Source organism: Scatophagus argus, chromosome 9, assembly GCF_020382885.2.
Source record: "Scatophagus argus isolate fScaArg1 chromosome 9, fScaArg1.pri, whole genome shotgun sequence".
Taxonomy (NCBI): Eukaryota; Metazoa; Chordata; class Actinopteri; family Scatophagidae; genus Scatophagus; species Scatophagus argus.
In genome coordinates this window covers 19331835-19403923 of record NC_058501.1, presented here as the reverse complement: position 1 = coordinate 19403923, position 72089 = coordinate 19331835, and the positions used below count along the sequence as shown (strand labels likewise).

Here is a 72089-nt window from a genome sequence, read left to right as displayed (position 1 = left end):
ATTGTATTGATGTGGCTACTGACTGAGTGCTCTTCTAATGACAGAGATATAAGAGATATATTTAGAAGACACAAGGCCTTGCAAGAGTATACAGCCATGCTAGCAGATCTGAGGGAATGTACTTAATCACAGCAATGCTTTGAGATAAATGCTAACATTAGCATGCTATCATGCTCACAATGACAATGTGAAAAAACTAATGCTAATCATACAACATTAAATCATCTTGCTGGTATTATTTTCACCATATTAGTTTAGCATGTAACATGCTAACATGCTTTCTTGCACGAAATACAGAGTACTGATGGGAATGTTGTTATTTTTGCAAATGAAAACTTTAAGGGTTACATTCAGCACATGAATATCTGCAAGGAATGTTATACCAAATGTTGTAATAGGAATTGAAACATGTCATTGATAACTTTGGCCTGCTGATAGCTGCAGAGGAAAGGTCAAGGGATCGCCACAGTGATCAGTAGTTACCCTCTGGACACCATGGATATCCCTAGACTTTCATATTCATAATCTGTCCAAAAGTTTGAGAGATATTTTATTGTTGACTGAAGTGTTGGACTCACTATCAGACTAAATATAACATGAAATATACAGCTTTGTCAATGACTTATGACAAACAAGGTGTGACTGACAACACAGGTGTGACTAACACTAATAATGGCTGCATTCCTTTTAAGTTTGATACTTGGAAACAGGTCTGTTATAAATGTTATCAGTTACACCTGCCCTTTTCCTGCTATGATAGATCAAAATGATTCAGTTATGATAAAGATTATTGCTTTTTATGCAAATCTTTGCTTTCATCTTGGTTGAATCCTTGTTTTTGATTGTAATGTTCATAACGGTGTTCTACGGACATGCAATACCAAAATAATCGATAATTAAAATATCTATAGTGATATCTTGCACATAAAGAAATAATTTAACTATTAATAGGCGTAAGCCCTCAAAGCATCTTCATATGCATAGATAATTATTTCAGAACAGATGTAAAGGTCCTAGAAACATCCCTAATTTAGCATATTTTTACTGTGACATTGGTAAAAGTCACGATAAGCCCTCAAGGAACAATTTTTTTTAATTTTTTTTTTTGGCTGAGAATGAGGACAAGAGCACCTAGAGTTCCAGTGACCTCTGTAATCATCGGGTGGCGAAATTGAGGTTACATTTGCTTTAGGTGTTGGCAATTAATTCACACTGAGGCCCACTCTAGACTTTTGTCCCCATTTTTCCTGTGGACTACAGTGCTTGTAGCTCACCTTCAACCACTACCCACCCACTCAGCTTCCACACAAATGCAGTACATCCTCACAAACAACCGCATGAAAACAAAATCAATTACTTGCATTCTGACACTTTATAGACATTTATCTCTCTTTCTCTCTCAGTTTTCAGAGACCACAAACACAGTGTATGATTACACAGAATGGTTGCAGCTGGTTGCAGGGTACCACAAACCACAGTAATAGCTGTAATTTTACTATTATTATCAGTTATTTGCATGATTTTACCAATGAAACTCTGAACAGGTTGTTAATGTGCCGATTAATACTGCAAGTTTGATCAGATTATTAATTTTATTCAGTAAAATTAACCAAAATAATTCAGTAAACCCGCTCAAGGTCTGAGGGGAAAGCTTCTCCCACTGACGTAGCTAGCTTGCATTTCTTTGTCAGTGCTGCCCATGTGTGACTAAACTAATTTCACGGCAAAGAAAAACAAACCTTTCTCTAAAATGCCACCATCACAACAGGAACAACCCTTTAGCATTTACAGATTCATGCTCTTACATACAAATACATATCACATTTACCATTTTGTTTTTCTACTTAACACACTCACTCATAGGACTAATGTCAACTCTCAAAACACAATTGTCTCAAAACAGACAATTGTGTTTTGCTACTGAAACCTGAGAATGGTTGGTGCTGTCAGCAGGTACGGTGCACTGTATGTCTGTATATTTGGTCAAGTGAATTGGTAAATTTTAACTGAGAGAAAACATAAGAACAGCAAGGTTTGACTTCTGTGACAAGGGTGTACTGAACATGAACAATGTGTGCTCAGTGGGCAGGAAAATTGATGACAGCATATATCTGGAGGCTGTGGACCTGCAGTGTTAAAGATGTCACACTGCTACTGGGGACAGTTGAGCACTGGTGATTAAAACAGAAAAGGACAAAGCATTGCTACTCAACAGGAGGAACTTTCAAATATGATATTTTTGACAGCTCCACAACCTCGACACATTTCACAGTACTCTGTGTCTTTCTGGTTTTTTTTTCCTCTCTCTTTGCTTCCTAACAGACTGGGTCTGCCCTAGTAAAGACATTCTTGCTCCAGTTTTGGTTGCATCACCCCCCCCCCCCCCCCCCCCCCAAAAAAAAAATGGGATCAGTAAGGGATTAGTTATGTGGGGAGAACAGAATCAGCAGTTGCAGTGACATGTTTCTTTCCTTTCACCTGGAGAGGATCTGAGTGTGTGCATGTGTTCGAGACAGATATCACCTCTCATCATCAGAATGCACACCTGCACAAACATGGGAAATGTGGCTGACACGTGCAGAGTCTCAACTCTTTGGGCTATTTCTCTTGAATTTTGCTCTCTCTTTCTACTGTTGCCTGAGGCACCTCTAGATGGCACTGCACAGCTGTTTGTAAAATGTCGCTATGAACAAGTGATACTGCGCTTCTGTCTTTGTGGTTTCCCTGTCTGGATCCACCGCTGCGTTCTGAGGGGCATTTGAATGCCTCATTTCACTCTTATGCGATCCCTCTTTTTTGGTTATTTTTGTTTTTCACAGCCAATTGTGCTTTGAGAAAATTGTACTTTGGTCAGTCAGTAGGTCAATAACAGATAAGGCATTGCTCTGTGGGAATTTTCAGCCTGATCAACTATGTCTCTCAACAGTTTGCCTTCATATATTTTGGCAATCATAAGTGAAGCTTGACTGGACTGTCAACTTCACAACATTCAACTTTGCAAAAACTGACAGAGACACTGAAAAGCTTAGGCTACAGTAAATAACCTTGGTGCATCTTATGGCAAAATACCCAAAGCTGAGCTCCAAGTCTGGTCAAGGTCACTGCATTACTTTCACAGGAGTGTGAGGTACATTTTCTGATTTGTTTCCCCTTTCAAAAATGTTATCCCATTGTGCTTATTATACAGTCAGAAAGATACCACCCATCCGCATACATTAGTCACCTCTGTCCTGCACTACATGTCACACAGAGGACAAAAAGCAACCACACATGCGATCCAAGGGATAGCCTGAGCCGCCTTATCACATCTGCTAGTGAAATTAATTGTTTAATATCTCAGGTGCTTGTTAAGATTTTACGGTGTGTGTGAAAATGTCTGTTAAATGTTTGGTATTTGATTATAGCCTGGTATAAAAAAAAATTAAAGCAGCTTCATAAAGAACTGGACAGGTGTAGACATTTTCTAAATGTTATCTGGACAGTTTTATTGCCTCACATGCATTCCAAGACAAAATACTGTGATACTCACTTTTGGTCAGTCACATGATCGTATCATCAGTCATATCAAAAGATAATTTTCAAGTAGAATTATACACGTGGTTTTAAGACTGGCAGTGGTGAAAGGTAACTAAGTTTATTCATTCATGTGCTATACTTGAGTACAGTCAATTTTATGCAGATTTATGCATCTATTTCCCAATATTTCAAGTCAAATGTTAGTCAAATGTTAGAATTTAGACTGGACTTCTTTTATCTGACATCTAACCAAGTAGTTACTCTGCAGATCAAGATTTTGCAAACCAAACTTATGATGATAGGTTATGAAATATGATACCCTATTGCAAGTATTCAATATTTTTAAATTAACTACTGAAATACAAATGTTCATGTTAATGCATAAATCCAAGGTCTCAACTTCTAGACAAATATTCCCGAGGGAAAAATAGAAAATTTGAACATTTGAACAAATTCTGTTTTCTGACGAGGATCATGCAACAAGATCAAAGCTATAAATGGCTACTAAATGAGATGTTTTATAATTTAAACAATATAATGTTTAATAAACTAACGCTGACGGGGTCCATTCTGCAACACTATTAACACATTGACTTTTGACATTTTCAGCACATTTCACTGATAACACCGCTCTACTTTTACCTCAGCATGATTTTGAATGCACGGCTTTCACTTGTCAGAGATTGGTGCTATTTATCCAGTTCTTGTTTTTTAAGTCAATGTTTTCTGAAATGCTTTGTTGTTATTCTTTGGACTGTATAATTCATGTGTTAACTGTATGTGTTCCCTGCTCACATAAACTACAGCCCTTTGCTGGATCAGCATTGCGTTGACATTATCATCTGAAGTGCTGGATTTGAGAAAAGTCAAAACATGGTAAAAAAAGTCATACAGGATTATAAGGATTAAAGTTCACTTTGCCCTCAACTTTGGCAAAATTCTCCAGTCTCAGCTCCTGTTATTGGTTACATTTGAATTTCTGGGAATAGGACAAAAGTCACTACGGAAACTAATGGAAAGACTGAACGCCCTTCTAGTGAGTCCATGTCAGAAACAACTATAAAGTTGAGTAAACGTATTTGAGTTGCCTGGAGTTCTCTCTGACTAAATGAGGGAAGATAGTGTGTAATACTGGGGACTTGGCAATGGCTTTCATGCTTTAAGATCCCGCAAATCCATCTGCCGAACAAGCAAGAGCAAAATAAATAAATAAATAAATAAAAAAATTCGGTTGTTATTGTCAATTCCCACTGGAGCTGTGGCAGTACTAAGACTGCAGAGGATACTGATAAGACGGCAAAAGAGACTCCACACCTTATCTCACTGGCACAGTCCTTGTTCACTCAGATTTCCTCCTTGCTGTATGTGAAAAAAACCCAAACAAAACAAAACACTTTTCTATTTTTTAATTAATATCACCATTTCTTATTGTAAGAATCCAGACAATCCAGTTAATAGTGAAAAAGAGAACACTTTGTTTGACAATGATGATTAATAAACGGGGAGGAGGGGGGGAAGATTTCCTCGTTTACATTTTTAATATTTTTTAATGATGTCTCTCTGCTTTTCCCCCGCGCATTTTTGCACTCAATGCAAAATCAATTATCGGGAATTATAACCAAGTGTTTCTGCTGCTGATGATAAGACCATCCGCATCAGGCTGGAAAATGGAAGAACAGACGGCACATTTAGAAACACATTCTGACATCTTACTAAAACAATCTGACTTTATTAAGGAAGACAAATAATGGTGCCCTTTAGATTTTAGAGCCTTGTGTTGTGGGTCATTAAACCACTCAGGGTGTGACGCCGTGCTCGTGGTGAGGAACAGCACTACTGGGATGGCGACATGGAGTTGTTGGTTGCAAACGTAAGTAAGGGACCTACCATCTGATCTGCATACTTTGTCTCTGACATGGGATTTTAATGGGAGTCGTACACAATCCTTGCACACATGACCAGTCACCTTGCTGGAGAACTCATTTTGCCCTGCTCATTGATCGAGCTGCACTTGTGACACTGCGAGGATCTGTAGTCACATGCTGTACATCCTGCAGCTTTCCTGTAGACAAAGGCAGTTTAAAAAGGGTCACACACTCTTATGAGTTACCTACCTTCAGCATGAGTGACTTTGTCTGTCCAAACCCTGTATAGCTCATTGACTATATAATAGCTCACACATTTTCGGGGTTCGCTCATGCTAATAATGCATGCACTCACAGTAATGTAAGTCACTTTGGATAAAAGCATCCACAGAATGGCATATATCATATTTCACTGAGAATCTACTTAATACCCTGTTGCATAGAGAAAAACATTCAGACTCAGTTTCTACTGGCAGCAGCGTGTCATTTCACTCCCCCTCAACATGCTGAAGATAAGAACAAACAAGTGGGTCAAGCTGAGAAGAGATGACATTTTTTGGGAGGTAGCCATCTTTCTGTCAGGATCAAAGTGAAGTGGCTGCGTCTCCTGGCCCCCCCAGGCATTCCATCAACAACTCTTTAAGTCTCAAAGGAGATAATCCGAAAGGTATTATGTACAAGGTAGGTATTATACACGCAAAGCTATTTCTCTCTTGTGGTGTAATTTTCTGTGAAACCTTGTGAAAGGCCACACGCGACTCTCATAATCAAAGCTCTCCACAAGGCAGATCGTTTCATGTTCAACAACCTTGCTCCCTAGTAATCTATATATATTTCATCATGCATGTTTCCATCACGCAGTGTCATTTATTTCAGTGTAAACTCCACTGTACATTGGCAACATCAAGAGTAACTTCTCCTTGTAACAAACCTATAGCTGTTGCACAGCACTGTAATGGATGGTGCCAGTTTTGTGAAGCTGCCACACCACAATTAAGGCTTAATGAACTAAACAAAATGATTACTTCATGGAAAACTTACATCTCACACTGCAGGCACTGCTGAGACTCTTATCTGCTCATTAATAGATAAAGAGATATGAAATGCGATTGGCTGTCGCTTCCTGGAGGGATGTGTCCGCGACGTTCATTAGTATTCCCCTATCTTCATCGTTAAAGAAGAGTATTGGAAGTTTATAAAAACGGTTTTTACATGCGTGCTTGTTGAACTCTCTAAATAATCCTAATTGAATGGCAAATAGCTACCTGCTGCTCGACTTCCCGTCATGGATAAGGACAATCTTCCAAAAGGCAGAGAGTGCAAATGCGCCTCTGCTGTTTGTGTCATTCACCACCCTTCTCCCTGTGCGTCCTGAGTTCTAAACAATTATGCTGAGACAACAGCTATTACTGCCTGTTATCCTTTATGATTGGTTTTCACATACAATATGACTTGTTAACAACTGTGCTGAGGACATCAAAAGGACACCTGCCCCATCGTATCAGCGTCACTGTCAACGAGCATCGGTCCCTTCAGCAAGAAAAGAAGGAAAAAAAATATTTCATTGCACCCTACATGGCTTTAGGTGGCTCACAACTGGAGGTCAACATTTCTCTGTTTTCACTGATTCCAGTAGCCGTCTGGACACACTGATCAGTGCCAGCACACTTAGATCAACAGATGAACGGCAGCTTCATTCTTATGCTCTGCATTGCGCCTATAAAGGAGTTTGCTTTACTGTAATCCAAGTCCCTTTGCTGATAAGTCGTAGTAATACTAAGAAAAAAAATCTGAATGGCTGACTCTGTGTGGGCCAGTCAAGTTCTTCCACACCAAACTCATGCAACCATCTTTATGTCTTTATAGACCTTTCTTGTTTGTACACTGGGATGCAGTCATGCTGGAATGGAAAAGGCCCTTCCCCAAACTGTTGCCACAAAGCGGGAAGCATAGCATTGTCCAAAATGTCTTGGTATGATGAAGTATTAAGATTCACTGGAAATAAGGGACCAAGTTCAACCCCCGAAATACAGTCCCATACCACATTTGAATTCAGTGATAAGGAGATGAGTCTGAATACTTTTGTCTATATATATATATATAGACAACAAAGCATATCAAAACCACTATATATAGTGGTTTTGATATGCTTTGTTTAAAAACTGCATATGTTGATACCTCAGTGTTTCGGAAAACGAGTCTGAAAATCAATAATGGTGCGTCACAGTCGTACTGCAACAGCCAACATATCAACAAGCATTATGTTGTGATGAAGACATGATGATGACAAAACACCACATTTAAGATAGCAGTAAGCAGTAACCACATCATTATCCACAGCTACCTGCTTAGTCATGAGATTAAACTCCCAAGTGTCAATTCAGATGAGGTGTGAACCCTCAAGACTGGAGGCTCAACGTGCACTCCAGCCAGTGACAGGGTGGAGAAAGTCTCTCTCTTGATTTCCCTGCTCTGCTTTTGAGCCACAAGCTTGACAGTTTATTGATCTCCCTCTCGTCTAATCAGTAGCCTTGTCACATTATAACAAAGGGGAGCCTAGCAAAAATGAAAGCAATTTACTTCAGCCCAGTGAAGATTGCTGGGCAGGGTGTAGTGGTTTTCTTCCCCCTTCATAGACAATCTGATACAGGCAATAGCAGAGCTTGGGCTGAAATCAAAACAATGTCTCAGCGCATTCAGCTTGGCAGGGTGAAGCTGGGGGCAAACAAACACTCCAACCAATCGTCCATCTTAAAGTCACCCACAAAGGCTGTTATTCAGTCCAGGTGATGTGAGTACAAATGTTAAGAGCCAAAAAATGTGACTGGATGAGGAAACATTTGAGACTTCAAAGCACAAGATAACTGAATGATACTCCACGCAAGAACCCAGGAACTAAATTTGAAATAAAGTAAGACTTAGCAAAGTTGCTATGTGTGATGTCCAAATGTCTCTTTATTTATGCCTCTTAAACTATCTGCTGCTTCACTGGGGGACTGAACATAATCATTACATCAGGAGTCCCTTGAGGTAATGAAGATATGTTGGTGAGGAGCGTCCTCACAAAGTACCAATATAACACTACTGTTAGAATTGGCAGCAAAAATAAATAGGCTCGCGATTACCATTTAGATTGTGAGACCTGGCCTGCAGGCTAGATACATGCACAAATAAGTAATTGAATTTGCACGTCCCTCCCCCTGTATAGGAGAAGCAAACCTGTCTGGAAACAGCTATACTTCCCAATTCCAATTTCTGCATCGGCCTGTTGTCATGTTTTGGAGGCCATCACTTTAGTCGTACAGGCAGCACAAATAATAATGAAAAGTAGATGTTTAGCCTAAAGAGCCACTCATATCTCATCTTCATGCCCGTTCAAATGAAGTGTGCTTTCAGGATAAATGGTCCACTGGAGGCATATAGTCCAAAGCAGCTGTAATATGTTCTAATAGGCCTTTTTCACAGCAGCCATATTGATATGAAATAGCCGGTAAACCAAAGTTTAATTTATGAAATTAATTACGGTTCCATTCAATTTAATGTAGCAGCACCACAACTCTGTTAGCTGAATGGAATTAAACCTATTGAATTACTACCAACAACACTAGTATTTACCCTACTGTTTCATGACAAAATGGCTGTTATGAAAAAGGTCTATTGGAATTACATATGTACAGCATTTACCTTTATGTGTTATTCCACTGCACCAACTAACCTCTTAGATCAAGTGTGCAGACAGGCTCTGCAGTTTAGACATCACAATGTTTTTTCAATTTAGAGTATCTCTGGTAACATAAAATGATGCACTTTTTATCCCCCGTGTTATCATTGGAGAATCTTGTTTACAGGTATATCCAAGGTTGAGTTTTCAAAAGCATTAGAATGACATTGAAAGCAATCGCCGTGCAGCTACACGGATCTGTGCCTTGCTGTGACCTACCAGGTGACCCAGTCTTTCTGGCTCTGTAAGCAAAAATCACAGAAAGTGAGCTGACACTGCACCTTCAAAAGCAGAAAAAAAATGCTTCAACACAAAACTCTCCCTCCACAACACATCCTGCATTAGTCTGTGCTTCCCAGTGTCATACTCTCCACCATTAATAGTTTTCCCCTGTGAAAATGTTTACAGTGCATCCCATTCATCACAGCCTCCTCACAGTCTAATAAAAATGCCCTTTAAGGACTTTCTTTCTCTCTCTTGACTTAAAAGTGCTTTTGATTTTGGTACGCTGCCCTCCAGTTTCTCTGGAGTCTCTCTCCACTCCTTTGGGATTGAGATCTCTTTGGACTTTGGGTTCAGAGAGCAAATGCTGAGGGACTGCTAGGAGCATAATAAAGTTGGTGAGAAAATTCTCCGAGCTGACTCTGAGGTCTGTTGGTCACAGGTTTCTGTGCATGTGCCGCTGGGCTAATGCAAACTGACAGAAGGGAAAAGCAGAGAAGAACGAATCTGGAGATCATCGCATCAACCACTCAAACAGCAATGTGGAATACAGCAAGCACATGTAATACATTAATTTCTTAAAAATTCAAACATTAAAAGACAATAATAAAAGATCAAAGATCAAATTGTAGGTTACCCAGGATTCGATCAGAAAAGGCTGAGCAGAGAAATCAGTCAAAGGAGGAGGGGAACAGCAGAGCTTTCAGTGCAGATATAAAAGTGTCTAAAGTTGGGGTACATTTCAGGTCATCTGTGTGTAGCTTCACCCTGTTTGGTTTGTGAGCCGAGGTTCAACCAGTTAACTACTCCCTAAAGATCTAAGAACCCTGCTGGGTTTGTATTCATCTGAGACAGCAAAACTACATTTTGGCCACACGTTGTTGTATGATTTATAAATTAGCGGATGCTCTTTAAACTCTATTCTGTAGGAAACTGCTAACCAGTGCAAAGTTTCAAGAATAGGAGTGATCGGTGCTTAGCTTGACAGGACTTGAACATGCACACACACCCTGTTTACAAAAGTGTCCAGTAGGGTCAAAAAGAAAAAAACATGCCTGAAACAGTTTCTTTCAACAACAACTGTGTCATCTTATGCTTCATTCAGACCAGAGGGAGCCAAACAGGTTTTCATTTCAGCAAGACTCCACCCTGAAAATATGAAGACAGACTCTATACTACTGCTACATGTCTACTATCCCAATATCCAAATGAAGACCAGTCTGTTTGACATGATTTACGTCCAAATTCAACATTCATTGTGATTGCAGGAAGCAGTTCGCCCTTAAAGTAGTGAGGCAGTAAGGAAGGGTGCAAAGGTTAGTGTGGTCGATGGGTCTGCGTAGTTAACGTAACAGACCTGCAATTTATGTGGTCTTTTTGTTAATCCTAACTACAGTCTTTCTCTGACTTTAAACAAGTGCGTTGGTTGCTTAGCAATAGCCCTCCTTTATTTGTCCAATATTGATGTTTTTGTTTGGCTCTGTCTTTACACTCTGTTGCCTGCTTATTAGCTGCACCTGGATAAAACTAATGCAGTCTAATACAAAGGCTGTGTCGTAAATCCTACCTTCATGAAAGCCGCTTTCGTTACGGAGGTGTTGATTCAACTTTATATTGTGTAACTGTACGCTGAGAGATCTTAATAAAATGCTGTCCCCGTAAGGTTAGACTACATCTATCAATTTATCTATCCATCTATCTACACATGCAAATGTTTCTCTCAATAGTGGCATCACTTGTAAACACCCATGTTCCCCGTGTATCCCTCCTCCCTTGTGGCATCTACAAGACTTTATTTCCATATCCATGTGTTGTTATAATCCTGGTAATGCACAGAGAGGGTAATGAAGCAGCTGCTCATTTGCCTCTGGGTCACATATAAGTACATCACTGGCATGCCATAAACATGAGCTGCCTTCACATCTCTTCTTATCACAAAACGGCGCCTTCTCCAGAGCTGTGGGTGTTGCACATCTGGCGAAGAAGACATGGAGAGACTCCAGGAAACAAAAAATGCATGACCCTGAAAAGATAGGAACACTGCACCACAGATACCTCTGACTCAGGACATCAAGAGAATCCCCTTTAGAGTAAAAAAAGAAAACAGTCTAAAAGGTAGGCATTAATAAAATGTACTCTGTTAGACTGTGGTTATTTCAGAGGTGGTATATTTGACTTCATGCTATTTGAGATGCGAATTTTTCAACGGGATCTGACTAGGAGATAGAAAAATAATTATGAGGTCGACATCGGCTCTTGAATGACAAAGAGATGGATCAGTACAAATAGAGGCTCCCTGTCGATAATCCCATGAGAAAATGGGAGTCATTGGACCATGAATGGATTTCCAAATCAAATGTAATGCAACGTGAGCCATGTGTTCAGGAGGGAGGTGCAGAATACATGAGCAAGATGGAATTTTCTGCTCCTCTCATGTCACATATCAAAAGCTGTGGGGTCCAGAATTTATAATTGGAGACAATGCACATCCATACAATGTTTACAATCTTGTGTTCCAGAGCTGTATCGAATATGGATCATATTTTCCAGATTGTAGCAAGATGATGTTGTAGAAGACTGACTTCAAGATTCCAGGAAGAAATACGGGAGACTGAACCTCATTTCATTCAGACATCCTGAATGATCAAACTGACTCTATTAATCTGTGACCGATAAGGCCGCATGTTACTCGAGATGGCTGTCATCAGTTTGATCTCATTAGAACCAGCGTAATTGACTGCTTGCACTAAACAATGACCCAGGCCCTTTGTCCTGCGCTCTGTTTCACAAATTAACCTAAATTAAGTGCTTTTCCAGGCCCTGAAAGCAGACCAGGAGTGACAGCAACTGAGAGACTAAGTTGCAAGAAAAAAAAGGAGCAGAAAAAAACTATCATTATCAAAATGTGGGTGAAAATGGTAATTGAGAAATTGGCCATTTGCAGGGAGAATATTGTTTCAGACCGAACGTCACTGGAGAAGGATAGTGCATCCAGCAGCTGTTGAGAGGAAATTTCTCAAGATCTAGTGCATGACCTGCATGTGAATTATACCAGCAAGCAGTAAATAGGTGAAATAAAACTATCATGTCTTTCCCCTCTGCAACAGATAGATTTTCATTGTTTTTGGCCTGGAGGCACAGAAATAATCATGGAAATGTGTGCTAAGGAGCACTCAACTCAATATTCCAAATTGTTCTATTACTTCTTAAACGAAGCACTGCATAAAATGACCTTTTATCTTATTTATTGTAATTCAACCTTTTATTTATGACAAAAAAAAAAAAAAATTAAAGTCTTCTTAACAATAATCTAGTCGGGTTTTTATTCATGAATCTAAGTAGAAGGTTACTAAAATTGCTGCATTGATGAGGGTGGGAGCATAAAATTCAGCTCTGCAACAATTTCACATCATTTGACATTTCATATCATTTGGTTTGATATTATGGAGCCTGTGGCATTATCTTCAGTTCAATGCCTTTTCCAATTTGAGATCCACTGCCTTCCTGATTTTACCCTCATTTGTAAATGTCACTTAAGTAGAAGTGATGGAAATAATTTGCAGTGGTGTAAAAAGCAAGATATAAAAAACAGACGAGTAAAAAATGAAGAGAGGAGGAAGAAGAGGGAACATGGAGAATGGTGAAAACCTTGCATCTGTATGTTTGGTGATTCTAGTATTTAAAAATAATTTGGAGGTTTTCATTTTTGGGTTGAGAAATGTTTCTTAACTGAGACTTTTAATTTGACGGTAATCAAGAGAAGGTTTGTCATACTGTCAATGTGCTTTACATCAACTAATCTGCAGAAAAAGACAAAGTCTCACGTTGTCATCTGCCAATAGTTGAGTCCTGGAGGAAGTTTTATGGCACTGGGAACCCTCGCCTCAAAAAACAACAACAACAACAAAGGAAATGCAACAGCAACTGAATAAAATGTGCTGAGAACATGTCGGTTTTGTCAAGCTGAAGGTGGTGATACAGTGTTCACGTTTAAGGTTATTTAAGATAGTCGCAGCACATCCTAATGCCTGTGTGTATTTCATCACAAGAGGAGTCAGGAATCCTGAATGAGCTGCCTCTTCATGGTGATGTCAGGCAGAGACCTGACTTTCCGTTATTAGCCTATTGTTGCTGGCTTTTTCAGTCAATATGTCACACGTACTCTCCTTCCCGATTCTCCACAGTCACAGCGTGTCCCACAGGGTTTTACTTTGCCCTTCGTGTCTTAACCAGGGTTAGGGTTGGAACTGGCTATTATGCGGCACATAATTGCACTTCGTCATGCTGCAGATTGTCCCGGTAGGGAGAGTGGCAGTGAGGGACGTTCTTATTTGAAAGGGATATACCAGAGGAATAATACCCAGTCATGACAAATCCATCTTTCTTTCCCTAGAGCAATGTTTTGCAGTTAAGCAAAAAAAAAAAAAAAAAAAGAAAAAAAGTGTTACACAGCTATCTATTGTATGTGCATGCTAGCAGGAGCAAATAGGGGTCTCCAGTGGTCTCCGGAGGATCGTAATTGGTTGGAGAGCTCATTAGGGGTGCGTCGGATTGCCTGATGGTAATAGCGGAGGAATGTCACACTCCAGGCAAACGGAATTGATGGATGCAAGGATGGGACCTCGCTCTGTCACCGCTGGGAGCTCTATGCAGCAAGCACAGTTTACAGCAGCCGTCAGCCTTCCTGATGGCGCAGGGAGTTTCTCTACCATTAGCTTAACCTGTTATGTCTTCCCTCAGTCTGATGTCTCAACTGCATCACCTGCAGGATGATATACTACACAGTATGTAGCAAAAAAAAAAAAAAAAAAATAGTGATAACTAACCATATCATAACATCTAAAAAAAAAAAATCAATACTTGCTCAGTTCTTAATTCTTTCTTCATCCACCACTTGTAGTTTTGAGAATCGGTTTTGACAGTGGATGGTGGTGTAGCACAGTCACCAGCAGAGCACAATGTTGTTCTGAAGTATCCCTCTTCAGCATAACAGATTGCACGCAACACAGTTAATTTGATAGTGTGTCCTGATTTCACACAGGAAACATTAATATCATTTTTCAGCATTAAACTGACTCACTGTAAAGCCAAAGCACAGCTTGGCCAGGGACATGGCCAACAGTTGCTTGTTAATGCCCATGCTTTTTGGCAGAGCATGATCTGAGTTAGCTACAAGGGAGAGAGAGTTGATTGATGGATTGCTAATTGTGTCCTTGGTAAGCAGCAGATGCTCCGTCACAGATCCTGGAAACAAATTAGACTTGCTCATGAAGGAGGAGTACAATTGGTAACATTTTAATTTAGCATTTAGCATTAATAAGCAATAAATAAACAACTCATAAATACTTTATGTTACTGAGTAATGTAGCTGTGAGTACATATAAAGACTTCACACAAAGACTTCATAAGCAAGTGCTTATTCTTGGATTTGAGAACAACACAGGCTAATTTGGGATTTTTTTTAAATTAACATATAATTGCTGGGAGGATATAGTGTCAGAAATTAACCTTTTGATGAGACTATTAGATGAAAAAATTCACTGGCCAGGATTACTTTTAGCTGGTCTGGTCAAAGTACATTTTAGACAGCTGAGGATAGAAACAGCACACCCAATGACACCTAAGAGGCTGAAACTCTCAGCATTATCTTTTAATACATGATTGTTTTGGTACAGACTGATGGTGAGGTCTGATAAAGTCAAAAGCCAAAAGCATGATAGAAAGAAAGTTAAGATTTGATTATAAGGTGACCATGAGGCCTGTTCTGACTCCATCTGGAGAATCTGTCCATGAAAATCACAGAGTCAGTGACAACACAGGAACTTGACTTTGAACATCATCCACCAAGAACTTTCTGATTACTTGTGACCTCTGCCATAGAGATGGACATGTCCTCCCCCAAGTCTTCTGATTCTGTCTCTTTAACAGAGGATGTGTTTCCATGTTCAAGACCTCAGGAAGTGTTTCTTCCACGGCCCAACACCCCCCCCCCCGATGAATGTGGTGTGGGCCAGGCTCTATGGTTACCAGAAACTCTGCCACACTATATTACTGTGCTGCCTCTGGTCTTTTGGTACCTGTCTGCAGATTCAGGAGGACTGAGCCAACCATGCTTGAACAGCCAGTGGATTCTTAGGTTGCTTCACAACAGGCATTGACCACCCTCTGGCCACACTCAGAGCACCTGGTGGCTTTTAACATGACTCAATTCCAGGTGGAAGTGAAAATGCAGACCTTCTCCTTTTCTTGGGAGCTTCTCCAAGGGCGGGGTTTGAGAATATCCCCACCTCTGATCCAACACTTTTCTATAATTCTGCTTTTGAAATTACACATGCAGACGGTTAACCGATTAAACGAAAATACATTATTTAAAGAATATAATAACAACACCACAGAAACTATTGTACATCTAAATTATTCAGATTGCTGCTGGTGTCTTTAAATTTTAAAACAGACGACAGCATTTATCCAACCTATAATATTACAAATGTTACTCCCTGTAGCTCAGTGCTCTTCGCAAAGCAGCTAGAAACATTGTAATAGATGTATTTATTTTTCTAGGTCATATAAACACCCGTAATATGCTTGCTGTATTTAATCATTTATCACATTTCTTTATATTTCCCAAATTATAATGAAATAATTCTAATAAATGCAGTACTCTCATGACATACTGCTGGGTCAGTCATTATTGATCACTAAATTTAAGTTGCGACTGAGATTCACATTGTTGAAGCTCTGACATGAAACATATGTGAGACAAATTATTAAAGTTTTAAGGCGTATTATTTAATAACTTGGACTTGTAGAGTGCATTCAACTGAAGTTCTCTTCAGAAGTTGCTTTAAATGCCCCAGTTAAAATATTTGACCATTTTATTTAAATAAAGTGTGATACTTGTGTGAGGCTGCCCCACACTGCACCCCAGTTAGATGAGTGGAACAGAAGTATTAGAAGTTGAACAGAAGGCATAAGATGAAGGAGTGATTGTGGTGGGTGTGCTTTTATGGCTCTCTTCCATCAGCTTTTCTCAGAAGAAATTCTTTCTACCAACGTACAAAGAACTATTTCAATCAGTCTCTTTCTTGTGACTGGAAGATATGCAGGCTTTTCATGCTGCATTCTCTGAGAATGATATTTATATATTGTTTATATATTTTCCAGATGCCTTGGATTAGTCCAAATTAACAGGATGCTTTCTTGATTTTTTTTTCTTTATTTTTGTTTCATGATTTTTTGATTTATTTTTTGTTACAGCAGTGGATGGCTTTTATGATTTCTATTTTCCTTGGTTTGTAGATTTAGGACAGCATACAAAATCTATGACCACAGATAAATTAACACTAAATCGAACATGACATGACATGACCTCAAGATGTCATTGAAGCCTTATTGCAAATAGTCACAATAATAACAAGGAAAGTATTGCAGATCAGCAGCATCTCAATCATGGGATGGAATGCTCGTCCCTCCTGCAGCTACAGATAGCAACTTAGATGGGTGCATTTAGCATGTAAATCTAGCTTAACAAGAAAAAAATCAAAATCTTAGAAATCTGATCTTTTGTTGGAAATAAAAAGCAGGAAATGAGATGTAAATAGTGAATGCATGCAATCAGCTGCACCATTTTCACCAGTTCTTGAAAATCACTGACGACTCAATAACAGCTTTTATTAGAAGCCATTCAGCTGCTGCCTTCTTTCTGATGAAATGTGCTGATTTCCTCCATATTGTGCCAAGCATTTGTGTCCTCAGCCTTTGGCCACTCACAAGCTTCCAGACAGCTGGAGGTGTCTGCAGCTGCTCTGCCCTCTGCCCTTTGGCAGCCTGATAGCCGGGCTTCAACTCACTTTTTCCTCCAAATGTTAAACAGGCGATGCTGTAACACTAATAATAATATCCTATTACTGACTGTGCTTTGGGACTGATCTTTGGGCTAATAACAACTGACTGACTTGGGCAAAGGCTCACAATGTAAGTCGCAATAGATTGGAGTGTCATTGGAGTAATGGAGTAATAATGCTTATATATCGACTCAATGTTCTTTTCCTCTTAGTTCAGAGGGGAATAATAAGTCATTCTGTAATGAGTTCTACTTGGTTAAATCAGAGCCAAGAGCCCTGAGATGCAGCTGTATTTTGGAGTTTAGATTGCAAGGAAGTGGATTCATGTGTTGTAGATTTTACATCCGAGCAACTAGAATATAGAATATAGATTTCCCTCTTCCAGTGAACAAATCTCTGAACCAGAGGCCAAAATTAAGAGGCAGTTGAGGGTTTCACTGCGTAGACCTTCACTGTCAAAAATGAAGCAAAGGTGAACGTATTTCATGATTATATTTCAACCATCAATACTTGATTTCCCTCAGGCATAGAAATACTTGCATCCTAAACTTTCTGTTTAGAAAGAGGGGTGGGGGTGTATGTGTGTGTTTTTGTGTGTGTGTGTGGATTTGTGAGGTTGCCTGTGCAGTTTCAGAAGTTAAAGAAGTGTGGCACAGAGCCAGAATGCCGTTGGAGCTGCTTTACCTCCTCGTCCTGAACGCTCCACGGACGAGAGCCCAGAGACCTCATGATGGCAAGTTATAGAAGTCCAAATAAATAGAAGCTGCCAGTCAGCTCAGATTCTCACCAAACTGCACTATCCACTGCCTACAGAGCTGGACAGCAGAGCAGAAACTGGTGTGTGTGTGTGTGTATTTATAAAAGTGTGTTCTTCTTATTATCATGATTTAATATAGAGCTGGCTATTTGTTCCAGTTTGATTTTTTTGCTGGATGTGTTGGACAAACACCTCATAATTTGTTGCAATTGTACTTCCATTGCTATAAATCTGTAATGTCAAAATACTTTATTGTGATTTTTACTAAAGGGCAGGCAGTGCTGAAGTGCTGCCTGTCAGATGAAGTGATCAGCAACACCGGGGCTCCACAGGGGACTGTCCTCTCTCCCTTCCTCTTCACTATTTACACCACAGACTTTACGCACTGCACAGAGTCCTGCCATCTTCAGAAATTTTCTGATGACTCTGCAGTGGTTGGGTGTATTACTGGGGGGGATGAGAGAGAGTACAGGACGGTAGTGGACAACTTTGTCACATGGAGCGGGAAAAACCACCTACAGCTCAATGTGACAAAGACCAAGGAACTGGTGGTGGACCTGAGGAGGACTAAGGCTCCAGTGACCCCTATCAACATCAAAGGGGACACTGTGGAGGTGGTGGAGGAGTACAAATACCTGGGGGTGTACTTAGACCACAAACTGGACTGGTGCAAGAACGTGGACATGGTCTACAGAAAGGGCCAGAGCCGCCTCTACTTTCTGAGGCGGCTGAGGTCCTTCAACATCTGCAGGACGATGCTGAGGATGTTCTACGAGTCGGTGGTGTCCAGTGCCATCACATATGCAGTTGCCTGCTGGGGCAGCTGCCTGAGGGTGAGGGACACCAACAGACTCAATAGAATCATCAAGAAGGCCAGCCATGTTGTGGGAGAGGAACTGGACTCTCTGACAGTGGTGTCTGAGAGGAGGATGTTGTCCAAAATAAGAACTATACTGGACTTTCCCTCTCACCCTCTCCACAATGTGCTGATCAGCTACAGGAGCTCGTTCAGCAACAGACTCATACTGCCACGATGCACCACAGAGCGACACAGGAAATCATTCCTGCCTGTCGCCATCAAACTGTTAAACTCAGCACTGTGACGGACACACTCACTGTTTATACAATGTACATATTGGCTACTTTTACACATTGCACATACCTGTATTTTTAAATTTTCTTAAAAATTTTTTGAATACAGTTTTTGTAAATACTACTGTACTTGAGATTTTAGTTTTTGTTTATCCTATTTATATACTCTGCACTTTTCTCCTTTCTTGGTCGGGAATACTGCATGTGCAATTGTCTGTAGAAACAAGAATTTCCCTCCAGGGATTAATAAAGGAATTCTGATTCTGATTCTGATTCAGTTTCACATTACTGTGTTGCCACAAATGTGTATGTACATCTGCGTGATGGAATATGTCGTCGTGCCAAATGTTTGGTAGGGGGCGATCAGTTTGGTGCAGCCTGTAATCAAAATAATGACTGTGAAATTAGTTTAATACTGTCTAATTAGGTCTAAATATTAGTCAGTCTTCCACCCGGACAGCTTTGGCGGGGGAACAGTTGTTGTTTTTTAGCGAGACCATGCTAGCTGGGCCCACGGAAGTATGGCTCATTGAAAATCAGAGCGGTATGCCAATGTCATCTGTCATTTTGAAGCATCATCAATTCTAGTATGTGACAGTGAACAACAGAGGAAAACTGTATGCTGACCCGTTGAACTGAAATTGGTTGATTTTATGTCTGTAGAAACATAAGCAATCAAACAAGCTAAGAGTTAGCAGTTGGCAGCATACAAATACATTAATTATAGGGCTTGAGCTCCCTTCTAGTGTTTCTTTAGTTGTGCATCAGTCAGTCATTCTGTTGTGTCTGTCCAGTGTGAACAAACACAAGTTGCACTTGTCCAGAAATCATCCGCAGTCACCATCACAATATGTGAATGGACACCCAGCATTACAAACTGCACAAATATGTTGCACTTCTATTCATGTCCATGATTCTATGTAATAATAATTGGGTATTTCTGAGGTATTGCCATGTTTTTGATCATACTCCAATGTTTGGGCCTGTACAATGTATTGTCAAAGCAAATGTTAACAGTTGTTAACAGTGTTTACAGTTTTGAACATTGAACATACAACAAAACTGTGCCCCCAAAACTGAGGCATGTACCACACCGTGAATGTACACAACTGTTACTCACACAACCATGTAATGTTATATTATGCAAGATTTATTTCAGTACAATAGAAGAGTGAATGGCACCACAGGAGGGTTTTAAGAAATGTGCAGGGATGTGCTGCTACCATCCGCCATTAACTGCAGTTCTCTGCAGGAGGAAACTACCGAAATTGACAACCTCCATCCATCTTTCAAGTTAACAGGAGGAGAGTATTTGTTACCAAAAACAAAGCTGTGGGGTGGAGCAGTGGACCACTTTAAATCAAAGCATAGGTTTCTGTGATGTAGCCGAACTGGTGGACTGAATGATTTCAAGGCTGGGGATTTGTTGCATCACATCAGATGTGAGGGCTATCTCTGAAAAACACTTAATAGACCCCGTTGAAGCCAAATTCTCCATAGCTTAGCATGGTTTTCATGGTATTTAATGGGTCTGGGGGGTGTTCTGTGATCAGAACAGAGGGAGTAAAATGTTTTGGATTCTGTACTGAGAATGAACCTTTCATGCAGTTGCTGAAGTACTTCTTCATTCACCCCCCCCCAACCTCTACACATCCATCCATCCATGCTCTCACCTCCCGTCCTCCTCATTCAGCTCTGTGCATACCTCTCCCATCTCTTCTCCAATCTTCTGGTAATGTCTGGGGGGAGAGCAGGCTCAGGTGAAATATGGATGTAAATATGACATATGGATGTGAATGTTAATGTAAATGGAGGCCAAATATGAAGATTTATTTTAGATGTCTGCTGTCTCTGTCTTGTGACATTGACAAACAAATGCTTCTTGTGCTGTTATAAAAAATTCCCAGTTCAGCCCTATCTGTACATTGGCAGGCCAGTTGTACCTAAAAAATAAATAAATAAATAAATAAATTGGCACATATGCTGACCAATAAGCAACAAGAAATTGAAGAAATGTCAAGCCTAAAAGAAATCCAGTGTCTGGTTAGTTTTACTGCTGTGTTACGAATAAGTAAACAAATTAGAAATGCTTTTTGCGGTTTTGCTAATAAATCCTCTTCAAAAAGGCAGAATCTTGAATAAAATTCCTGCTGTGTCTGTGGGGTAGTTACTAATGGGAACTTACATCCTTATATCCAGCCGTGCCTTCATGAACTACACTATAATTCACATGTCGGAAGACAGAAATATCCCCTAAAGGTCAAGGCGTCCAAAAGTAGCACTAGCGGGCTTTTGTGTGCAAGGGGAAGGTGTTTAAAACTCATGTCACGCTGCTTTATAGCAGACTGCATTCAGAAAAGGCAGCAGACAATACCGTTGTTTCAGAAGATGATTTCCAATTTCCATCACCCAAGTATGAAATCATTGTGCTGCCAATATTGCCTGCCAAGTTAGAGCGACAGAGAAATACTACAGCTAAATCTTCTGTTTGTAATACAAGGAAAGGAACCGTCACATTTCTGTATAGCTTAATCACAGAGATTAATTTAGAAGTCGATGCTGAAACGTCAGTGGGTAGAGGAGAGCGCAGTGTGGGGGGAAAACAGGCATCACAGTCAAATCATTTCCTATGCGTGAGTTTGGCAATACAAGTCGGTGCGAAGTAGAACAGTCAGTGTGTTTGCTATTTAAACTCTGTGGTACAAAGGAGGCAAACAGAAGCTGCCAGTCCAATTTAAATATTATGAGGCTTCTGTGGCATGAGAACAAGTTAATACTGTATCACAAAACTTTGAAATATTTAGTGTATGATGAGCATCTTAGAAATTGATGCTGAAGTGTTGCAAAGATGAAGAGAATAGAAAATCTTTACATCGTACTGAATTGATGCTACTCATAAATAAAGATTTAAAAATGAGGAATTAATTGGGGCACAATTTTTCAGAGACAAGCGTGCGTGTATTTTCCTGTGCATTTGTGTATGTGTTGTCTTGTCTGTGACAAAGAGAGAGAGAGAGAGTGTGTGTACATATGTGTGACTGTACACATGACAGGAAGGAGACAGAAAGCAGGGAAAGCAAAGAGAGGCAGCCGTGCAACCTGCTGTTAAGATTTGGCAACAGACGATTCGACTCATCCACTCCTATCTCGTTACTGTGACACTCCAGCCCATTAAATAGAATAGATTATTGATTTTGCTCTCTTCGCCTGCTCTGAGATTTTCCATCAGACTCTCCATTCAGCAAGGGAGCTGAAGTATTATGTGCACTGCCACACAATGTTGCATCACTTATACAAATGGAGAAGGTAACATGAAAAATCTTGTCATCGTGTTGATGTATTTCTCAGGAGGCTAAGGGTTGTCATGGTGCTAATGCGCAAATTAAGTCCAAGCCCCTCACGTGGCATGCCGATTTGAACCAGAGCAGGCTTCTTGCAAAATGCACATTCTGCCGTTGTTGTATTGATCGTGTGTCACAGAAAAAGACAAGGTGAGCCAGTATGATAACCGACAGAGGAGGCACTGAGGAAAACTCCCCGTTCATCATCAGGTTGGATATTGAGTGATGACATCACGACACCAGGTGCCCATCACAAGACTGTTCACTTGGCTCTGGTCTCCACGAGAAGCACAACTGATTTATTAGTCGTATTCAACTGTAGTGTTTTGTCAGTTCAATTCTGACCCGTGAAAACTAAACTGCTGTCGTGTTCAGTTAGGACAGTTGTTACTTAGAAGTAATGTGTTGTATGTTTACATTTCTTCACCGTTAAGTGAAAGCATATTGCTGATCCAACCTCATTTTAAAATTTCACACCACCACATTACAATTGCAGTTATTATTCGATTAATCGATCAAGGAAAAATTAATCATGAGTGCGAAATCATTTCACTCATTTCTGCTTGTTCCAGCTTTTCAAATGTGAGTATTTCATGTTGCCTTTGTCAGTTGTAAGGAAATATTATTAGCCCTGCAAATATTTATTATTTGCTTTATTGATTCATCGGCTGATTTTCCAAAAAAAAAAAAAAAGAAAGAAAAAAATAGTGAAAAATATTGATCATAATTCCCCAGAGTGACATCTTTCATTTACTTGTTTCAAGCCAAGCCATTGTCACATATCACAATGAAAAGGATGCAAATATTTACATTTGAGGGTCAATTCAGGGGGTTTATGATTGTCATTCTTTCGTTAGAAGTATACATCACATACATATGCTATAAAATATCTGACTTTTATGTGTAGTGTTGATTACAGAGTTATACTTTTAGAAACTGCTGCTTCTTACTTCCTGGTTAGTGTTGTACTGTTATGGAGGTTCAGTGTGCACAGATCAGCTTGACAAAAAACATTAATTCATGACAATAAGATGATGAAAATTTGATGGATATTATTCCTTTAGTAACAGATGATTGAGGGAGATATAGAGCTAAACCTGTTGGATCTGATTATCTGTTTAGTGCATTATTTTCTGTCTGGTTTTGTGTAGCAATGAAAAATCTGTTTCATTTATTATTAAAAATCTGATCAATAGATGGCTTGATTCCAAAGAGCTTGGGGATCAAAAAGGGGATCAAAATCACCAGAACTCATTTTTAAATGGAAAAATACAAACTGATCTTATAGTAAAATAATTTACTGGATTCTCTGGTGAATAATGTTGGTGTCATCCCAGATGTTTGATGACTAACTCCTGAAATTCGAATATAAATACGAATTCACATCCCTGCATTTCTAAGATGCAGGAATAGGTGGCAGACACATTCTTGGAACAAGCAATGCTGAACCAATAGGTGCATTGCAGCAATGGTGCAAAAAGTGTGACTATTTGATGCATAACAAAATACATTGAAATTTCTACATTGTTGAAGGGTAAACATTGGGTGTCAGTGCGGCATTAGCATGCTGAGAATGAAACCCAAAAAGCAGCAGGTGCAGTTCAATAGCAGCAAACAAGGACTCACAGTGTCACTGATGCGAAGCACCTGAAATCAGGACTAGCCAATATCATACAAGTGCAAAGCTGCAGTGCCAGCAGCTTCACACAAGCACCTGGCCAAAAGACAACCAAAGTAACAAAAGTTAGCAATGGTAGTAAACTAAATTCTGTCTTTTGTAGTGAATGTTTGGGCTTTAATCAATACATTTTAAACATTAAATGTGTATTGGTTTCATGTGTAAAACATTTAACGTGTAAAAATGTAATGGACTTTGTACAGATTAACGTTGTACAATTAACATTTGAAATCATCTGACCCTGAAGCGCCCTTAAAAGGTTAATTTTAAGCCTAGGGTGGAAAATACATAAAAAACAAATGAATGAATTTACTAATAACACAAATAAGTTAAAGGATGTAATCTACAAAAGCGTGTTTTATTGTGAGGAGCTGAACTATATTTTATGTACACTATATAGACAATAGTATCCAGACAGACCTTTATATGGGGCTGTTTTTCAGAGGTTGAGCTCAGTCCCTTACTTTCTGTGAAGGGAAATATTAATGCTTTGACATATCAAGACATTTTGGACAATGGAGTTTCCCACATTGTGCCAACAGTTTGTTGAAGGCCCTTTTCTATTCCAGCATGACTGTGCCCCAGTGCTCAAAGCAAAGCTCCATAAAGACATGGTTGGATGAGTTTGGTGTGGAAGAACTTTACTGGCCTGCATAGAACTCTGATCTCAACCCCATCCAACACCTTTGGGATGAACCGGAACAGAGACTGCGAGACTGCTTAATCAGGTTTAAACTGGTGCCTCCTTTACTTACCTACATGTGACACATGTTGGCATGTGTAAAACTAACAACAACCAGACAGCTAGAAAATGTACCACCTGCTCACATGAGTGAGTGAATGAATGCGCTTGTGCAAGTTACAAGCCACGATGTGATGTTTTGCACCTTGTTCTCACTTTCTCTCCTCACATTCTCACTCTCTCTCGCTCAGAGAGACATTTTCAGGAAGTCTCAGATTTGGTGAAACTTTTGTGCTTACTCTTTAAACAGTTGCAAGAGAATACTAGGAAACTTCCTGGAACTGAGGTAGCCAATAATTAAAACTCAAGAGCCAATTGTGTCAGGCACATTCAAAGCGTATGATATAAATTTTGAAGCATGTCAGACTGCAATTTTTATACCCAAATTTTGTGTATAAGAAAATAAACCACACGCACTACAGCCTATCATTACAGTCAATACTCTTGACTGATTTTGAAATAAAATGAAATAAATAATTGCTGCACATATCTCCACTTGGCATTGTTATGCTTTTTACCACTGGATTTTATTTAATTTATTTTTTCCAGGGACCAGAATTAGGTTTTGACTAGCATTCAAGTCCATCAGCGATTTCAGCGAAGGAGAGGAGCGCATAATTGATCAATGCCATTCATTAACCTGGCCAGTTTTAATCGGCACACTCAATGCACCCACTGAGCAGGTTAGCGCTGACAGCTGCAGTTGGTGGGTGGTTCTGCTCCTGTCTCATTGACTGCGACGACTGCTGTGCTGATTACCCATAATTAAAAAAAAAGAGGATTCAAATTAATGGCACTCACCAGTGACTGACTGATTTCTGCCCTTCCAAATTGGAATTCACTTTATTGGCATTTTGAGGAGACGATGGTTCTCCTGTGTGAGACACACGGTAGACCACAAAGCCCTGTATGTCAAATCCTGGGCTGGATGTAAGATTTATTCTGAGAGTACACAATATGGCTTGACAGTACTATTAAGGCGTACAGTAACACAAGTTAAGATTACTGTTTGACAATGGTAACTTTTTTTGCAATAACTAGGTGACCTTCATGTACCTCCTCTGTCTTTCCTCCCATCTATCACCCTTTCCTGTGACTTTTCTTTGACACATCTGTTCTAAATTGTCTCTGCGCCACTGTGACCTGATTTCTGTTCATTAGCTTTCACTTTCTCTTCCTTCAGCACAGCAACGACCGACTCCTCTCCCTTCGCTGACTTGTCTGATAGGATTTAGTCTGCTCTATGCTGATGCAATCTGGGCGGTTCAGCAGCTGCAATTCTGGCCAGTCTCCCAGCGAAATCGTACACCTTTCTACTCTCAGTGGACGTACACCAACCATTCAGCATTCTGGTGGCGATATTGCCACTGTCTTTACGCAGACATACAATTTTAAAGCAAGATCTGCACTACTCACAAGATGTCAACAACGGCAACTCTGTCAACAATCTTTATCGGTTGTGCAGGAAGCTTGAGCTTGACAGACTATATAGCATAATATTAATAGAAAAACATTGTGTTTGTGTGTTAAACAAAGAGAGAGGGAAATACTGAGAGGAGGCAAGACTGAATGACTGGAGGAGAATAAGATGGAGAAAAAGAGAGTGAATTATCATGCAAGGCACAATTTCATGACCACAAGCAATTTCTGAACAACTGTATGACATGCATTGCAAAGTGTTAGGTGAGAGAGTTTTCATGGCAGCATTTCACTTTTTCTTGCTTGTTCTACTGCCACTTCCAGGGGTTGCAAACCAGCCTGACTCTTTCTTTCCCGTTTTTCGATGCAAATCCCTTGAGGAAAGCCTGTGGTCTGCCTCTGGCTTACAGTGAAATACCACCAGTAGTGAGTGCTGTAGCCTCATATTCAGCTTCCAGGCATTATGGCCACAAAGCCCAGCAAAGCATCCCAGAGGCTTGAGACTGAGGAAATAATATTTGCTACTCACACAGTCCACTGCTAAACTAGCAGGTCGCATTTTGTAGGGTAGTAATACAAGTGTTTGTGCAACAGTACAAGTATCAACGGCACAAAGAGGTGGATATAATGTGTTTAAACATCAGCACAAGTCTCTATCCTTACATCCTTGCCCCTGAAAACACATTTCAACTAATTTCCTGATCTATATCTTGACATTTCCCTGACCAGCATTTATATAATTGGTTCATGTAAATACAAATTGTCGAGACTGATTCTGAAGGCAGTTGCTTTTTTGGAAAATAGGAAATGCAAATATTTATCCAATTCATAATAAGTGAGTGTCCCTTGTTGATTAAATGTCACAGCATTAATGTCATATTATTATGCTCATTCAGATTGGGGTAAAATGGAGGAAAAAAATAATAAGCAATTCTGTATTCAGTTCAGCTATAATTGCGTTGGAATATAAATCAGAAATCAGAGCTGCATTCAGTGCAATCAGTTTTATATATATATATAGGTCCTTCATGCCTACCAGGCATGAACAAAACTGAACACAGTCCAAGCTCCAGTAACACAAACAGAGTCCCTGAACAGATGACCTGAAAATAAAGATAATGACAAAGCTGGATATCCGGCACCCCATGGTCAATTACCATGGCTAAAAGACAAAGTACTGCCTGCAATCCCATCCAACTATTGGCCAATAACCTGCCTCTGCACAACATGGAAGCTCATGTCAGGCATCATAACAGCTAAAATAAGTAGGCATATGAATCTATTCATTCCCGCAGAAGGGAATTGGTACCAATACCAAGGGAGCCAAACACCAGCTACTGGTTGACAGAGCAGTCACTCGGGACTGCAAGACCAGGCAGACCAACCTGTACACCGCCTGGACTGACTATAAGAAAGCCTATGACTCAATGCCACACATGGATACTGGACTGCCTGGAAATGTAAATGTACAGCATCAACAGGACACTAAGAGCCCTCTTAAAGAACTCGATGGGACTGTGGAAGACAACTCTAGAAGTCAACTCAAAGCCAATTACACAAGTTACCATCAAGTGCAGTATATACCGAGGTGATGCGCCATAGCATAGGCCACACAGAGTGAGGCAGGTCCTAAGAAGTCAGCTGAATGGTAAGAACAAGGTCCAAACCATCAACACAACAAACAAATATCCAGAATACATCAGGAAGGCCCGCAGAGATGAACTGCTAGGTGAGTACCTCAGGCAGCAGAAACCTGGCAATGATGAGGAGGAAGAGGATGAATCATCATGGAGGGACAAGCCCGTACACAGTATGTACCACCAACAGATAGAAGAAGTGGCTGATATCAAGAAATTCTACCAATGGCTAGAGAAGGCTGGACTGAAGAACAGCACAGAAGCACTAATCATGACAGCATAAGAACATGCACTCAGTACAAGATCAACAGAGGCAATGGACTACCACACTAGACAGGACCCCATGTGCAGGCAGTGCAAAGATGCCCCTGAGACAATCCAGCACATAACAGCAGGGTGTAAGATGATGGCAGGAACAGTGTACATGAAACACACATTTGTTCAGCAGCTCTTGGCTTAAGGCACACAGCAAGACACACCAAAGCTAGAGCCAAATAAATAAATATAAAAACAGAATAAAAAACTAATGCAAAGTATCTTTGCAAATTCGGATCTTTAAAGTGAATTCAGATCTTTAAAGTGAAGAGGAGTGGCTCCAGCAGATTCCAGGTACAACATCGATGGTCGCTGAACAGCGCAATGTGAGGAACAGCTAAGATACTGCGCAGAATCCTCAAACTCCCGTCCTCTGGTAGAGCTTGAGGAAAACACACACACCACCCCAGAGGAGGTGAGAGAGGGATTTTCTTTTGATATTGTTGATTTCCCAAAGGAAAATCTTAATTTTATTCACCTTTTTAAAATGTTATCATGAAATATGATTAGGAACAAGAACTTCAGTTGTATTTCTCTTTCGTCTGATTGCAGGGTTTGCAAATGCAGGTTTGTGGATTCCATATTATGCACATTTGGACAGCGCTCACTGTGTCCTGACAGGTTGACAAATGTCAGGGAGATACACTGATTTAATGATCTGTTTTCTATCTAATTATTGCTGGCAAGTGGCAAGAATTATTTTACAGGATCATTTGTCAGATATGTGAAGCCTTTTACAAGCACTGAGAAAACAAGGAGTTACTAATAAACGTCCTGAAGGTTTTGAGAAATGACTTTTCAAACTTCAGCTATTCATAATGAATAAATACAAGTCTTGATCTCGGTGCTAAAGAGTCAGGGAAGCTACTTTAATGACATTTGTCAGTAATAATATTAATATAATATTATTATATTTTTAGAAAAAATTCTTTTTTATGTAACAGTGTGAAAGCAACATCTTTTCTATGTCTATAAAGTGTGACTACTAGGAGGTAGAGTGAGTGTATGTTGCTCTGGCCCGCTCAGGTGTGAAGTGATGAATGACTACAACAGTTCCATTAATGAAGAGATACAAGGAAGCTAAAAGAGCCGAGACGTTCAGATGAGACCTGTAAATATCTCCCTCCCACAGAGAAGGATTTTTATAGGAAGCTACCACCATACTGTTTTACAAAGGATACTGCTGTCAGAGAGTTCCTTGCTCAAATTCAAAACAAGTACACATCTTTTTGGTTTTATTTTGGCATGCATGTCTATTCAGTCTACTGTTGATGCACACCAGTAAGAAACCAGCATGTGGTCAGACTGTGGTGTCAGGGTAGGTCTAATAATAAGGGAGCAGTTGATACAGCCTACTAATATGTGTGAGTGGTCTAAACAGCTTGTAAAAAAAAAGCCAGCACCTGGAGAAGCTCATTTTTTATGTTACCAGCTCCCCCAACAGTGTAGATGGAAGTGACTGATGTTCTGAAACCAAGGGTCATCTTTGACTCATTTTACCCTCTTGTCCTGTGACTGTAAAGGCCCTCATATTTGAGATGAAAAATATTTATTAAAAAGTGTGAGAAGTTACCATTGTCATTTCTAGGATTTGTTCTTACTTTCTGTTCCAAAGGTCTGTACTGAATTGGGAAAAAAAGACATTTAAGTTTGCTTCTCCTTCTGCCTCAAACCAACTACAAATGATTTGAAACTTAATGAGCTGGTCTCATTAGATGGATTTGAATAACTTGGAGACATCTGGCTACAGATGTTTTGCTTATCTCAAATGTATAGTGATTGTTAAATAATATTTTTAATTACATTTGATATTTGTGTATATGGATGTTTGTTTAACTGTGATTTTATTCCTCACAAATTACTACTTCCTATCTTTACCATGACATTCCTGTCAAAGAAATAGTAATAACAACGATAATAATGATAATAATAATAATAATTCATCAAAGCAATGTAACTTGATGACATCTTTGACATCTCACACACAAGTTACTCTACACACACATTTGTGCATTCCGGAACATTTTGCTTTGAAAGACAACTCATGTCATCAAAGAACATTCCGTGTTCTATTTATCAGACCACACGCTTTGAAGCCCTGCGAAAACTCACCCCAAAACACTCGTATTCGCTCGACAGTCGCTTGTTACTTGAAGTTATCGTATTTGAAACTTCTGTACGATCGTCATGACTAGCAAAGGTGAAGATACAAAGGTGAAGAATCTTCCTAAGGTGGCCCTTAAGAGCAATGGAGGTAAGTGAGAAATCTGGGCTGACCTTGAGTCACTCGTGTAAATTATCCATACGAGTTATCAGGTAGGGTGGGCACTAATTCAGAGAAAGATGACGTTAAGTGCTTTCTCATCACGCTGATATCTGTAATACAGTTTCATCCATTTAGCCACTATGTTACACAACAATTTCATTTGATGTGTTTTTATCATGTGCAGAGAGCGGCACTAGCACAGCTCAAGAAAGTGCAGCTCCAGCAAAGGCTGGCTTGAGAAGAGGGAGTAAGAGGAAGGCCAGTCCTGAGAGGAGCGCTCCATTGAAGAAGATCAGGGGATATGACCCTGAACCCACAAAGGACATCTTCAAAAGAAATGTCAAAGAAGGTGGGGAAGGACCATCAGAGACAAGGAGGAGCACACCTGACATCAACCAGGGTGAGAAGGAATCAGCATCTTCTTCAGCAGACACTGACAACGGTATGCCAGTCGTGTGCAGTTACTATTTGGGGTGTTTGACATTATTAGCTGAGATGTGCATTTGATAAAATGATGAACTATTTCTTTAACTAAGAGGTGGTAAAGGAGAAACAACATTTTATTCTGGAGCTGATACTGAGTCCACCCCTTAGTGACAGAGGTGGACTTATTGTCTCTATCTTATTGTCTCTAATAACGGCTGATCAATAACCTGATGGTCCTCTTGGTTTGTGTTTCTCCTCATGTGCAGAGAGTAGCAGCAAACAGTCAAACCTTTCAAATGTAGAGGAGGTGAGCAAAAGGACTGGTAAAAGGAAGGCTGCTGCTGCTGATGAAGAACAACCACAAGCAAAAAGGAGGAAAGACCTGCCAACCAAGAAGAACTTGATAAATGCCCAAAGAGGTAAGTGTTAATTAATATAAGCTTTGACTTCATGTTAATGTTAACTACAAACCTGTTCACATTAATGATAACATTGAAACCCTGATTCCAAAAATGTTAGGACACTGTTTAAAACAGAAACGTAAAAACAGAGTGGTCCATTTTCCAACTTGCTTTTGTGGTCCATTTTCCAACTTGCTGGCATCAAATTCATACATATATGTACAAAAGTAATTGCTGATAAAGCAAAACATCAAATATGTTGTTTTTGTACTGTTTTCAATTGAGTATATCCCAAAAAGGATTAGCAAGTTATCTCATTTTGTTTCTTTTGTTCCACACAGTGGCCCATCTTTGTCAGAATCAGGGTTGTAGGTCTCACATAGGAAGGATTAATGTTAAACTTCTGTAACTTGTAACTGATGCTCCTGGCAAACGTACTGAAAAAACATGTGCTTGTGTGTTTAGCTGAATTTGAGGCCAAATACAAACAGCAGAATCAGCTCGGCAAAGGAGGCTATGGATGTGTGTTTGCTGGCTATCGCAAAGCCGATAATTTACCAGTAAGTATGACACTCACATTCTCAAACACACACACGCACACATACACACATACACACACACACAGTCTGGTCAGGAAGTGCTAACTAAAGTGCTATTTGTGTCTTATAGGTTGCCATCAAACACATCACAAAACAGAAGGTAAGTGACCAACACCAACCAGGTTGCTACACGCAGCCCAGTGAATGTGTGTTTGATGATTCATGGTTTTCTGTAAACTTATGGAGTTTTTCTTTCTCATGCAACATTTTGTTTGGATTTTTCAGGGCCAAAATGGGAAACAGCTCCCATCTGAGGTGGCAGTGATGCTAAAACTCCAAGCTGGAAAAACTGGTTTATCAGGAGAATCAGCAGCTGTGTCCCTCCTGGACTGGTATGATCTGGACCAGGAACTAATCCTGGTGCTGGAGAGACCAGTGCCCTGTATGGACCTCTTAAGGTACGTCAGGGGCAACGGAGGTGCTTTACATGAGGAAAAGGCAAAGGTAAGCTGCTCGAGTGAGTGTGTGTGTGTGCGTGTGTGTCTGTGTGTGTGTTTCAAGCATTTTCTACTGCAGGAAATTAAAGACCTGACATACTGTTACATCCAGCCATTGCCACAAGTTCTCCTTTTGTTTCGCTTTTCTCCCCCATAACAGGACCACTTTTGCTTTTGTTCTCTGTGCCACAAGTCAACTGCACTGCACATTTGTCCATCTATCTAAAACCGTGTCACCTTTTCCATCATGTCTATAGAGAATGTTCTGGTTTTTGACAGTGTAAAACCCAAGGCAGAACCTAAAACTAAAGCACTACATGTTCTTAAAACTTTATGTTATGGGAAGCTCCAGTTTAAGTTTGCCCATGGCTGTGGTAGAGTAAGAAGCCATCAGACAGGCTGGAAACGTTCTAATTTGGAAGTCAAAACAAACTTAAATTTAAACTCTGCTGAAAATCTTTTAATTCTTTCAGTGCCTGTGGGTTTGAAAGATAGCTGTAGAAAACTGTTAGTTTTGAATCACTTATCGCTCATTTCTGTCTTTGCGTGTCCCTTTCAGATTATTCTCAAACAGTTGATTGATGCAGCAATACAACTGGAAGATAACTGCATCTTTCATCGGGATATCAAAATGGAAAACATCCTGATTGAGACCAGCTCAGATGTGCCACGCGTTCGGCTCATTGACTTCGGACTGAGCTGTTCCTTCGAGAAACAATCAGTTTACCGTGCTTTCGGTGGTAAGCCATCAAAGCCATTGCTTTGTCTTCTGCCTCTCACTAATTTACCTGCCTGTGACTTTAACATTTAAACAAAGCTACTTTTCATCCTCAATTATTATTATGTCTGTGTATTGTAGGTACCCTCCAACATGCCCCTCCGGAGTGGCACTTTTGTCACTCCTATAGACCCGGCTCCACCACAGTGTGGCAGATAGGAGTGGCCCTTTTTGAACTGCTTCACAGAAAAGGTCGATTTGACACCACAAGGTTCCTCAGATGTGAGCTGACGATCAGCAATGAACTGTCCAAAAGTACGTAAAACACGCTGATATGCAAACACGAATCTGCTCATTTTAATTCACATTCTGATGGACCGCTGTGGCTGTCAGCTCTAACTTTCTCATCTTTCTTTCCCTCCAGACTGCCAAGATTTTTTGCAGAAGAGTTTGAACCCATGTGACATGATGCGCCCCACCTTGAAGGAGCTCCAGCTTCACCCGTGGCTCAGCTAAACTGGCGCAACACATGCAGTTTTAGTTCATACCCTCTGCAATACAACAACTAATTCTGTTCTCTTTTTTTGAGAAACAGTCATGCTTGGACTGATTCAACTGGACTGTCCACCATAGGGGGCCTAAAGGAGCCTGCAGTTCCTTTAGGCCCCCCGGTCGTCCTCTCTTGCTGCTTATGATTTGCGCCAAAATGGCCAATTGGCCTTACTGTGATATTAAACTATAAGCATTATAATAAAAAAAAAATATTTAAGACTGTTACAGTTTCTGAGACCAATTGCACAAGAATAATCCTAACAGATGCAATAGGGTTGTCTAAATGAATGGACAAGACCCAAAATGAAGTGTGCTCTCTGCTTGTGTCTTTACATTGCTGTATGCCTCACTTACTCATGTTGGAATAATGAATGAAATCATTTTAAATACTATTTTTAAAGCCCCGATAGTGATATTTACTTACTTTCTTCCTGTTTACACAGGTACAGCCTTATTTACAAATTGTTATGAGAGACCCTGTATACCAATGGTATACAAAGCAGTTCACATGGTGTTGTTTTATCACAACTGCAACTATTAAAAATAAGCAGTCTAATGAAGCACAGTAGGAACATGTATTTTTCTGCATCCTATGAAATGTCCAGCAGGCATATCCATGATATGTTACCTGGAGCAGAAACAGAACACACTCTGGTGGTTGTATTCTCTCTCATCACATCTCCCTTCCCTTCTGCCTGCCTGCTCATTGACAGTCAAGTCACATTTGTAACAATCCTCAGGCAATAATTGCCATAAACAAAAAACACCCTGTTTATCTGGTCGGAACAGCAGTCCCAATGAATACATGCTACCATGGGGAGTGAGGAGAAAAACGGGAAAGAATGAGTCCTTGATATTCATACAAAAGAATGAAATCAATTTGAACCAAATACATATCTCCCCTTTCTCTCCCCCTGTTTAGCTTCTTTGATGCTTTAGGTAAAAAATAATGGTTCCTGCACTTGTGAGTGGCCAGCCAGCACTCTGTCTGGTTGATAATTATAGATTAGTTTGGCACTGGCATTATCAGGACCTGAGAAAGCTGTTTCCTAATTATGTGAGGAGAGATAGAAACCTGGTAGTGCACCCGCTGTGTGGAAGACAGAAATTTTCTTCGTGTGGTAAGTGAGGCCTGTGATAGCTCACAACATAGCAATTTTTTTTTTTATCTCACAGCACTAATTTGGATATAAAGTGGTGGTGTTTAGCTATGGCTAGTCCACTGGCTCAGACACCATAGAGTTGTTAGGCTAAATGAGAGCTGTGTATGAGCATCAGTGTTTGTGGATCACACTGTGGCATAATGCTTTACCGGTACAACAGTGGCATTTACCACTGAAACAACCAGCATGTTCCAGAAATTTACAAATAAATGAGTAATTTTCTCACAAATTTGCATCCAGCAATTGTAAAATAAGAAACAAAAAATAATTTACAAAATGAATGATGAATTTACAAAAAAAATGTTTACAAACAAGGAGATGTTTATTTTAAGAGGAGCTGACCTACTTAGAGTCTACTACATTAAAGTCATTCTATAAAAGACAGGCACCTGAAGGTAATTTTATTTAATTTTCTAAATGGGTGATAACCAATCTTATGGAGACCTTTTATTTCATCTTTGGTCATTTTTACAAAGGAATATGGTATAAAGTTAATTTATACAAGTCAACCAATTTAGGCAGAGCGCTGATGCACAACTAACAGAAATCACATTTTATGTGGAACCTTTATGGAGTCGTACCGCTACAAATAACATTCCAGTAGGTATCAAGAGTGGGAGCCAGGAGAGCCCTTTAGTTGAGAAGTGAAATTACATTTTTGTGACATTTATTTCCCTCTACACTACTGCACAAGGCTCATTTGGCGGTGCTGTGGGGCTTGTTGGTTTCCACAGCTTCCGATGTTGGGTCCATTAGAAAAGACTTTCATTTTACGTGTTGGGAAAAATAAATAAATAAATGAAAAGCTTGTGTATCAAAACCACAGTTGTGAATTGCTGGGTGTTTTAGGGACAAGCCTCTGTGGGTGGCTTCAAAGTGCACTTTATCACCCTGGGGAGTCAGAGAAAATCACTTAGTGGGACAATTGCTTTTCCCTTTTAGGAGGAGCACTTGTGGACAGAGGTGGTGGAGGACGAACATGAGATTCCCTGACACTGAACACACTAGCAAGGTCATAGGATGCTGTTATATTTTGTTGTATTTTACACCTGTGAGTTCCCATGATGATAACATTTTGGATGGGCCCTGCAACTGAGGCCAAGAGGCAGCTGACAGCACAAAGTATAACTGCTTAACTGGGTTTGTGCAAGCCTTGAAAATGCTTGCATACAGGAATTCATCACAGAAGAAGAAGAAGAAGAAGAAGAAGAATCAGCTTTATTGGCAGTATATATATATATATATATATATATATATATATATATATATATATATTTTTTACATACACTTTTTCCTCAGCATTTAACCCATCCTTGGTTGAACACACATGCAACACCCAGCAAATGACATGTAGTGAACATACACACAGGAGCAGTGGGCTGCCATGTCAGGAGCAGTTAGGGGATTAGGTTCCTTGCTCAAGGGCACATCAGCTTTTAATAATGAAGGGGGGTGGAGCACTAATTCCCCCCCGCCACACACACACACAAATTTTTCCTGCTGGTCCAGGGAATCAAACCGGCTACCCTCTGGCCCACGGCTGCCCCCATCATAACCTGAATTAGGCCATACATTTTCTCATGTCCTTGAAATCACCACACCAACTAGGGGAACACAGGCGCACAGCTGTATGGCAAAGCTGTCCAACTTGGTCAGCTTTCCAACTGCTCCCAGGCAATGGCAGTTCATTTGGTGGCATTACTAGACCAGGCCCTCATAGCACCAAAGAGCAGAAGACTAGTCTGCTGGACCAGTCCCAGGGTCAGTGCACTGCTGTGGCAGCATCTGACTGCAAGACACTGATGAATGTCAGGAGACTGAGGCCCACCAGCCATCTGGCAGGATGGAGACACTGATGGGAGAGTACCATCGATCTGTGTCATGTCTACCGGCTTGTAGCCTGGGACGTGGTGAATGTCTGCTCGATTTGTGAAACTTTCAAAGAGATGGTGTCTGTACAGGTGAGTGAGACTGTACCAAAATGAGGCTGGGGTCACAGATGATGCTTAAAAATTGCCTTCTAACAATTTTTCTTCAATTATGCTACCAGCTAGACAAAATTCAGTCTTAATTTGCAAATGCAGACAATCTGCATAACAAGACAAATTTTTAACTAATATGAATTTTGCATTTAGTTTAGTTTGTTTTCTAACTCACACTTTGAACAAAATGAAATGTGGCCTTTACTTCACTCTCCCAGTGACACATGGCTGCCTCTTCCTGTTATCGTCAGCCAAATATTTACTTGTACGCTGCATATGAAAAGACAGTAGTCACATCTGAAGCCTGAACATATTTGACTTGGATTTCTCAAACAATATGAGGAAGAAGAAATCATCCATTTCAACTTGACAAATCTACAACTCCAACAAGCCTTTGCCAAGAGTAAATAAAATCCACACTTTGATTTTTATCTCTTTTTTCTGTTCAGATGTATACCTTATTTCAATCAAGACGGCACCAAAAAAAAAAATGCTAGTTGTTATATCATTTGCATTCCACAGATAATTATAACAGCACCCACTAACAGACAACATTTTTGCAACACAATTAATGAAGCTATGGAGAAGTAGGTTCTTTCGAAATATTATTTTATATGCAGAATTTTGGATTTTTGACAGCGGAAAAGTTAGATACTGAGACAATATCTCATCGTTATGGAATCATTATTTTAGCATTAAATATGAAATGCTCTGTAGTCATGTTGTCAAAATCCACTGTGATGAATATGAGCTTAAAGGTATAATTGCTGTAATTATAAGGCCTTTAAAGTGTATTGACAAGTATAGTTGCAAATGCCCACTCATCTTAGGACATAAATAGAATATCTGAACATCATGACTCAGCATTTTTAGAGAGACTGATGAGGAAACCCCCAGCCTTAAGGGTGCCTGAACTTCTAGAGATGATAGATATCATGCTGTCAGCCTCCCAGTGATCACTAACATTACTTACGAAAACACTGCAATTTAAAAATTCAGTACATTGACCAGTCAAATATGTTCCAGTGAATAGATGTTCTGTCAAACCCAGCTTGTCACTGCACCAGATGTTTGACACATCAACTAAACACACCTCTCAAAAATCAAATGTTTAAAGTTAATCAGGAAAAAAATGCAAATGGTGGTGATATAACAAATGTGTAGCTACTGGTAGCAGTGCTATTCAAGCACAACTCACAAAAGCCTATTACAAAATTAGAGTAATGGCTGTTTTTAATGAGGAAAAAATAAGGCTTTTGTTCGTCGCGTGGTATCACTGTCATTGTGTGTCTGGCTCATTTTGGGCTGCATAGGGAGAGGAGACTTGGAAAGCAGAGAGGATGACATTAGCCTCTCAGCATGGGTGAGTGGACTGAGGGGGAGATTTAAAAAAAAAAGAAGAAAATGTCTTTACATGTGTTTTTTTTTTTTTTTTTTTTTTTGTTCCAAAACATTCTCACAAATCTGAATATTGTTTTCATGCATGCTGCGGATGAATGAACGCTGCTCCTGTGCACTGGTGTGTAGCAGTCACATCAGCTATGTCAAACATAAATCCATATTCAACGACTGGCAGTGTTATTCCCTCATTATGAGAGTGACAGCTTCCTTATTGTCAACATTAGATGTACGTTTTCAGTCACTGGGACAGTCAGGTTTTTAAAAGCAGGTTTCAGGAAAGCAGACATTCATCAGATTTTTAAAAGAAATATTCTCTATCTTTCAATATGAACAAATAGGATGCAAGAAATAGTTTTAATAATAATATTTTAAAGGCAAAACATTATCTAAATATGTGCTGATTTTCTCAGTCTTCTGAAAATCTTTGAGTTTGGGCCTGTTGGTCAGATTAAAAGACTAAAATTTGAGAGATCGTGATGGCGTGACGTGATGTCAGAATATAAACCAATGATGACAATAATCAGTGGTCACATACAACACAGAACACCGAACACAGATGAATCTCTCTTTTGCACACATCCACTATTTCTAAGTTTGAAAAATAAAAAATGTTTTGCAGAAACTACAATCAAATTAAGTTCTCTGCCTCTTAGTTCAAAACCATATAAATAAAAACACAGTAAGTCTTCTTTAGCTGTGTGTCTCTCTTTTTGTCTACATTTTGGTAATAGTTTGGGGTTCCCACTTTTTGCCTTATAAGGCGTCTCATTATGCCCGAAGTTAAGTTGAAACTTTCATGGGCCTTTTTCACAGCAGACAAATTAAACTTGTCACTATAGAAAAAGTGGTGACTACTAATGACATTAATGATGGCTCTGTTCTATTTAAGTGCCCCAGTAAGTCATGACAGTTTGACAGCGAGGCAGCATGTACACTACCAGCACCCTGAAACCAAATCAGCTAAATGGAATTCATTCATGATTAATGTTATTATTAACACCTGTGCTTAATGTGACATATTAAAATGGCTTGCATTAATATGTGATAATACATATATAAAAAACTGATAAGACAGTCTGCCCCAAATGTGTAATAGAAACACACAACAGAGTAGATGAATAGCCAAGGATATATTGGTCTTCCAGGGTTTAATAATTAAAAGCCTAAGTCATGTTTTTTTTTTTTTTTGCCCCACTGACTATTACTGGGGCTGTTGGAGTAGCTCGTGGTTGAATCATCAGTACCAGCGCTGGCCCTGCAGCGCATGTGACAGACTTCCACTGGGAATGTGCACAAAACCAAAGAATTAACAAGAAGGACTTGCGAGATAGCTGAGTGATCAAGGCAGCGAGACAAAACCTGAACTGAATACACAGAGAAATTCAGCACCAACACACCGAAGAGAGCAAACGGCGAACTATACTAGTGTATACTGTGCATATGGGATGTACGGTTTTACCTCCAGCCATTTACTCCGCCCTACCATTACCATTACTTATACCTTGACTAGCACTGTGCATTGTATACTTGGTCAAACAGACTCTTGAATACCAACCACACGGCTGTCTATTACATTCAGCACCATGGACTGTGACAGTGTTGACAAAAAAAAACTATGGTTAGCAGTCATACAGAGCTACAAATAGTCCAAAAGTAGAACAAAGTAAAGCAAAACCAGGTGTTACACAATGAAATGAAGCTTTAGTACCACCAAAAAAGTAAGGAAATTCAAGTTAATATCACTCACATCCAGTGGTGCTACTGCAGAGGATGTAATGGTCAGGTCATAACAGTTATTAGTTTGCCAGGGACTTCTTTTAGAAACAGTGGAAGCCTTTGACTTTGAGCTGAGCTGAGCTAAGCAAAAACAAAGGTATGAACATCTGTCTATGGCAAGTGTGTTACTTGTTTTCCATTGACGGTGGCATAAATGGAGAGGAAAATAGCTGATGTCAAAATTTGTTTATCAGAGCAGATTAATGCTGATTTTTACATGACTGTATTACAGTACTCAATCTATTTACCTTTGATAATTTGGCAAGTAATATGTAAATATTAATATCTGCTCTCCATCCAGCAGTGACAAACACTACTTTGGAGTAACATCAGAGACATCTTGAACCACAGTGCCCTGCAGCCTGGGAAGCAGCTCAAAGTAGCAGCAAAGCACTTCCATTTCTTTTAAGAGTCATTACATACAAGGATTAGAGGACAAATTCCAGGAACAGCATTAGCAATTAGAAGTCCACCAGCCGTCAAGGTATGTAATTATAGGCAATCTGTGTGATTAGGGTAAGAGGTTCAATAAATTACATTAACATACTTTTAAAATCACAAGGGAGAGTCCACAAGGACCCGAAAAGAGGCAGAATGCAGTTATTGATTTTCCTTCCCTCAATGGAAATTTATTTGGTGGCTGCTGAGCAATGAGGGCCATTGCAGTGCTCAATTTCCTGACACAAACAGTTGAAACTCCACCCAGCAAATGAGTGCTCTGCAGAGAATGTGACATGATTTTTTTTTATTTTTTAAGAGAGCAAACTTGAAAAAAAAAAACTTGTTTCAGTTATATATGTAAAGCATATTTTATTGTTCTGCCCAATTCTGCACAGACTTGATAGACTTTTCTCTTTTGTTTAGTCAGACATTCCTGTCTTACATTACGTCACACACTTTTACTTCATTTGAACACCAGAAGGACTCATCAGCGCAAGATGCAACAGAAAATATTTGCAGTGCAAAGTGTTTCATGTACCGCCAACTGTGTCTCACCGATGAATCTGAGGAAGTTTAGTCATAAAATAAACACAACTTGCTGACAAGAGAACACTATTCGATGGGACAGAGTGATAAAGTTTAAAGGCTGATTAAGTAAAGTTGTCTTCATGTTTGGCCTACAGCTGAACAGCTCCAAGGACTTCTTGATGTCAGAGTGTGTGCATATGTGTGTGTCTATTGCAGGGTTGCTTGGCAGAGCCTGAAACGCAGCTGTTGGCTTTAATCGACTTTTCGGATAGGGAAGATTTTCCAGTCCAGGGACACACACCTTCAAATCGGCTCAGAAGCTTGCTGGCAGAGAAGGGAGCCCGATCTCCATGGTCAAATGGAACCTTTCAACTCATCTGCTGACAGGCTGGCGGGGAGAAGGGGCTCAGGGTCCAGGGGAAGGGGCTGGCAGCACCAGCATGGCAGTCTTTACGGGAGAAGAACCTAATTGCACAAGACATCTCCAAACCCCTCGGAACTGGCAGCAGTCCACAACTTTCCCTTGAGCTGGCTTAGAGGTGTGCATCACTCGTATGAAAATCATGCTGGAAACACAAACCAAGGGTTTTCGAAAACTTCACCTGAAGTTTTGTTCTGTAACTGATTTCTTTTTCTCCATTCCAAATCCAGTTTCCTTTGCTTACTGTCTAACAGTGGAAACACTCAAAGGAATATGTTTAAGGTCTTTGAAGTGAAAAACTTTGGGTCAGAGGTTGTGTAGAGAAATGTACGTGAATGATTTTGTTAAAATGAACAAAGATGTATTTACTGTGCGTCTTTGGGAAATCAGTATTCCCTGCTCATATATATATATATATATATATATATATATATATATATATATATACAGACACTTTTAAATCTGCTGATGGTCCAATATCTGCAATATTTCTGCCACCAAAGCTGACCTTTACCAGGAAAATAAAAGTATTCCATTTGCTTGAAGTATTCTTGACTGTGTATTTAAGCTGAGCATTTCTTACTCTCTATCCATATCACACCCTGCTGTCCATCTTCCAACTGTCCAGCATGTGGGCCCTGGTGCTCCTGTTAACTGCTTGGAATAGCAGTTTAAATGGAGTGTCAGAGCCCACAGCAAAATGGTTGCCATTCTTCAGAAGGAAAGCATACGACACATGGCATCATTAAGAGAATGAGACCCTCAAGGTGATGTAGGCAGTCTCCATGATAGTCCTTAGTACCATCAATTCTGCTTATGGAACCACTTACCTCCCAATGGCCCCGTAATCTATTTTTAATATTTTCCAGATAAGTGCACTCACAGACATTTTTCAAGGAAAGGCTGCATTTTTACCATTAGTCACTAAAGGAAAAAAGAAAGACATATATACACATAGTCTCTTAAAGGTATTACAGCGGTTCCAGAGTCTGAATGTATCCAAGGCCTTTGTATTTTTTTTTTTCACTTCACAGATGGAAGACATACTACAAGGTACAAAAGCTCAGCTTCATTTGATGTGTGACTAAATATAACCCAAAGTCTTTTATTATTATGTTTCCCCTGACCTTATTAAAACTCAGTATGTAGAAAAGTATTGAATTGGCTACCCTTCCCATTGGCATAAAACTGGTCTTAAATGGTTTACATGTGAGAAAATACGTTTAAACTCATTTCATAGAAAAAAAAAACAAAAAACATGAGGTTTTCTTACATTGTGACCAAGTGTTAAAAACTGCAGTTCCTCAAATGGTCCTGGGAATTTATTCACTTTTGGAGCCAGCCAAAAGTGAATAAATACCCATAGAACACCATGTTAAAATGGCCAAATTTAAACCAGACATAAACATGTTTACTGCCTAAAAAAGTTACAAACAACACAACAATAAACAACAAGGAAACATGAAACATAGAAAATATATACTAGAATGAACTTTTACCTAAAATACTTTATTACACAAACACCAACCGATTCATTCACCATTGTACTTATAAAAGCTTTAAAAGTAGACAGATCAAGTCCCCGAGCTTCAAATCTATTCGAATGTCACTATTCCAAGTGAGGGGAGAAGAACACTTTAAAACTTTCTTTCCCAATTTGGTCTTTGCTCTTGGAACAGACAGGATGAAATGTATCTTGTGATCTCAGACTATACCAACGCTCATATGTCTGTCCCAACGAAGTGCATATGTCAGGTGGGATTTTAATCAGAGCCTGAGGACAGTCAGAGATTACCACCCAGTGCCATGGTTTGAAGTGTCTGCTTAGTTGGTTTCCTGTTTTATTTTGTAGCTTTTTTTTCTCCCTTTGTGTTTAGCTTTTCATTTCCCATCTTTGCCTGTTTTCCCTCCTTTTTTGAATGCTCGCCCCACCCTGATTGCTTTCACCTGTGTCTAGTCCCATTTGTCTATACATATAAATACCTGTGCTCGCCTTGTGTGTGTGTGTGTTGTCAGTTCCTCTGTGTTTGCTGCCTTCCTTGCAATCCCTGTGTTCTCTGTTTTCCCTGGATTCCCTACGTTTGCTTTGCCTTTTGGATTATTCTTTCTTTGGACTCTGTTTACCTGGATTCTCGGCTGCCTTTTGTCTGCTTGAGCAGCTTTTTTTGAGTAAGCTTATTAATTTAAGTTTCTTTTGTTCACTTTCTCTGTCATGTTAATGTCTGCATATTGGGTCTTCTGATTAGTAACTCATTACACCAACCTCTGATGTAAACAGTGCAATACTGAGTGAGAGCTTTACACTTTGATACAAATCTTAAAGCACTGTAATATACAGTATCTAACATGTGTAAGAAATGTGCAGATGCATTCATATACTGCAAATCAGCATAATCCAGAACTGATGGTTTAACAAGTCCAGAGATTTTCTCATTTCAAAAGCGAAACAGGTCTTACTCATGAAATAAAACCCTAACTTCCATCTCATGTTTTTAAGGTCTTCAAGCTAAATGATATTTAAAAGTAGAATCAACTTCTAACTTCTTTCCCTGAGCAGTAACAATATCCACAGTGTCCTCAGGCTTCCTCCTAAGAAATTGGCTGAATCCACATTTTGAACTGAACTGTGAATATAAATAGAAGTAGAGGACTTAAAACTCACTAAATTAAATTTAACCAGTTAAAGGTGAGCCTGTCACAGTGAGTCTTCAGAGAGTTTGTTTGCAAATAACTTACTGCTAGGTCAGCCTGGACAGGCATAAACAAAACATTTTGGAAACGGTGATACACACTCACAGTAAGCGGATTCTGGGTTCGAGTCTCCGTCTTCTCCCTGTGTCTACGTCTCCAGACGCTTCATTTTCCTCCTGCAGTCCCAAATACATGCATATAAAGTTAACTGACAACTCTACATTGGCCCTAAGCGTGAGTGTGTGTGTGATTGTCTGTCTTTGCGTGTCAGCCCTGCGACTGACAGGCGTCCATTCTCCCGTGACCCTGCACAGATAAGTGGGTATAGAAAATGGATGGATGTTTCCAGTAAGTGGTGCAGCCAGATGCAAAGGTGCAGTACTTTAAATTGGTGCAATGATAATACATTAAAGGGAAAAGTTGATCCTGCTGAAATCAAATCTAAATGCAATTCAAATACAGTTTAATCAACCAACTAAAAGAGCGCATCTGTCTGTAATCTGTAAGCATCATTTGCTAATGTGAGCTTTGAGTATGTGCTGTGATGATGTACAGTATGTGAGTCCATCCACTGACATCCACTGAATTGATGTTACATACACCCAGCATTAAACAGACCCCAAAACTACTAAAGACCGTAGTATTGATAAGCTCCAATGTTATCAGTTCTGCTCTCTGTACTGGAGAAATAGATTTTTCTATTTTTTTTTAATTGCTACTTAAGTTATCTTGCACATTTTATCTCATCAACATTTCTGATGAAGACATTTGTCAGTGATGCATTTTCGGTTTCCCAGTCGTCCAGTAGAGCGATCTCTCGCTGCTGAGCACACACACACACACACACACACACGCACACATGCACACACCAACCCACCCCTCCCTCTGCAACCGCTGGTCTAAGCTATATGCCCATTCATAATAGCAGCTAGTAGGAGTTAATTTATATATAGTACATATGAGAAAATAAAGTAATGTTAATTCTATTTTTGTTTCTTTTTTTTCCCTCATAAAATATTAAAAAGAACTGGTAAGAGTACCATTGAAGTACCAAACTGATTTTAATGATCCCCATCTGTAATCTACTTGTACTTCTAAAGTAATGTAGTGATGCCGCTCACATTATCTTGCGGTCAGACTACTGCCTGACGTGAGTTGTGATATATTATTATATACACCAAATAGAATTGTCAGCAAGCAAACTTGTGAGCACCGCAGTGATCACCAAATGAGCCAGTTAACCAGACGATATGATGAAGTTCCTGAACACCTCGCTGCTCCCTATTATGAGATGGCTTTGCCTCTCTCCTCCCTCTAATCAGTGCTGTTGACTGAGTGCAGATGTCATAATTATTAATATGTTCAGACAAGCCTCTGATGATTGATGAGAGGCACAGCCTAATCAATGGTGAATGCCTGATAAGTGTTTACTGTGAAGATTATAGCAGCAGCACCTCAGGTGGAGTGGCTTTTCTCCTCATTATACCACCAAAACAGCACAGGCAAATAACTGTCTCACACTTAAGAGCTGATCTTTAATCAGGATTATCTGGCACTTGACATTCTTTTCAAGAATATATTATTCTGCCGAATTCTTCTTGGAGCCTCAAACTGGAAAACAAATGAGTTATTTCTCCCTCACTGGCTTTGATGGAAATATTTCATGATGTAGAAGTATTTTGGATGCCTGTGAAGTGATGTTTTTCCAAGCTTATGTTGTTATGGATGCAGTTACACCATTCTGGGTCCAGACTTTAATTGAGACTTTGTGCAATTTTGTTTTGGACTGTGCTGATAACAGAACCTTCTGTTACATTTTTCCCGTCATAGTTAATGTCCAATTTGCCTACTGAACATTAGCTGAGCTTCAATCTTGGAATCATAAGAACTGAGCACTGTGGAAGGAAATAGCAAACACTGTCTCCACAAATCTCAGCAAACGCTTTCAAATTCTGACATTCCTAGCTAGGGGCTCAGTGCAGAGGCCCACAGAGCGCAAGCAAATACTGGCCCAGAATGCAAATACCTTTCAGAAAAACCAGCACTCAAGCTTGTTTGGAACTGCTCAAGACCCTTTGAGGGTGAGTGAGAAAGAGGTGGATTTTTGGGCAAGATTGTCTTGGTAAAGCCTATGTCAATCACTCCCCAGGGAGAATGGTTGGATGGAGAGAGGGATACTAGCTGGCTGTTGCTTTCTGTGCACATCCTGGCATGCAGACCTGCTTTGTTTTTGGCTGTGACAGCAATGCCAGCAGGACAAAGTGTTGTCAAATCCATCAGACCAACTGTCATAATTAAGCTGCACACTGGCTAACAGCAAGATCCTCTTGTTTTACAGTTGTACAGTAAAATGTTTTAAAGGTATTCATAAGTTACACGGCTTAAATCTGAGAGAACTGCAAGAAATACAAGTCCAAAGCTAAAACAAATTTAGATGCTTGTATGATGAATGAAGTCGGTCTATAGTCTCATGAGATACGAGATGTGAATGAGGACTGTCAGAGAACCCATGCTGGTTTGATTACTTACAAGATGGAGTAAATGTGGAAAACCAAAACTCCCTGAAGAGGTTTGGTCTTTTGAATCATTTTGAATTCATTTATCGCAGATTATGGAAATAAAAACCCTACAATTACATCTCTTTTTTAATCTCAAACAATTCTTTCCGTTTTGTGGACTGATTACATTTCATATGTTGTTTTCAAGCAAAAAAAAAAACAAACAAAAAAAGAGTAGGATCAACCACTGCCTCCCTGTAGCAGTGGAATTGAATAACAGACAAACCTTAGATGGCAGTATTCAACCATAGCAGAGCAACAAGGGGGAGCTTTTCAAAGGTCAGATTAAAGCTCCAAACTGCCATAAGCAATATGGGAACAAAATCAAAGCAGGTCTTAACTTGTATTAATCTATACAGATATATGAGATACAAAGATCACTCTACAATGGGGAGAAGAGAAAGAAGTCAAACTGCCAAATGCATGACATATACAGGTGTATACAACTGAAAAGGTTGGGTAGACTAAGAAAGTTTGATGAGACAAAATTTGGAAAACTTTTACAATGGTTACTAATGAAACACACAGAAATTCCAAGATGGAAGTACTGAGGATTTACATTAGCCATTAGCCTTGAACGTTAACGACAAGCAAGGAGATGGTTTTCAAAAGCGAATATGCGCTATGACCTCAAACCAAGACTCGTTTACTGCACCTTTAAAAAGCTCTAGAATATTTTTTTTCTCTCATCTGGATGTTTATTTTAATTGTGAATATTATTTGCCTTGAATACGTACAGCACATTGCACAGCGGGAGTGGGAGTGGGAAAAGCCAAATTGCGATGTTGCGTCACAACAGAACACAGAAAACACAATCTAAGCAGTAAGCATAAATAACTCATTTGACTTGGTCCACGGTCCGGGTATGTCCACAATCTTTGCTGTGATGGCGATTGCTTCAGAGTCTTGGCAGAGGTCCATCCATCCATTTTCTATACCGCTTATCCGTCAGGGTTGCGGGGGAGCTGGAGCCTATCCCAGCTGACTACGGGCGAAAGGCGGATTACACCCAGGACTGGTCTCCAGTCAATCGCAGGGCCAACACACAAAGACAGACAACCACACACTCTCTCACCTAGGGGCAATTTAAAGTAGACAATTAACCTAACGTGCATGTTTTTGGTATTGTGGGAGGAAGCCGGAGTACCCGGAGAAAACCCACACAGGCAAACTCCACATTGAAGGGCCCAGACTGGGATTCGAACCTGGAACCCTCTTGCTATGAGGCAACAGTGCTAACCACTGCACCACCATGCCGGCCCTTGGCAGAAGTCGAGAAGACAAAATAATTAGATCAGAGCAGCACATGTGCCATGGCCCATACATTTGTTTGTTATTCATGAGGTGCTTTTTTTTCTTTTGCCTGTGCAGAGGTGGTGTGGATATGGATCAGTGCCATTTAAATATAAATATTTGATGTTCCAATGTAGACATTTTGGAGCAGCTTGTAGTGGTCTGACCATGCGTCTAGTAGAGCATGTTGTGCTGCTAATACCCAGCAGCTTGTTCTGCCTGTTCTGCCAGGATGAGGACAAACTGTTTCAAAAATGGCAAAATTCAGCAATTGGTAAGACTTCCACAAATATTCTTCTGCATCATGCATCATGTTAGAGGAAGGGGTTAAAACAAACCGTCATGACTTTTTTTGCTTGGTTTGGTTGCTTGTTATTTATTTGTTTTATATATATATATTCCCTTACATGGGCATATGTCTAATATTCAATTCCTGACTACATTTAACCTACAGCAAAAAATTCACATACTACAAACACATATTTGAGCATCATCTGAAACTCTTCTGCGCGATACATTGAAGTGATGTTAGTATTCGCTTAATGCTTCCTTTCCAGCAGAGAATAAAGGGAAATGTAATCCTGTTGATGTCCCTATCAAGATGAAGGTGTCCCATAAATCATGCAACATCACCCCTGGCTTGTTCCAACAGCTCTTTAATGGAGAACTTCTCACAAGACCCAATTAAGAGAACCCACACAGATCAGATCGAGAGTTTGATATATGAATTATTTAACAAGGTGCATAAATATGACTCGTTGCTATTTAACAAGGTGTAAGAACATGAATTATGAGCATAATCTCTTTTTCTCTCTCTATGGGGAGTTTTCAAGTTGTAGAAAAGCAAAAGCATATCAAATTGCTATTGATCTTATTTGGAATACCAGTTTAAAATGAGGTAATCTGATTGATTAATTTGTGACTTCAGTTAGTGACTTACAGTTCAGCACCGAGCAGCTAAAAGACTGGGTTTTTTCCCTTAGGAAGTGTTAGTGTGTTAATGTTAGTGTTAGTGCAGACCAAAAACAGAGCAAAAAGAGTAAGAGTGAATACTGGACTTGCATTCATTATGTGGCCAAACACAACTTTGTCAAATCAACTTAATAGCAGGTTTTGTATTTATTTATTTTAAAAATCTTAGTCTAGCTACACTGCCATTCCACTATTCCACAGATTCACTGTTACTGTATACAGTAGTTTTTATTTTTTATCTTCTTCTTATTGTATATAGTATCTTTTATGTTTCTTACTGCTAGGTGTTTGTGTACTTGACAGCAAAGTCAAATTCCTTGTTTGTATACGCAAACTTGGCCAATAAAGCTGATTCTGATAACACTGAACTATGAACAAAGCAGGCCATGTTTATTAACACAATGTGTACATTTCCCACAGCGGGTAATGTAATAGTGGACTGATAAGATCTAATTTATGCCAAATAAAATGTCTCCATTAACTTTGTCCAACAATCAGTAAGTACTGACACTGAACTGATGTGATTATGAACTTTTAAACTTATGAGCAATTACAACAACTACTTGGCAAAGCAAAGTCTTCCATCACTGAATGACATTTAAATGGGTTAACAGATTTAAACTGCATTTTTATCATATGGAAATAAGTTCCTCATTATGTAGAATTGTTTTCCAGAGAGAAAGTACTATAAACATATATTTGAACCTTTAAGGCATGTTTAATTTTGTTTGCCAGGTCTTCCTGTCAACTCCCGCACATAAGTTTTAATATGCCCAGTTGCTAAATGAAAAAAGATTTTCATTATGACATTTTTGTGCCTGTTTATCTATTACTTTGTGCATAATGTGGATAAGGACATCAAATGTTATTGAACTTGCTTTCACCTTTGTGATGGAAATAAAACAAACACCCCCTTTAATCTCAAAGTCTAAAAAGCCGTGATACAGCAAAATTACCTGTGTGCAGAAATGTGGAGAGTTTAGGAAGGGAATCCTTATCATTATCTGCAAGGAGGCCGGTGCTGAGCACGGCAAGGTCACCAGCATGACTGCATAAGGTCATCAGCACCATGCTAGTCCGCCTGCTGCTCCTCAAGCCTGACCTTGTCAAAGTCAAGTGTTGAGTTGCTAATGCCCCTTAACCCAGCGTGTGCAGAGAAAGACGCTTTAACCGATGCTGCATGGCCTGACTGAGCCACTGGCATTACTGATGAAGCTAACACTCCTAATTGCCTCTGCGTGATTCCCAGGCTTGACCCAAACTTGGCTACCACTTCATCTCCCTCTTGTCTGTCTCTCACTCCATCTTTTGCCAGGACTGCACCCGTAGCAGGACAGCTGGCCCACATCCAGGAGCATCAAAATATTGTCAGGACCACTCTCTGTGCTCCCGCTACCCTCCTCTCCAAATTAACCTTTAAATCAAAGATGGAGTCCTCCCCCCACACTTCCCCCTCATCTTGTCCTCCGGGTGAATTAATAAAACCCTAATTTCCTCATTAGCCTTGTCAATTCATGCAGCGAGTAATAGGCACTACTTGGGGAAGTGCTCTCTTACATACAAAAATGTACCATTTGACAATTAGCTTCCGGGGAGCTCTTATGAGTGGAGGGTGGTCTTTTGCTCTTAGAGTGACTTTTGGCTTCGATTTGCGTGTTCAGTTGTGTGTGTGTGTGTGCAGGGATTGTTTCAGGAGGCAGTGCAGTGCAGTCAGTGTGCTTGCCTGCCTTTTCAAACTGTTATGACGGAAGCCTTCGCAACAGGATGTTTTGACCATTGAACTCAGTCAGTAGGTGCTCACCATATCTGTTCTCTCCACCACTGAAAACATTCAGGTCAAGACAACTTGACAATTTGGAGGTTTTAGTTAACTGGAATTTAACTGGAGTTTATATTTTACAATTACAAACTTGTGCATGTTTAGTATTTTGTAAGCTGATTCTAGCTAATTTGAACTTGACTACTATTAGGCTGACAGAATGAACAAAAAAACCAAGTGTGCGGCCATGCCAGTGCCTCTTTGAGACTGTGCGTACACACAACAGTACTTTAAACCTGCAGTGCACAACTTTTGTCTCTCTGTGAGACAGCCACCAGTTTGTGTGAGAGTAATTACACAAACTGGTGGCTGCTGGTTGACATAAAATTGCCACCGGTCCGCCGGTGCAGTTAGAGTCACCACAGACTGCAGATTTAAAAACTCTGGTATGCTGCAAAAATACGGAAAGATTTGTCTGGCAGAGATAGGCTTAGAGAGCATTTATGAACTTGTGAATTTCAAACCAGTGGATTCTGGTGTGAAAAGTGTCCTTTAGTCAGTTGTGAGATTTTTAAATTGGCAAAAACTAACACTTTTGTTTTTTGTAGAGCTTTCAACTTAATCTCACAGTCTTCCTCAGTAGACAGGAGTTTGCTCAGTTGTCATTACGCTTGCTCAGGGCTCGTATTCTCAATGACAATTAAGAAACCTCCATTCACTAAGAAAGGCCACAAGATGGAGTTGGAAGCAAAAGAAACTACTAAGTGAAAAAAATAAAATAAAAGGCTTATATCCTGTTATGTCTTCCGGCACAGATGTTAGGCCTTATTAGGCTACTAACGATGTATATGTACTATGTGTTTATAAGCATTAGGAAGAAAAGCCATTTATATAGGTCTTTTTTTTTCCGACTAATATCTACCTGCTCTCTGGCATCATTGTGTTCTATGTTGTCTTGCTTTATTTGCATCAAATGTAACCAATTTATATTTTCATATAATAATATCCTCCTGTCCACTGCTATCACACATCCAGAATGTGTTGATGTGTGGCGTAACATTCACGTGCTCATGTGCAATATTAACAACCATCACGGACTAGCAGTGCTCCTTTGACATAAACAGACCCTCACAGACCCTCAGGGCAGAGTGGCTGACAGCGGTATGCTCAGTTCCCCCTAAACCTCTCTGACAAGCCACATGGTGACTCATAGTAACTGTGAGTCACACAGGAGAAAAACAATATACGGTGGAACAATTCAAGCTTTTCAAGCAGAGGTCAGCGGTTAGATGCTGGGGTAAAGGTCGCAAGGTTTCTTTTTTCTTTGAGCGGTGCTGTCACAAAAGTAGCAAGGTGTTATTGTTTGCCTTGAGAAGCTAAGATTTATATTGTGTAACACGCACTGTAATTTGGACATTTGTTATGCCCTGCAGTGCAAAGGGGTACAGGTTTCCAGCAGAGTGAAAGGTTGCCTTGGACAGGAATTGCAGTTTGACGAGGAGACGCTCGTGTGTGAGAACAGTGGACAGAAATGAGACTGTTGTTTCATATGTGAATTTCTGCATCCTATTCCAATTCATTTCAGCCCAATTATACTCCAAATATGACAACTTTAAGTGCTGCTTGTTCTAAGGATGGATCTGGCTCATAAGGCGATTTTTAAAGCTTGCTTGTGGCTGTATTTACTTACATGTAGACACTTATGACTGTGAGCTAATGAAGCTCACTTAAATGTCGTTATTGATATTACCAGATTTGGCTTTTAAACCTCAAGTCTGTTGGTTTAATGAGGAAAAATTATAGAATTTTACAGCAAGTCGCTTTTGATGTGCAAAAGATCAGAAAAGCCAATCTGATATCAAAATCTGACTTTAAAAGTCAGGATTTGACAGCTTTTAACACTGCATATCGACAAAAAACATGCTTGATTAGCAAGACCCGGCAGAACTCTGTCTGAGTCATCTTTCCAGATAAATATGTGATGTGACGGTTGACGTTTGTGATTTCATGTGACTTGGGGACTCAGTTATGTGGCTGGCGTTCAAAGCTGGCACACTGGAGGGAATGACAGGGAGCCTGGTGCAGAGTACTGGCTGTAGGAGGGTGGCTGGTGATGCTGAGGGAAGATGGTGTTCTTTGTTGGAGGGTGTTTTCTTAGTCTCAGCACAGCAGGACATCGCAGGCTTGCACTGTCAACATGTGCCTTTAATGTTACATGTTTTGAAAAGGAACATCAAACGGCTCTACTCGTGGTGTTGAGAGTTGTCTTGTTTTTATCTTAGGCTTTTACTAATCATTAACAGTGCTCCCAAATCATGAGAGCTTTGTGGATAAACAGTTACATTTTACGGTTCAAAGCAAAGCTGTCGAGATGAGATATCTGCATTTCTATTTATAAAAAAATAATTATTTTGACAACATCACAAAAAAGCAAAGGTTCAAGGGCAGGAAAATATGGTAACTATGAATTGGTAAATTGTTTTTAATTTAATGTATTTAAAGCGTTTTAGGCTGCATCTCTGGTTGAAAGGTGATGCACAAATCCAGATATTATTATCATTAAGTTGTCAAAAGTGTTCTAATATCCAATTTAATCTGTGTTATTACATCTGCAGGTGTTACATGACTAAAACAAGCAGCACTACACTTCTGTCAAGCTTTCGATTTCTCTGCACGCCGATGTGCATTTCTATTCATAGTATCTAAAGCTGTGTTTACCTGCTCTGACATAAGCTGCAAACTCTAACATTCACATTAACTGACAGCCTAATTAGTAACCAAGTTTTATTTAGCTTTCTACATTAACATTATACTGTGGAGTTAGATAACAGTACATTAGAGCTAATGTAAAAAACAAAAAAGTTTAGGACTGGCACATCCACTGTGTAGCCCCAGTAATCTCCCACTGTGAGGGAGCTGATCCTGGATGCTGCTACATCAGAGTTTAGGGTACTGTAAGCACACCTGTCCTGCTTAGAAGTGGATTTGTTACCTTACACAGCATTACATTGGTGAACTCCTCTGTTTGTTCTCATACTGTTTGAAAATACGGACAATAAGGCGTGAATTGTACATTTTTTGCAATGATACTGTGTAATAATCCAGTACATGACTAGATCTATACAGTGGCTGAAGGAGCTCAACACTTTGACTTTAGGAAACAGATGCAAATATACAACACACAAGCAAAAAATTAAGAAAACATCATCAGTTCACATCAACACGTGCAGCATTTAGGAAATGAGATACAAATACGCACAACACAAACAAATACACAAACGAACTGCAAATACACAATGCAGCCAAATATAGAACACATGCTGAAAATATACACAAGAAATTACAGCAACGCATACAAATACAAAAAACTATGATCGAAGTGTTTCTGTTTTGCTGCTACAGTTTGTGACTCACGAAGTTACTGAAGTCAGGTGGGTGCCATTTTGTTTCCCTGAGATGGTGAAGGAATGAGCCACCCCATTCTGACTTTGATTGGCTAATGCTCGTTGTCTTTATTAGTTAAGTTTGTTAGGTTTAGGCTGGAGGAGAGAGACAGTTGGTCTGGGTTAAAGTTAACAGTAACACTTCATAAGGTAAATTATTTTTATGCTTTTAAATGTTACTCCCCTTGTCCTACTTAATGAAAAGTAATTAGCATTGTGCCTGCTCTCCTGCCTGGTATTTGCTGTGCCCGCATTTCTATTTGCACCTCACATGGCCTGTATGGAAACTTCCAAACACTTTCCAACTTGTACTTTTTTTTATAAATCTCAAAAGTTTGGCACTTGAAGTCAGTTGTTACCGCTATCTCACTTAATCCTTGCGTTTCCACTAACCTGAAAAAATACAAAATGATATTTTCAAGGCAGAGCACTTTGAAAATGTTTAGCACAGAAACACCTTTTGAGGTTCAGGAGTCGAGTGCATATTCAACTCCCCCCACCACCACCACCACCACCAGCCCTTCCTCTCAGTGTTTCAAAGTTGTGATAAGATGTGACAGTCTATCAAACCTCAGTGAGGGTTTTATACCATCCGTGCTGCAGTGCTCAGTTATCTTGGTGGCATTTTGCTGGCGATATAACAGAGAATCAATTATGAGTACACAGATATGCGAAAGGTTTAGTCGGCAAAAGATGCTTCTTGACAGTTTGATGATATGATGGCGGTAAATAAGCTCCATATTTTTTTTTTTCCCCTGGACTAAAAATACTATCCCCTTGAGCAAACGGCTGCATGTTAAGATAAAGAGAGGAGAACAGCCTGTACAAAGGCACTGAATGTGGAATTACAGTCAGGGAAAGAAAAACTGTAATCATACTACCTAATGATTTGGGTGATAAGGACTTATCTTGGATCTCTGTTATTCTGCGTTGTCTCTTCAAACATTTTAATCTTTCACTGAAAAAAAAAATCACCTTATCTGGGACCTAAAATGAAATATATTGCCTGTACCAACCTGAATATGGAAATGCTTGCAAGTGATGCATAAGCTGCAAACAACATACATATGCAGAACTTACCATTAGTTCTTTCAATCCAAAATTTGCAGATTTTTGTTCAAAATGTAATATCATTAGTCAGTTTCAGACTACAATTACAATAAAGCTCACCAGCTGATCTGCCTGAAAAGTTGTGCACTTTTCAGTGCCTGATCATGAATAGTAACGAAAACAGCTAATTTAGACATTTACAAAAGCTGAATCATGTAAATAAATTGTGATAGCGCATGTCTTTTTTAAACTTATATTATGGAAAATATGCTAATCCTAAACTGTTCAGCAAGTCACAAGATTTCAAGATAGAACAACACACCTTTTTGATTGTAAAAGAAAAGGCCTCAGAGGCATCACAGCTGCTGTTGATTCAGTTCAACTGAGCTGCAGATACTTCAAACAACTTGGGGAAAATGCATGTAGGAACCTCCAAAAACATTCAAATCAAATGTCACAAGATCTTCATGGAAACAGGGAAGCAATTCAGCCTGTGGCAATGCCCATGAAATAGCGAAAACCTACGCATCAAGAGAACTTTGTTTTGGACCTCCTTGCTGGCAGTGACCAGATGCATCTTGTGCTGGCCTTGCAATGGATTGTTTTGTTTAAAATAGTTCCAGAAAGATCTTCATTTTCTCCAAATACTGCAATGTGTGTTTTCTCAGGTCTGAAAAAAAAACACACACACCAAAACACAGTTTTTTTTAACATTTAATTTCTCATTTAATACACTGCAAAGGTAAACTAAAGCAACATTAAGGCTACTCCTTCAAAAAGTGCACTGTGCTCGATCTGCCAGTATGTTCACACACCCTGAAGACATATTGATTGTGGGGTCATCTTCCATTCTCCTAGCCAGCAAAGCGCTGCTGGAGATGAGGACATAGAGGATCTTGGCTGAGTAAAAATGGTTGCTTTGTTTCCTTTTGCTTTTTTCTGTCTGAGTTTGACACAGACATTCCTCAGGCAAGAGGACATACAGGCAAAGTGTCTTTTGGCCCTTTTTTGAAGTTGCAGGTCAGATTAATACACAGTGCTGCCATCTCTACCTGCAGTTGTAGAAAGGCATGCCGCTGTGCCACACTTGCATGCTCTTCCAGTCGCCCATATACCGGTGATGACAAATGGGAAAGGACACACATTAGCCTTCTGTGTACCTGACGCAGCTTCCTACCTGGTAATGGATTCACCTCTGTGCTGTCATCACCTTCTATTAGGCCCAGGACAGAATCAATAGTTTTTCTAAATACAGCTGAATCATTCATCATAAGAATCATTGTGCCGTCCACCTCATCTACCGCCTGCTACCTCTCAGACCTGCCTTACTTGTTTTCCATCTGCAGATGGAGCATTGAGTACCCATTTGTGAAAACCCCCAAAGAGAAGGGCTTCATCAAACTGCGTAGCGGTGTGATCAATTTCAAAGCCGTCTAGCAGGGCCTTTACCCAAATCCAACATGAAGATTTTCAAACCTCATAAAAGCAGATAATCTTAACTGACATGGGATAATCTTCTCTTGGAACTCAGGGACATTTCAGTACGCAACAACACAATAACTCAAATGACACGGTCCGACCCTTAAAGATGTGTTTAGAGGAGATATGTTCAAAGGAGCAGCAGCAGCAGCAGCAGCAAGGCGTCTTTAAGATAAATGTGGCATGTTTATCAATTTATGAAGTCAAGGACAAAACCACTGTAGAGGCGATGAAGGAATTAAATTTGAAAAGAGCTTTCCGCTCAGGTAATAATTAATAGATAGTACAAGGTTTTGGAAAGTCAAATATAGATATAGATGTTTATCTTTTTATTTACTGCTTGCCAAAATTCATTATTGGACATTATTGTAATGTAAAAGGACTCTTGCCTCTCACTATGTTCAAAGAGTTCATTATTTGTATCATTTATGACAGTCATATCTGGGATATTTTTAAATACAGGCTTGATGAATTACTTAATGTCAGTGCGGAAAATCAAAGAGCTATCAGCCCAACTCAAGAGGTCAGTCTGATTCTCAGAACAGGATCTCCTCACCAGGGGAGGAGTGAAGTCAGCTGTGGGCAGCACCAGTCGGGCCTGGCCTTTATTCTGCCAGCATTCTTCTGGGAGGCTGGGCACTGGCTGCTAAGGCATGATTAATTGCTGCAATAAAGCTCATTATGGAGATTAAGTAGGAGTTACAGGAGCATTATTGATCACTGTCCTTTAAATAACCTTAAAGTTGCTTGTTTGTGCATGTTTGTATGACGCTGGTCAATGCAGAGGGCGAAATGGGAGGAAGGGGCTCATTGCAGTGTTGCTCCAAGACATTAACCCACTGTATGACATAAAATCATTCCTGGATGATAATGTGAAGCGTGTTTACATAACTGCAATGACATAAGGCCTTAACACTTTACATGTCCTGGTAATTGTTGCTGCAAAAATGAGTGCAAAAGATCATGTTTAAATAAAAAAAGGAAAGTCAGTGACTGGCTGTCTTCAAAGAAAATCTTATGTTAAGATGCTGCACAATACCACAGTTCTGAGCCTCATTTGGTCTCAGTCATGATGGGTTTGGAATCAGTTGGAGTTATTTTAATTACATACCTCATCCTTTTCTCTACCTTCTACATCACCAATTAATGCCATGTAAAAATAATGGCAATACAACAACAAATGATATGTGGCTGCTGCTCTTGACAGTCAGATCAGATCACTGGTTTCTCCGATGTCATGCACATGTACATATTAAAGAAAAAGGCTGTTTTGAATCATATTTCTGTTATCTTACAAGGTTTATTTACTGTATAAATAAGAATTATAATACACTGATTCTCTTATTCTTTCCTCATCTTTTGTTACCTAAACACCTTTTTTAAATCCTCTTATCCCTTCTAGCTTCTGAATTCCCCCTTTGCAATGATGATTAATCTCCAAATCTCTGTATGAAAGCTTTTATATTTTCTGAATATTGATATGATGTTAATTCCTCCAGTATGAATAGGCCATTGATGTTGCAAATCCTTGCAAATATTTTAGCTATAACTGGTCAGCTGTAGTCCAGAGGAGAGCATGTGGTACTCACAAATCTACAAAGCGACTGTTGTTAACAAAACACACTTACAGTCTAGGGGACTTTAAAGCTCATGGTGCTTATCAAGGTCGACACTTACGTTGTAGCTCACACTTGCATTGAGGCTGGAAAAAAAAAAAAAACCCAAGCCGTCTGGTAAAAACCTGCTTGAGAGCAGTGCGTGACAGGAAAAGCCTGGTGTCCACAGCCAGGCTCCTGAATACAGCACATCTCACAGCTTGCCCTTCGATTATAATATCCAAGTCACCATTTATTTGTAGGAAGCCTGGCCAAGGACAAGTGTAGGTAATTTAAGATGACTTTCATTGGGAAACTCCTCAGCAGAAAAAAAAAAACCCCTGAAGATCCTGTCTCATTATGTCTCAAGGTAACCTAAAAAGACACACAATATACTCACCTGTTTAATAGAAGACAGAGGCATTGTGTTAATTATCAGGTAAAACTATGGCATATATTTTTAATCAATGATATGAAACTGAATATGACTGAAAACATCAGTTCTTTGTAAACATGTGACATGTGAGTCCTTGTGAGGATTCTGAATGCAATAATAAATACATACGTGAATGTGATTTAAAATAAAGATATAATATGCTGTTGCTTCTCAGAGAAACATATAATGAACCAAACATTGAGTTAAGCGATGTGTGGCCTTTTACACCACATGTGTTGAAGGGGTTTACATTTTAGCTTGCAGATGGCAAATACCTGAGACATCTGCAATAAATAAATGTATTCAGAGGTTTTCTAGTGCATATTTGCCCACGTCAGGATCGATCAGTTTAAGTCAAGCCCCAGCACTCTCCATCAGCACCATAAGCTGTCAAATGAGACAGGCCAGGAGATCAGCACCTGCTCCTACTGTACGGTTTGATGGGTGTTAACCCGTCACTCAGTCTCCAGTTTGCCTCGCTATTCATCACCGGCTTTCGCGTTTCCAGTCAGACCAACTGCAGCACACGGACTGCCTTGAAGAAGAGAAAACTCATTTATAGTGATGACGGCAGCGGCTCGGTTTTTTTGCAGTGCTTGCCATGTTCGTCACGTCCTTGAATAAAAGGACCTATTCCTATCACACTAATAATGCAGGGCTGCACATGTCACGCTCAGCACTGGCATGGGGGCGTTTTAAGCATGTCAGCAAGATAAGACAATAGCAGGGTGCATGTTCACATGCCTTATCGGACTGTGCCAGGGGAAGGTTTTGCCTTCTTTTTACAACGGTACAACTTCGAAGGTGCAACTGCTGTATATCCACGTGATGCACATGAGTAAGAAAGGAGGAGAGAGTTGCGGCGTGTAAAAAGAAATAGCCAATATATGAGTGAGAATTCAATTATATCTAACAAATCAGGATATCTAGAAATATGTGATGCAGTGCTGGAGCGATACCTGGAAGCTGTTCGCATGTTTTTGGATGACATGATGCACACACATACAGTCCAGAAACACCATAGTGGACAAATAACAGGGCAGCAGCTGACACAAAACCATAATGCAGGTTTATAATCCTTAGACCAGGATTAGTTCTAATACATCCACCCCTGGCTCTTTCCCTCGTAATATTGTACTTCCTGCGCTGTAAGCGATGTAATGAAATCAAAAACTAACTCCATACACTTTTTACCATAACCTCTCAATATAGGAGCCACCTTATGTAGGAAAAATGCCTCTGGCTCTGCAGATAAGTCAAGGGCACAGAGTTGAACTCAGGCCTTATTTAGTGATCCTACAGGCTCTCCAGTTCCCTATCGGTAATCTACAGGTGAGTAAGCATGGGCTGGTAAACTGGAGTTTGGCAGACAGAGATAAGCAGATTCATTGACATGGGACACTTTGGCATCATTTCATTCCCAGGTCTATTACACCTTATTGATCTCTCTCCAGTTGCTTTCTAAATCCCACAACACAAATAAGGCAGCTGCTTTGACTCAGAAATTCTCTGAACCCAGCCTCTCTCCACTGCCAGACACTCAACTTCCAGCAACTGCATCAGCCCAAACATCATTTGAAAGTATTTTAGGTTAGCAATTAAACTCCCCCTTGTGCTGTATCCCTATTAGCTCTACTTTTGATCACCCGGTGGCTAAATATATGGAGTGGGTGGTTTCAGCAAGCATGCAAATGAGAATTTTGTCTCCTGTCTATAGATGAAACATTGCAAAACATCAAGAAGTCTGATTCGTTTAAGCTGTGCATACTGGCCTCATTTAGGTACTTAGACAAAAACATAAAATGAAGGCACTGTTTGAATGACAAAAGATGTGTATTTAACATAAACACTGCCTTCACCTCCAGCTCTGGAAAACTGAATGGTGTTCATTTTTGAATATACCAAACTACTTCTTGCATGAAATTAAAACAATGGGGCTTGCATAGTTGAACAAATGGTAAATGGAGGGAAAAAGGTAATAGCTGCCTCAGAGGCCCTTTGTCATCACAAGAAAATGACAAAGAAATGAAGGGAAAAACAGAAGAACTATCCAATGTGACAAACTGTGCCATGCAAACATCAGAGATGTGCCGATTTACTGGGAAAACAAATGGATGCTGTTACATCCCAGAGTGAACAAACAAAGGGAAAATCCTGAGGAATAAAAGCAAGCCAGCGATGCTCATTTTCTTCTCAGTAAAATTTGTGCATTCTATCTGAAGGGGAAACCTCTGAAAAAGAGAGGATTTGTGTGCACAAAGTCTACACTGGACAAAACATAGCAACAGAATGTAAAGTCTAGAGAGCACTGAAATAAATGGAAAACTCTGACCCATGATTATTATGGCACTAGACCGTCATTTCTAATAGTTCCAAAAGACACTTCCTCCTTATTGATAGCCATGGGTATAATTTTCTGCCAGTGCCCTCTGCCCTAAAACAGTCTGATGTATAATATTACTTGGGCTATGAATTGCAGTCTTCTCAGTGTTCATATATAGATGTACTGTGATTCATTTCTTATTATCTAACTTGCATCAGTTGTTAAAGTCTGATATTTTATTGACTCTTCCCTTTCTGGCCTTTTTTCCCCATCTGTAACAGTGTGCAGTCATATCAGTCATAATGTGACTGGCCACAAGAAGGCTTTGTCACTTAGGTGTGAAGTCATTTTGGGATACTTGCTGAGACTTCTGCATGTAGTCATACTTCTTGGAGGGCCAGTCTCAAATACACACTCCTACAGTTATAATTTGATTGCCTCCCTCTCCTCTCTCTTACTCTGTTTTTTATCTGTCTGACCATCTGAATGTATTTTCTGCGCTATTAAGTGAAAAGAAGGATTACTGAAAACCAATCCAACCGAACAGTGTCAAGCACCGGCATATGTGGAATCACAGTTGCAAAATGGATTAAGCAGAGGAATTGGGACAACCCAGAGGAGACAGGCTTAAAACAAAACCTTTAAATAACGCCTTCGATACAGGGGTTAAAAAGACTCAAGTTAAACACACCAATGTAGTCTCAACCCTGGTCCATGTCAGCTTTAGTTGTACTTTTTAACTCTGCCACAAGGTGGTACACTTTAGAGTTATTAAGATAAGATGAACTTAAGGTTTGTACTTTATTCTGCGTAGATGTTAACTGGCAATCCAAAGACTCCAGCTAAAGTCACTCTGCCAGCCTTTCACCACAACACAGTATTACAAATGCGAGATTTTTCGGTGAAGAAATGAAGAGGTATACAATCTAACACAACGAGAAAAACAGTCAGTCAGGTGGAAACAAATGAGCTGTATTCAAGTCTAACTCAAGTCTTACTTTTATCAACCCGAGATACTGGATTTTGTATTCTAACTTTAGACTGTGTAGACAATCTTAAATACCCCACCCCAGTTTTTTGCTCAGTGTGAAGTTAAGTTGAAGCTATGCTATGTGAAGTCTCCTGGCTCCATGTACCACTGTCCTAGGAGAGTGTGGAACATATCAGCTAAACACAGTGGACCACACCCACACTTTTCTGAGAGGAGGTCCAATCAAGCAAAAATAAAATCACCTGTATGGGCTTACCACAATGGGTGACTTGGATCTTGGGTTCTATGTGGGGCATGTTCAGTCGAGTTTTCACAATGAAAGGCTGGCTTTTTCACAGTATACTCCTCAGGTGATTTTTCAATTGCAGAACAATGTTATATTGATTTTGCAGACTGTTTTAATAATAGGTCTATTTGTTCATGCTGTGACATATTGAACACACCTCAATCTTAAAGGCTGGCAATGCTCTGCTGCTGCAGTCTTTGCTCGTGTAGCATTTCTTTAGCAAGCTAGCTTGCTAACAGTGTGACTGTATTGCTTTAGGACAGCTTTGTTTGAGGATATAATTGTGTTTGAGCTCCCTGTTGCAATTTCAACCACTCAGTGACCCAGTTTTCCCATAATTTGTCATATTAGCTTTGGGCCTAAAGCATCACCTCGGACCTGAAGTTTGCTGTTGCTCCTGTCATAGCTCGACACGCAAGGACTCCTCCCAAGGTAGGACTTAACGTGTTTGTGACTTTGTGTTTCGGCTGTGTTTTGTGCTTGGCTGATGCTATATGTTTTTGCCCTGTTACAGATTCTTTGCTGGGTTAAATGCTGAATGCTATCATTTTTTTGGCATTGATTTTGAGTGATATATTGTTGTTTTAACTGCAGCCATGTTGCCCAACCGTATTCACATTTGAGTGTTTGGTTTTAAGGCTTTGTTGTATGTTTTTTGCTGTTGTTGCCTCTTAACTCAATGCAGCTGTGGCTCTTAGCAGAGGGTAATATTGTAAACGGGCTTTATGGACGCACTCATGCTGGTTGTCTTGCACACACTGCTCACAACGTTTCTTGCTGTATGGTAAGCTCATATTTGTCCACTGTGGGCCTTAAATGCACACTTAAAGCCTGAATGGGAGTTTCCTGTTTGGGACTACCACATAACTTCCCGTAGGGTTTACTGCTGAGACACCAGGGAGCACTTCTTCGCTTCACTGAGGTTAGAGTTTGCTTGCATGCATACTGAGAAAATGCTGCGAGATGGCTCTGTTAAGTCTGTGTTTGTATGCTTGGCTTTATGAGGTTCTTAGCGCTGCTGGGTCATTTCATTGCTCTCGCTGATCTGCTTACATTTAATGGTTGCTAATTTTTGCTGTTATGGTGTTGCCATATTTTGCATTGTGTGTTAAATATGAATTGCTCTCTTGTGGTAGCTGAGTTTTCTTGCTTTGTTTGTTGTTTTGGCTGTATGGAATAAGGCTAATTGCGTTTTGGTGTCATGTGTTATTGGGCTGAGCTGGTTTAATGGCATGTTTCACTGTAATGTTTTATCTGTTCTTGTGAGGCATTTGCTTTTAACTCACTGCAAACAGATCTCCAGTAAAGGACTGGTTCTTAAGTATGCTGTTGCTGCACCGCTGCTCTAATCACTAACTCTGCTGTAACACCCCTGCAAATGCTTTTCTGCCTCTTCATATCATCATTTGTTTTGAAACAGACACTGAACAGTAAAGTGGGAGGATCAGTGTCCTAGACTGCCTTGGAATCTGACACTGATCCTCCCATATATCAAAAGCAACTAGTTACTCCTTCTGTTGGTACTGACTGCCAGAAACTTTTGGGTTGGGCTTGTCTACTAACAGATCATCTCTGTCAGACATCTTCAATGCGAAGACCAAAAAGAGGGCACACCAGGGATTTACCATCTTAAACAGGCCATTTAGTTTGGTTAAACCATTATAGTTACTGAAGACTCTTATTGTTTTAATTAATTCCTCTGATAAACAGAAGAACCGATGATGAGCAATAATCACATTTAGAGCCAGTGTGTTATCTGTTTTCGACTTGGTCCTCTCTACTTGTACTCCTCTCACTCAAGCTGTTATCAATCAAAGGCCTGACAGCGGCTCTCTGTTTCCAGGCCTTGTACGTGTCTTTGTCAGCCCACATCTCAGCATTCGGACAAGCTGCTATCGGACAAGGGTGCTTCCCAGCCATTACTTCCACCTGTGTGACAACAGGCGGTCTTATCTGCTCTTGTGATGTGAGCCTAGCTGAGTTGCTGATTAAAAGACATGGGGTCGTGCCACCTCTCCCTCCCTGTCTCTCTCTCTTTCTGTCTATCTTTCACTGTCTCATTCACCGAGTGAATGAGACTGGAGCAGGCAAGTTGAATGGGGGGTGGTGTAAGTAAAGTATTACAAGATCAAGGTCATTTGGAGGTGATAAACATTAAGCGTGAATAAATGTTTTTAAAACTACTCTCTCCTGGGAAGACATGCATGTGTGCACACACACACGCACGCGCGCACACAGACTTTTCCTCTGTTTTTAATTAAAAGCCTGAGTGACAACGTGGCCTATTTCTTCCATGGCTGTTTCAAATTGAGAGAGGGAGATAAGGCTTATATTTAGGGGGCTTTATCAGACCCATCTATTTACTGCTGGGTAATTTTCCTTTTCTCGCCTTACAAGAAAGTGCAGACAGAAAAATCCTCCTCTCTCCTCTAGGTTTCAAATCTCCAAAGCAAAAGCATTTCTCCCCTTCTCAGCACACCTTCCCATCTGCTCCTGGTACACAGCATATGAAAGTGAGAAATGGAGACAATGGATTTCACTCGTGTCCTAACATGCTTTGCATCTAAGCTGTAACATTGAGCCAATATCCTACCAACCCCATGAATGATTAGCATGACTCTTTTTGCAGCGTGCTCTGGTGTTTACGGCACAGTAGGGCCAGGTCTGATCTCTAAACATTGTCATCGCTGAGCCCAGACTCGCACAGGACGCATAATGACAGACCAACATTAAAGCCTCAACAACACCAAAGAATCTGTTTCTCCTTGGTCTATTTTTGCATCCCAGCAAGGAGTCACTTGATCCTACCTCCTTCCTGACAGTTCATCCACAGGATATTATTTTGTGTCTGCCTGTAAGATTCACATAAAAGCAAAAAAAAAAAATAAATAAATAAAAAATAAGGGAAAGCATTTTACTCTGCAGAACCAACAGGAGATGTGTGACAAGCTCTGCGACGTTTATGCCTGACTTTGATTTGTTTGGCCCGGTTTGTGTCTGGTTTGTCTCGAGGCAAGGCTTAATCAAAAGAGATGTACAATTCATATTGCTTTGGAATACATTATGCAATGCATGTTCATACAGTGCAGCAGATGACTGAAGTGCATTTGTAAGTAAATGAGTTGTGTTGTTTGTGGTTTTGACCTTGAGAAGGGCAACTTGGGACTATAAAGCACTTGTCAGAAAGCCAGCCAGTGTGAGCTGTGTGGGCTTTGTCCTGTTAATGTGAGACGTGTGTGTCGTCACCGGTATTATTCTGTCTCATTAATAATGGACGCTGCATGGCAGACTTTTCACTGCCCAAAAAGAAAACTGAAATTTAAATTGCAAGAATTTTAGCTGTCTCTTGCTGCACAAGATTACTTTTGGTCTTGTATTTTCTCCTGAATAGTTTTTCTATCTGTCATGTTGTCTATGGTTGTACTTATTTATTATGGCCCAATTTGTCTTGTTTGCTTACCTGTTAAGTCACTGCCCGCAGCTCACAAGATAGATCATCAGAACTGATTAGCCTAATTAGCACCCTGTTTCTTTTTCACATTTATTAATATTGATAATAATTTGATTAACTAACCAATGATGTCAACAAATGTGTTTCTAAAACTTTTATCGGTGGATGCGCACTCTGCAAACTGGTGTCTTTATTCAGCCAAGTGAAAAGAGACACAACTCTGTAAAATCACCTGCAAATCCTTAGTTTAGACACTTTTAGAGGAATGTCCCAGTTAAACCATTTTCTTATTTTTCATTTTAAGCTTATCTTAATGGTTCAGGACCTGTACTATTTGGAGCAATCAGCTTGTGAAAGTAAGCTATGTAAAGTCAATAGGCTATAGAAGTTATTTCCATTTGTAAGATAGTTAATAAAGATTTCATATCTTCTGCAGCTCATCTGAGTTTCAGATTATAGCTACAGGTTGTGAACATTAATCAGTAATTAATCAGTCTGCCACTCAAAGCTATTTAACAAAATCTGTACGAATCGCACACGTCTGACTTGTGGGTATTTATAACTTCATTTACTTACAAATGTTGAACCTTGTTAAAAATCATAAAAACATTAATGACATCAGAACAAATGAAACACAGAATTAAAAGTATGATTAGCAGTGGAAAAGGTGCACATAAGTCACAGGTTCTTTTTTAAAAACACAAAAATGTGATATTATCAGTTATCATAATGGTATCATCCATGAGAGGCAGGTAATTATTAGTTATCAGTATTGTTTGGGGAAAAAAAATACATACATGCATCATTAAAATCCAGTCAATCATTTTTAGTTCACACACATCACATCAGTTTGCTCCAACCCTCCTCCCTTCTGTGAATCTGAAATCTTTGCTCGGTGATAGTGCCGCTGTAGCTTTTTGTCCTTGAGGTTCTATCCATTTCTCCTCCCCTTGCTGCCTTTTCCCTGCTCTGTCACACACCCACCCCCTTCCTCACAGCAGGAAGATTTTCTAATATCCATTACTTCCACCAGGGTCAGTGCAATCCCACTGGGTCCGCCAAAGACTTGGCAGGTGCCGATAAGGGCCTTGCACCAGACACTGTAATAACTTAACAAATCCCTCCATGACCCAGAATCCCCTTCACCAGCATGGCATCCCACTATTTTCCATAAAGCCATTAAAATCTACCCGGTGTCATATTGGGAGAGGCGGACAGGAGGTTGCAGTGCTCTACGTGCCACGCACAGCTCAAAGCTTTTCTGTTAATACAAAAAAAAAACCCAACGGTAAACTATAAATAGTCGGAAGCAAGCAACAACATGATTCAACACCTGCTGTCAGCATGTTGTTGGGACAGAACTGGTTCATGGACTTTGGATTACATGCCAGCGTATGTCCGATTCGACCAAGCATATTGAGCATGCAGTCTGACTTGTTTTCTGTCAGTTGTAATTTTAAGTGTCTTTCATCCATTCTGTCTCTCGCACTCAGTGGGTCATTTTGGCTGGAACTCCTGCAGCTCTTATCCGATAATGAAACCCGCTTCACTGGGTATCAGACCACAGCTCCACCCATCCTCCCCACCCCACCCAACTCCTAACACCCAGCTTTCAACCTGCCAATCTTGCTTTAGCTGCATTCAAGTGGCAATAGTGTTAATGATTCATTTCCCTTGTAATCCCCGCTCAGGCTGATAAGCTCATGACGGCTGCCGTTATTTGCGTCTGTTTTCCATTGTTTGCGGTGTTAAATTAAGCCTCAACGATCCATCCGTTGAGCCTCTGTGAGCAGAAGGAAAACCCATAGGCATGAGCTGCTCTAATAGATTAACTGGCCATACTGCACAAAGAAGGTGAAAACATCTTTGTCTGATAGCTGTGCTGTTTTTAGATGTAAGTCTTTTCTCAGAGATGGAGGCAGAAGAGTTTTGATACTTATTGTTCAGGGCTCAAGCTTAGTCTCAAAATCATCACCGAGTGAAATGTTGTCGTGTGAGCTTTGATTCACTGTATTTGCCTGATAATTCCCTGTTTTTCATTTAGTTGTGAATATTCAGTGTTATTCTCAAAGTCATAGATTATGGGGGGGAAAATAAAAGATCCTTAAGATTTACGACTGCCACCTGAACGCTGTTAAATCCTGATTCGGTGCACAGAAATATGTGACATCAAGTTTTCCCAACTGACACCTGCCCGCTTCAAACCAGTGAGAAGGCCAAGAAAAACATGAAAACTACAGAATATTTTTTGACATGAAATTGCCAAAACTGAAACACTGTCTTCATGTATGAAATCATCGCTATAGTCAAAGCTGAGGTGAACATGGACGGTTGTAGGACTATTGGCTAATGACTATTTCACAAACTGCCGTGTTACTGAGTTAGGATTTCACCCCAACACCTCAGCCAAATATGTTTTTAAAAGCTCACAGACAGACTTCTGCTTGTCTGACTTGAAAGTATTGTAATCATCACACAGTGTCTGTCAGGGCAAGGTGAACAACGGCCCCCTCATAAAGACATCAGGCTAAACATCAGTGGAGCGCGCCGTGGGTAATAACAAGTTTCATGAAGCCATAAATCTGCCTAATCTAATGATTTGGCTCACCTGCTGCACCACTTTGATGTGTCATGGTGCCTACTTGTCATTTCAAGGGGACGTGCCTGCAAGATATCAATTGTTTCCCTCAACCGGACAGATTTATTTTTGTGTATGACTGGCTGAACTTTTTTTTTTTTTTTCTTTTAACGTCCTTTGCAAGAATATTCTGAGCTTACTTTTATCTGTCCCTGTTTAAGTTAACTGATGGTGAACCTTGGCAATGTTCTCGACACTGGCAGAAGAATGTAAGCAAGACTTTGAATAACTGGCGCACGTCGCTGTCGCACTCTGTCACCTGTAAATCTCATACATGCTTTAACTTGGGGCTAGTTGGCGGATCCATTCAGTGCTATCAACAGCCTCTGATATTAGTAGAATGTCACCCTTTTTCAGAAATACCTTCAACAGCAATTTAGAAGACAATTGCTATCCTGGAAAATGATTTTCTGAAATATGACATTAATTGAGAATTCAGAGGGTAAGAACTGACCCTGGATCATGATGTGCTATTTTGTTCCACTTCCATTCACAAGAAGTTAGGCATTTCCTCTAATTGAATGGCCGCTGTCACAAGTTTCAAATAAATGACCGCGGTGTGTCCTCAACAATGCTAATATGAGTTTGAACAAACAGTTCCCGCCTAACATCGAGGACACATCCCTCAGTGGGTCCTTCCTGCCCTAAGAGCCTCCTTTTTTTTTAAAGGCAGCTTTGCTTCATCATAAAAGCTTGCAATTATGGGAGGTTGCCAAGTGTTCTGAAAGTCACCTTTAGAGTTTTTTTTTTTTTTTTTTTGCCTGCACATCAGGTGTGACAATACTAAAAATAATCTCTCATATCTTTAGTGCTTTTCTCTTGTACACACACGGAAACATGAGCTAGCACTCAAATTTTTTTTAGAGTGTAATAACAATCACCACGGCAGTCAGTTTTCCATTAATAGTCTCACTGCACAAAATTGTTGTGGAAATAATTACTAGCTGGCATTTCAAAGAGTCCAGGGGTAATGAAAAAGCTTTTAAATTTGGATCAAAACCTTTTAATAATAACTTATCATTTTGGCCACACTCTTTGTGATTTCTCTCTCATTTGGTGTCCTTATAATTGATTTTAAACGGAGCTGTCTGTAGTGTGGGAACAGACTGTTTTCTCTGGACTGCACACTTCCCATAATGTAGCTTTAAAAAGGATTTCATAGTTCATGTTTATGCATCAGAAATGTTTAGTTTTCCATTCAGAGCAGAAAATATGCATATCGATACTATGAATCTAATGTTTCATTATAACCTTGAAGTGGACTTCTTATGCTTTTTGGGTTGATCTCTTTCCTTCACTGTGTTACATGGCTTTTTGTGCATATAAAATGTCTGCATAGCTACACACCGCAAAAAGTTTTCTTACAGAAAACACTGCTGCTGAACTGCCTCATCAGTAGTCCAGAAAACAACTTTCAGGCCTGTGTGGCTGACCAGTCAGAGCACACTGGGATTTTCCAGAGGGAGGCCTTGAGGAGGACTGGACTAAAATTGATGCATTTCAGACACAGAATGAATATCTGCCTGTTTTGTTTTTCTGGCCCGTAGTGTTTCCAGAAACCTAACGCCAGTGGGAGTGTTAGTGTGACGTGTAAATATGTAGTTGTTTTCTAGCACACCAGCTGTAACGGCTTCATCAGTCAATAGCATTTCACGTTGATTATTTCTTAAACTACAAGGGGCCCTGTGCTGAAATCGTCCAGTGCAGTTTTGCATGGACTAGTCACAGGGACAAAACACAACAGCTGTATTACATCTGCTGTGACTGCAGGAGACTTTGTCAAGCCTGAGGACTCGAGGGACAGTGTTTGAGTATTTTCTACATCTAAGCATTGTAGGTTGTGTTTAAATTAGTACAGCCATGTGTTACCTGAAGAAACAGAAATTGCACATCATTACAGATAACTGAAGAGCATATAAATGAATTCACAATCCAACATCCTCATGTTTTTGAACATGATGAAGCCCTTTAAAATGTGTGCCCGTTTTTCAGCCAACTGACCTTCATGCTTTCTTTGTCTTCTGCCCACACCACACAGATGGCTTGACCCCCTCCAAAATGATGAAGCCACTTGTATTTTTAGGTCTAACTTGAAGTAATTCTGGGAATGTGTTGTGCTAGGTAATCTGCCCCTGGAGAGATGTCTAAATTAGAATGCACCGACAGTGACCCATATTACCTTTGATTCAGTCTAAAGCCTGCAGGGCTTTCTACTGTTCCAGCCTTGTCACGTTATAACTGTCACAGCACGGCAGTTGGCATGTAGGTCTCCAGCCGTTTCTGCTCTGGAGCTTATCAAAGTATTCTTAGAGGAACAGTTCCACATTTTTGGAAATAAAGTTATTTGCTATTATTTCCCACTGTACAAGAACCCTGTGAGGACTTTTAAATCTCACTGACTAATATGTTGAACTTTTGTCTAACCTATGCCAAAACCAAAATGTAAAAATTATTTCTCATGCCAGATTATTTTGTGGAAGAGACCAGTAACTTCCTGTGACCATGGCTGGATGCCTGGATGTTGTAAATAGCTTCATATTTACCCTATAGAGTCCCTCTAATTTAAGTCTTTGCTAGAAAGCGAAAAAAGCACATTTCTCAATGTCAGCACATTTTGTATTAACTATTTTGAGGAAAAGCCCACCCATGGCCACTTCCTGTCATGCTGCCGTGTCATGCAAGGTCCTACTTTTCACCTGAGGGTTGTATGTGTGGGCAGTTGAAGCAGCAGTGTAACAAGAGGCAAAGAAAAAGCAAGAGTTCTGCCCCTTACTCAAAATGACACATAATGTGTGGCTGCACTGCACTGTGATGTTTCTAGGCTCCTCTCAATGGAGAAATTGCTTTCTCTACCTCTTCTAGGATTGATTTTTTTTTTTCCTGTATGATCGTTGATTCTCACTGCAAAGTGGTATGGAAGCATTTATGGCTATAATGGAGCAATTTTGGTGCAACCCCACTCAGCATGTGTAAGTTTATAGTTATTCTGGGAGTAAGAAAAACACTTCACTAAACTATTCCAGCAATACAAAACTGAAGGCTCTTTTTGAACTGTAATAAATTGGTTTTGTCAGTATGTGAACCTTACCTCTTTATTAATTTATATAAGGTAAGGTTCACATACTGACAAAACCAATTTTTTACAGTATGTGAACCTTACCTCTTTATTAATTTATGTAAGGTCATACATTTTTTGAGCTTACAGTATTTTGGATTAAGTGAGCATTTGTTCACTGGCTCTTGACCAGTTCAGCTGTTTTGATTCAGTATGATGTTTAATACAATTAGCACTATTATTATTATTTCTCTTTAATACACAATAGGCTGTTCAATCACCTCCACAGGTACATGATACAGAACAGAAGGTGCTGTTCGAAGTCTAGAAGGAAATAAAATGAATTGATGGACCACACAAGTAAGCTAATTTTCTGCTGCGCTTTAACAAACTGTTTCACACCGACTAAGGCCGTTCCCCACCGTTTCTAGCAGCAGGAGTCTTCTGCAGCATATCATGAATTTCAGTCATGACTCTTCTAATCCTCCCACAATAAAGGAGATGTTGGTGACATCTTTACCATTCAGAAAACAAGGTGTCACAGCAAAGATATGAGTCTAATAACCATCTCTCACCCTCAGTCACCACTTTTCTATGTGCTTTCGCTTCTTCGCTTTCTCGTTTTATATTTTGTCTCAACATCTTCATTCTCTTTCCTCCCTTTTCTTCTTTACCTATTTCTCCTTTGCTGCATTTCTTTGTCTCCATCCTTTCCTGCCAGACTTAACTACCCCCCCCGTCCCAACCCCGAGGATACCAGCTCCAGTGGAGGTGTTGGGACCTGGAGGACACTGATAAGGCCTTTCCTT

The 72089-nt window shown here is 39.9% G+C and overlaps 2 protein-coding genes and 1 long non-coding RNA gene across 3 annotated transcripts; all 3 read left to right on the top strand.

Annotated features, from left to right (window-relative positions):
* Positions 1–30336: 30336 nt before the first annotated feature.
* LOC124064246 lies at positions 30337–32650 on the top strand. The gene is made up of 6 exons (XM_046398538.1): positions 30337–30403; positions 30600–30857; positions 31108–31260; positions 31708–31802; positions 31912–31941; positions 32067–32650. The coding sequence occupies exons 1-6, from the start codon at positions 30337–30339 to the stop codon at positions 32433–32435; spliced, it is 972 nt and encodes a 323-aa protein (XP_046254494.1). The 3' UTR covers positions 32436–32650.
* A 226-nt stretch (positions 32651–32876) lies between these two features.
* LOC124064938 (serine/threonine-protein kinase pim-3-like) lies at positions 32877–33449 on the top strand. The gene is made up of 2 exons (XM_046399851.1): positions 32877–33018; positions 33138–33449. Exons 1-2 carry the CDS (start codon positions 32910–32912, stop codon positions 33317–33319), a joined length of 291 nt encoding a protein of 96 aa, XP_046255807.1. The 5' UTR covers positions 32877–32909; the 3' UTR covers positions 33320–33449.
* Positions 33450–62050: 28601 nt separating this feature from the next.
* LOC124064417 lies at positions 62051–64154 on the top strand. Its single transcript, XR_006844258.1, has 3 exons — positions 62051–62200; positions 62488–62568; positions 63980–64154. It is a non-coding gene; the product is annotated as an uncharacterized LOC124064417 (long non-coding RNA).
* Positions 64155–72089: the final 7935 nt, after the last annotated feature.

Bases quoted from the DNA above. Each gene is read 5' to 3' on its own strand.
- LOC124064246 (XM_046398538.1), top strand. From the start codon at position 30,337: ATGACTAGCAAAGGTGAAGATACAAAGGTGAAGAATCTTCCTAAGGTG. The intron at 30,404-30,599 runs GTAAGTGAGAAA...TATCATGTGCAG, and splicing joins GGCCCTTAAGAGCAATGGAG to AGAGCGGCACTAGCACAGCT. The intron at 30,858-31,107 runs GTATGCCAGTCG...CCTCATGTGCAG, and splicing joins TTCAGCAGACACTGACAACG to AGAGTAGCAGCAAACAGTCA.
- LOC124064938 (XM_046399851.1), top strand. From the start codon at position 32,910: ATGGAAAACATCCTGATTGAGACCAGCTCAGATGTGCCACGCGTTCGG. The intron at 33,019-33,137 runs GTAAGCCATCAA...TGTGTATTGTAG, and splicing joins AGTTTACCGTGCTTTCGGTG to GTACCCTCCAACATGCCCCT.